We start from the raw sequence: 72,089 nt of genomic DNA on the forward strand, positions 1-72,089 counted from the left end.
GAAAAGGGGTGATGTATTGAGGTAAAGAGGATGGGTAGAATGAAAGGGTGTTGTATCTCGTATGGTAATTTAGAACATTTTTCATGCAGGTAAAAGTTCTATCTTTACAGAAGTAGCTAGGACTATCAAGTACCAGACGACAACCTCGACAATATTTATCGCTTTTCAACTCCTTGGTTACCTCATACATTTCATGTTTGTGGATGATTGGTTGAAACTGCATTTAAAAAGAAACAATAATGTCAAAAGGATGAACAAACTCATTTCCCGAGAATTCTATATATATTTCTTAATTTTGGATGGGCAGAATAATTTATACAAGTCGATATCAAAGTCATTACATATGGCTAAAGAAGGTTGAATTATATAGTTTGTGGAGTGAGGTTATTGTTAGGGGGTAGCATTGGGCTGCTATGTTTTCTGTTGTGGTTATGGAGCTCTTATTTATAATGGCATACCATAGCGTTGATGGCTTTACTCCCTTCATTCTGTTCCATTTCCTTCACAGATAAAGCTTCCAGACTTTTCATGGAGGATGCAGTTTGATCCTATTCATCAAACAAATATTAATCATGAGAGTTCAATCAAAGCCAAGAGCTTCACAAATTTAATTCATACTTTTATTTTTATAAAAGACATCATTTGAAAACTATGTTGCACTAATACGGGTATGGGAATAGATACGGGTAATAGAAAGACATAAAAAGGACATAACTATTAATTAAAGTTCATAGTGACTAGAATTATTTGATAAAAGACGGAGATTATAGTGAATGTAAACCAAAGTCTACACGACGACTTGGATTTAACTTATTACTCCTAAGTGAAAATTAAGTAGAATTGTGAAAATAATTATTACCTCATCGTCATGAGGGAGTAGACATTGAATATGAGCCACAAATGTGCAACTTTGACAGTAATACACAGGATGCTTGGGATCCCTTTCCTTCTCACAAACATCACAACGGAATTCATCAGAATCGTCTTCTTTGACCGATTTCGTTAGGATAAGTGGATGCCTGTGATACTTTGATTTAGCTTCGGATGGTACGACACATTTTAGATGGAAACTAATATCGCATTGCACACAGCGACAGACACTATCATCACCACCGCAATCCTCACCACAGGTACGGCAACACAAGATATAAGTAGCTCTGAAGTAAGCGAGACGGTGAGGGTGGCAGGCAAGTTTCAGGGTGGGCAAGAGTTTAGCACAGTTAATACCAATGCGGAAGCTGCACATCTCGCACGTATACCGATGCTCATCAGAATGAAAAGCAGCAACAGAGCTTTTACAAGCATAACAATACCCATCCGAAGAACTTAAGCGAAGAGTATGGCCAGGATGAAAAGGATGAGCAAGTCTCCTTGGTATCATATCACTGCACACCTGATGAAGATAGAACTTGCAATATGTACAGCCATAGCACACTCTGATAGATGTTTTTCACACAGAAACAATCCAAGTCTTCTTCATGGCCTATCTTCCTATATTTGAAGAAGCTCAGCTTACAAAGATGGCCGTAATGCTGGATTGTCTTTTTCTTCCCATCTTTAAACCTCAGCGGCTCTGATCTTTAGGAAGCTCACCACTGGCCGAGGAAGCACAGGCTAAATCAAGACTGAAATCGCAGGAAACACATACGTATTGTAGCCAGCAGATATATACAAACATTTATCACATATGAAATCCCAGTAACTCCATTGGAGTTGAAGTCTGTGCTGCAGGTGGAGGGGGTGCGTAGTCTCATGGACAGATTACGACGAGGCTTCTTAACCGCACACGACTTGTGCAGGCAAACGTCGCAGTCTTCACAAGCAAAGGCACCATTTGAGACCGAGATCTTCCCTCCACATTCATCACAACATTTCCCTTCAACCTTCTCGAGATATCTATAGGAAGAGTGACGGCATTTTATGGAAAGTTTGAAATCCATCTCAAGAAGATAGAAGATGAAGAAATTGGTGTAAAAACGAGGAGTTCGATAGAAAGATTGAACAATTAATTGGGGATGGCAACTCTGTTATGTGAGGAAAAAGGCATACATGCATGTCGCCGCCTAAGCTATACTTAATAAGAATGATTCATTTCTTCAGTGATGGGAACACACAAAGTATATATGCATAAGCTCTGTGCAAAGGCAACAACTTCCAATTCAGAACTTGAAGAACAATTCTTTTCTTCAGTGATAGGAACACGAAAAGTATATATACATAAGAAGCTGTATAAAGGCAACAATTTTATACTCATGTACCATATATAATTAACATATTTACTTCATGCATAAAATCTATTTATGGTTTAATTTTTTGGTTACAACATTAAAATATATAACATACTAAACTTTGAAGTTTTATCAAGATGCAAATCATGTTACAGATTTGTCAGTGCAAAACAAAGTAGTGTTTGTTTTTTAGATTTCAAAAGTTTTAGATGTAATTAACTTACTTCTCTTTTAAGAACGCATTCTATGTGAGCGATCGTCCGACCGTTACAGATAGAAGTTTATTTAGTTATTATTTATCTTTAAATTGCTCCTTAGTTGTTAGTTTTTGTGGCTGATTTATTCGTTTTGATTCATTTTTTGTATAGGACACTAGATCTGGAAACTGTACTTAAAGGACATAATTATGCATTATTTTTACTTTCGGAATCAATGCTAGATAGTGGGCATGACTCCTGGCATGACGCATCTGACGAGGCGATGAGTTAACACCTTCCAGAAGGTCCAGTCGGCGCTTCTAGAAGGAAGAATGAGTCTTTCGCGTTTCTTAAATTCGAATCCAAGTCAAACTCATGTTTTAGGATTTAGTTTAAATATTTTAAGAATTATTTTATCTATCCTTGGTTTTAGTATTTTGTTTAAATAGTTTAAGAACTATCATTAGAAATTATCTTTATTTTAGGAATTATCTTTTCCATATTTTTAGGGTTTCCTTATTTTTAAGATTTTTGAAGGGTATAAATACCTATTAGGTAAACCTAAAAAGACATTCAAAAATCTTTTTCTTCTTTCTCTAGTTTTTAATAAAGTTTTTGTTTTTGTTTTCAAAAATTTCTTTGTTTATTTTTATTTTCATTTTCAAAGATGCTAAGTATAATTGTCATATTTAGCTAATTTCTATATAGCCAAGGGCTGAAGCGATGACTCAATCCCTATTGTGAGGATTGAAAAGCACTAAAATAACTTCGAGTTATTTTCTCAATTTTCTGGAGGAATAAGATTGATAATCGACCTATCTTTTTGAAATCAAAATGTTTTTAATCAAAAGAGATCATTGATTCGAAAGTTGTTTGATTTATAATTGGGAGAAAGAGTAGGCGGTAGCAAATTCGACTTCATGTGAACACACTCGGCGACGGTTATAGTTGGGAGGAATAATTTGTTCACAATATTGATATATTTAAATTTAAAATATGATAGATATTGTATTAATTTGCCACTCTTTCTTCACTTAACAATTTGAGATGGCTTGTGCAGCTTCTCCCTTAATATAATTCTCATTCAAGGAAAATTTGAACACTCAAACTGAAGATACTGAAAATTTTAATCACTTGGATGTAGGCCACTTATGATTGAATAACATTACAAAATTAATAACAATATCTATCATATTTTATGCCTATAAAAGGCGCGCACTTTCGTTTTGCACACAACTCCAGAAACCCTTTGTGTCTCGGTCACGCTGGTAAGGTAGTGCTACCTCTTGGCACAGTGCAGCTACACAGAGAACAAAGCACATTAAGTGGTTGCTCCTAGCCATGGTAGCTGCAGTATGATGTAAAGCACCATACACAGAGATTGTCGTTTCATGAAGATTTTGTTGGGTCAATAAGCCAATAAATATAGGCTGGAGGAGAGTGGAGCAAATTTAATGTTCAAATAAATTCCTACGTTGAAAACCATGAAAGCATGTGCACCAATGGTGTCCCTTTCAGATGAGTCATTAACTAATGCTGAATGACAGGAATTGTACCTCTTCATACCCGAAAGCAAACAAAATCAAAAGCTTGTCTGGTCAGAAAGACATTGCAAGCCCTGAATGAGAAACAAAACTACAAAGGAAATGAAAGACTCGATGCCTATTACAACCTAATTCTCGCTTAAGAGCTAGGATATCTAAACCGGGATGTGAAATAAGACCTCATGCATTGAATCCGGTCTCTTTTCACTCTTATCTTTGCTCCGTCCAGCTATTGTCGTCACTGCTCATCTGTTACGCACCCCTTTGAAGCTGGTTGCACGTTCTTGATGTACTGAAATGGAAAATAGATGTTCATCAGGAATCTACTGCTATAATAGAGGCAATACATGGTTGGAATGCAAGATGATCAATTCCCACCTTGTACAGAACTCCCCTGTTAGCCTTGTACGGGGGTGGATTCCAGTTCTTTCTCTCTCGTTCAGTTCAGCATCTGTCAACTCAACGTTTATGGCCCTCTTCTGAACATCGATGCTGATGAGGTCCCCGTTTGAATAAGACCAATGGGGCCACCCTCCTGTAAAAGCAAATCCAATATCAAGCATCTAATACTGTTAGGGGAGGAGCAATTTTATATGATAAAACTTTTTTTCGATGTCAAAATTCACTACAAGTATAAATAACCTATGCTACTTGAACTCGGGGTTAAGGATCGACTAGAATCTTCCCACAATGATATACCCCATATTTTCTAAGCTTTTCCATATTTTTTAAAGTTATACCCCAATCTCATAACTAATTAATATATGTTGGATAGATGTATCAAAATAAAAGAAATAATAATTACAACAATATGAGCATCTAGTTCGTGTTCACAGACTCTCTTGCATGTCAATGGAGATTTGTTTTGGAACATAGAACTTGAGAACTTTAGCTATCCTACATTCGGTGAACAAGTTTGATATTCCTTACGAAATCATTATTTTAAGAATTTCCAGCAACAAAAGTTTATTATATTGTCCTACTGTAAGTGCAAATTAAATTTGTTCACCACTTGTTTATTCTAAAATTTTCGGAGCTTCTACTTTCTCCAAGATGCGGGATAAAGTATATCTTTATATCTAAGAAAGCAAAAACACAAAGGCCAAATGCAAATGTTAGCGTCTCATTGGAATGCAAAAATATGCAATTCGAGCGAGAAATTATGCACCTGTGCTTCAGGGCATATGTGGCCTACAACGAATCCGTGTGAACCTCCAGAAAACCTGCCATCAGTGAGCAACGCAACCTCCTGCAGTTCACATGCAGCATTCAATTCAAATACCATTTTGGAAGGCAAAAAATTTACATCGGCAGTTAGAAAGATCCAATTCAGTTGAAAATGAACTGTAGAGATGGTACAGAAGTACCATATGGGTATAAGAAAGTTTTAAATATTTTAAAGACTAATTCAACTTATTATTCTTCCAATAATCACAGAATTGACAACTTGCATTTTATGGAAAAATATAGAACAGCCTCTCAGCAGATTAATTAACAAAAACAAAAAGTAGGGCATGGTGGCAAGCCACTGGACTTGTTATCACAATACCTTCCCAAGACCTGCCCCCATTATTGCACTTGTTGGTGTCAACATTTCAGGCATGCCTGGTCCTCCCTTCGGTCCCTCACCTCTAATGATTACTACTTTTCCCTGGAAATTTACGAGCATAACCAAATACTAGTTTAGCCGATGCAAATAGATAAAAAAATCAACTCACATTCTTGACTGAAATGTAAAACAGAGCTCATGCTGAACAGCATATAAGATATGTGCAGTCGTCCTTGCCACTTTAAGAGTATCAAATTAAGCAGACATAAAACAACTTATCGTTTTCAACTGTTAAGCAAAACTCAGCATATGTTGCCTCCAGTCCTCTACTAATTATAGAGAAATACTATGCTGCTAGACTCTCATACCTTAAAACTCGAAGGGTTTTCAGAGATAGCAGTTATCATAGCTTCCTCCCCTTCAAGACAAGTGCAGGACCTAAAGAAACAAATTTTGCAATCATTATATATGGATGCAGACTACATTCTTAACCATAAAATTGAACAATCCAGTGACAAAGGAGCTCAAAGTTAAAAATAGAAAGAAAGGAGAAAAAAGAAAAGGTACCAGAAAAATAGAGTCCTTCTTTTCCAGTAATTTTTGCTACAGAACCGTCTGGAGCAAGATTTCCTCTTAATATTTGGATGTGCCCTGTTTCCTTGATAGGATTTGACACTGGTTTTATGATTTCCTGGAAATGATTTTGGGGGTATTGATCAGACTAATTGCATATCCATTCATGGCATCTCAAAGCTATATTTAAATGGAACCTAGCCTTTCTGTGGAAAATCATCAGTACAAACCTGTCCAACAGGTAAAGGGATAGCTTGAGCATTTTCTGCCATCGTCTTCCCAGTCACTATAGTGGAATTATCATTATCAAATACTGCGAATCTTGAAAATAAAGCTCCATATCGCAATAAACAAAGAAATGAGCTAGAATCCAAATGGCATACCAGTCATGCAATCCCCATCATATACCCAAGCTCCAAAAGATAACGAATCACAGCAGGTGTCCCTCCAATCTATCAAAACATTTTTGTCCCGTTTGTCAAAAAGATAGAATAACATTTATCGAGAAAATTATCAGTGTCAGGATTCATAAGCTCTGGAAGAAAAATGGAACTTGAAAGAAAGGATGCAGAAGATATGCAGATAATTTATACCTTGTGTACATCCTCCATGACAAATTTTCCACTGGGCTTCAGATCAGCCAGAAATGGAACCTCATCACTTACCTTCTGGAAATCATCAAGAGTCAACTCTAGACCAACAGACCTGCCATGAATAATTTCAAGATTCATTTCCACAAGTTTTGAATAGTTTTGATACCCAAGGAAAGTCTGGCATAAATTCTCACCTTGCTATGGCAATTAAATGTAACACGGCATTGGTTGATCCACTAGGGCCATGACAATACCATTGCATTATGCAAAGATTTGTGGGTGATAATATCGGGGTTTTAAATCCGTTTCAACAATTCTAGCAGGTACTTCCAGCCAGACGACATTCGTCCAATTTCAATGGGTCTTCAGCAGTATTGAAGAGCTTGTCAAGTAGAAACAAACAATAGTAAGACAAAAGGAGAATGTCAAATTCACAAAATTTCAAGATTCATTTCCACAAGTTTTGAATAGTTTGATACCCAAGGAAAGTCTGGCATAAATTCTCACCTTGCTATGGCAATTAATGTAACACGGCATTGGTTGATCCACCTAGGGCCATGACAAAAACCATTGCATTATGCAAAGATTTGTGGGTGATAATATCTCGGGGTTTTAAATCCATTTTCAACAATTCTAGCAGGTACTTTCCAGCCAGACGACATTCGTCCAATTTCAATGGGTCTTCAGCAGGTATTGAAGAGCTTGTCAAGTAGAAACAAACAATAGTAAGACAAAAAAAGGCAGAATGTCTTCACAATCAAAATGATCCCGAGAGCACAGTTCGACCTGTAAGGAAGAGACATTCCCATAGCTTCAATTGCAGATGCCATGGTATTTGCGGTGTACATTCCCCCACAGGCTCCTGCTCCAGGGCATGAGTTAAGGATAACATTCTTTCTCTCTCGTCACTTATTTTTCCACTTACATACTCCATAACACTGCACAGTCAATCAAATGGAAAAGAAAAAGATAAGCCCTTACATGGTTACTAAAATTGAGAAAATGTATTGGTAATTTCAGAAAAAAATCATGCTATAGAAGTTAATCTTCACATATTAGCATGGAAGACATCCTAATGAATTTGCTTGACAATTAACAAATTTAAATAGTTGGTCCTCATTTTAATCCTCAAACTCATAAAAAGGGGTACAAGAACACGAGTGAAAAGCAAAAGTGAGAAGTAAACTCCCCCTTCAAGGATCAGTACTACTTCGGTTCAAAGAGAGAGTAAAACCAAAATATATGCAACAAGAAAGAGCTACAAAGTATCAATGTGCCAGCACCAGGTCGAACTAACTGGACTCAATCTACTACAACTACAAGTTTCTGCCGATACTTCAATTCTCAAGCTGAATTTTAGAGTGATAGCAAAAAGAAAGATATGAAGTTACTCTTCATGCAAAACTTCCTTATTGGATTAATAATTATAACTTAAACACATCACCCGTTACAAACCAAAATATTATTAAAAAAAAGGTGTGCCCTTATCTGATATGCACCACCATGAGGTTCTGATTGTACGCAAACACAAAATGTCCAGCACAAGAACTAAAATTCTATAAATGGAGATTAAGCTTATATATTCGTTTTAATCTTAGTTGTAAGCTTTCTAACTTGCCAGAAAACCATTGCACTAATCTTCATTGCAATTCACTCTAAAATCAAAGAAATGGCAGCAAGGGTCTGGAAAATGGTAATTTGAGGAAGAAACAGAAACTCAAAACCATGAAAATACCCAGCTAATATGAAGATATAAAGAGAAATAAATATCAACCAGCAAAACACATTCCTATGGCATATCATTATGTTTACCTGGAAAGCATACTATATCATGTATTGCCTTGAAATGACCAGGCTGCAAAAGAAAATACAAAAATAAACAAGTATATCATTGAAATAGAACAACAATACCTAATTTAAATTAAGTACACTTGAATGTATTAAATGAATATATGATGTATAAAAAACGATGAAAGGAGAACCAAAGCAACACATTGTACAATTTCATTTAAGACTATTGTCCAATGACCTAGTATATTTCTGTTTAGAACATAGAATGTTTGAGATAGCATATTCTTTAAAGTTTGCTTAGATTTAATTTTTGTCATAACATATAATCAAATGGTCAACAGACCTATATTTAATACTAAGTCCAGAGTGGTACATTTTTTATGGTGGGTATTCATTGATAAGAAAATCCACGCAGATATAATAATACATTGAAACATAAAAATAATACAGCATTCATTCGAATGATGTGCTTTCCATTTTGACATCAATCCTCGCAGACTTTATATATTATTATGGGTGAAATGTGTATTTATTTAAGAATCTAAAAAGTAGCACTGGTTTAACAAAAGAAAATTTGCAACAGAATGTAATAAGAACAAAATTAATCAGGAGATAAGTCTAAATGAGACAATTGCAGCTAAAGAAAAAAGGATAGTCGATCTACAGAAGTTATACTGGACAAAACAAAGCAGCAAACCTTGATGGTTCCACCATAAACCATAATACTAGGCCGATTGAGCCTCCCCATTGCAATAATTGTACCTGGCATCTACAGAACTAGCCACAATTAGATTGAGATAGTTTCATAACTTTTTAAACAAAAAAACATATTTCACATAATAATTTCTGATTGTTGCGTTTTCTTGAAACAGAACAGAGTGAACAAAAATTCAGCTCAATTTAGAGGGGACTCTTAACACTATCTAAAATAGTTCAAACCAAACAAAAGATTGCAGTTAGATTATGTTTGCCATACAAGTTCAATACAATCCTAACCTCCATTTATAAAGTCTATAACTTTAATGAATTAATTGGTCACTTTGTTGATTATTTTGCCATTTATACTAAAAGTGTAAAGCTTGAATAAAATAAAGCTTACATTTTTATCACAACCAGGAATGGAGATATTCCCATCATACCACTGAGCACTCATCACAGTTTCAATGCTATCAGCAATCAAATCCCTCGATTGCAAGCTGTAACACATCCCCCGCGTCCCCATCGATATCCCATCGCTAACCCCGACCGTATTGAATCTAAACCCGACCATCCCAATCTCCTCAACGCCCCGTTTCACCGCCTCCGACAGCTTCAACAAGTGCATGTTGCATGTGTGAGCTTTACGGTTGGTGGAGACAAAGAGTCCGACGTCACGGTCGCTTGGGATTGAGCTGTTATGCGGAGACATCGGGGACGGTGGTTCGGAGGGGCGGAGAGTGGCGGCTTTGTGGTGGGGAGGACGGCGGTTCGTGAGGTTAGAAATGTGGCTTGCATGACGGCGGCGGCAGAGTGTGGGCTTAAGTTGAGGGATTAGTAAAGCCGGAACCCTTTTTTCTGTATTGGTTGTAAAAAAACGTGAATGCGTGCTCTTCAGATACCATGCACGTGCTTATGTAAGTGCAAGATTTAACACTCTGTTTCTATTAGATTAAGCTATGTTTGGAAGGAAACCAAAATATCGTGAACTCACCCTTGTTGGTGTTCACATGATTTATAAATCAAGTCGAGTTGAATAAAAAAAATTTAAGTTGTTTGTGTGTTCGATCAAGTCAAGTCATAATGTATTACCCATATGCGATTTAGAAGATAGATTTGAATACCTGAAAGTACATTAGATTCCAATCTTGTCGGACAAACCAAAATCTAAACATATACGCACTATATAGAAGCATACAAATTAACATTTAATCATCATGCAATACGTGACAGCGGTTAACAAACAATATATTTAAATCTCGCAACAATCGGAGCAATGCATGACATTCACAATAATCATGTAATGATATAAAGGTCATTTAACACATAGAAATTCTAAGTTAATTTATCGAATTAAACTTATCATCATATTTCGTCAATTTTGAATTATTGACATGCAAAATTTCAGAACAATCTGACATCAAACAGGGACCTAATTAGACATGCATCTTTAGGGACTAAAACGTAAACAATTCAAAAGTTGCACACGATCAGCAAACATGCAATTGAATAACCCATTATGTAATTAAGGGCGTTTAAGGGTGACAAAACAAGTCTCATGAAATTCCATGTTACAGTTTGTCCTCAAATAACATTTAATACTCTAGACCATTTTAAACTCATAGCAATTGATATAGGGTCATACTAAGGCTATAGGACACTACAGAACTTTAATGAATGTAATTTCACCTTTTTCCATTGGCTCAATAGTTAAGGATCGATTCTTTTTAAAAATGGATCGAAACCTTTTCACGGGAGATCACTATTTACAAAACAGTGTGAGTTTGAGATGGATCATTTAGACCTAAAGATCAATCCTTTTTATGGAAAGTGCAGAAATCTCAAGAACATGCAATTTTAACCAACCAAACTTCCACCCAATCAATCTTAAAGACTAAATGCATGCTTCTACATTATCAAACCACATCATACATGTCTAAATATACTTGTATGCTTTATAACTTGAGTCACAACATCATACAAGGTTTTGACATCAAAAGCAAAATATTGCATAAAAGTGCATCTTTAACACAAGTCACCTAGTTCAATTTTACATTTTGGGTCATTTCATACTTCCTAAAAGCCTAACATGTTTAATACACTGAGTTACACTTGTCTAAACATACCAAACACTTTCTTAAGGCATAATTCAACATTTGACCAATTTGCGCATTCAAGACAATAAGAACATGCACTCAACAACAAAAATTCCACCATCCAACTTATTTAGCAATCATCTTCACAAGTCAAGTTCCAAAAACACCAAAATCTCCTTATTACAATATATGCAAATCAAAAGTTTAAGTCCCAATATGGATCCTACATTGTCTTCTTAAGGAAAACACATGTACACTTTATTTCTTAAAAATGCTTTGGTTGATCACACCGTCCCGCTCTTTGCCACTGACTTAACAACTAATTCTCTGAAAAAGTGTTAAACAACGAGTGAGATCTAAAGTCCAGTGAATAACCAATAATCTAATAAATGCACAATACAAGATAATTGGAAGCCCTACATGCAATCACTCCTCACTTGTTTTTATCTCAACATTCATATCATCATGACATGCAAACATGCACTATAATTATACATGAAATCCAATATATAAACATGTCATTACTCCTCATAATTCAACAGCAAACACATACACTCATACACCATTACCTCTTTAGCAAGTCACACACAAAACACACTTTGTTTTAATTAAAGATCAATGGCCTTTGTTCAAAACACAACTCATTCTTTGGATAAACGGACTACATACGACTCTCATTTTATTTGTGGACTCACGTAGGTCCAAAACCCACGACTTTGAGAGCAAGCTCAATGAATCAACCTTACCCCGTAATCTTCTCGGAGCAAAGCTCAACGTACCAACCTTACCTCGTATAAACCCGATATCATTTACACTTGAACAGAACACTTAGATTACTCCTTCCTAGGTATGCCTTTCATATCCAAATGTCCCATTAAGAACATAAGCCAATTAATCCAAGTTCATCAAGAGTGGTTGCAAATGATGCATAGTTTTCACATATATACTTTCAAACACATTTTGATTGGAACTGCAACTAAAATGCTCATGGCTGCTGGTGCTGATTGGAGCTTGCAAAATGAACAAAGATGGAGAGCACTTCAAGAAGCAATTTGTAATAGGGAAGAGGCAATTGCGATGACCATTGTTCGACACTACCAGCCATTGGCATGGGCAAAATGGTGTAGAAGATTGCCTCGTTTGGTGGGAACTATGCGAAGGATGAGAGATTTTTACTTGGAAATCACATTCAATTTCGAGAGTTCAGTGATTCCTTTCATTTCACGAATTGCACCTTCCGATACATATAAAATTTGGAAGAGGGGTGCGAATTTGAGGGCTGATATGACTTTGGGCGGATTTGATGGATTTAGAATTCAGCATTCTGATCAGAGTATTCTTTTCCTTGGCGACGGTTCTGAGGATGGTAAGGTTCCTCCTGGATCGCTTTGTATGATCTCTCATAAGGATAAAGAGGTGATGGACGCTTTGGATGGTGCTGGTTCTCAAGCAACTGATGAAGAGGTTCGACAAGAAGTGGTTGCAATGTCTCAGACCAGTATTCAGGCCTGGGATAGATGTAACACAGGCAGTTCTTTTGCCACAGCTGACTTGAGGCGACAAGAGAAAACCGATATGGTGGGTGCCTGGAGCCATGACAGATGAAGAATTCCTTGCAACTACCAATGCAATTGAAGCAGAGAGTGAAGAGCTCGATGAGATATTAACAGAAGCTGAAAGGAAACAACTTGAAGTTGCTCTTAAATTGGATTCTTCAGAAATATCCAATGAGAATGATGATGCCGTTATTGGGCATCGCCATAGTTGTTATGCTTCCAGGGAAATTCCTATAAAGGAAACCAATGGTTTCAAAAATGGAGAGACTAAGCAGGAAAAGAAAGGATGGTTTGGTGGATGGAGGAAAAGGGAGCCAAAGCATGAAGTGCAGAAGAAGATTGCGCCACCTAGAAGTTCATTCTGTGTAGATGAAAAGGTGAGTGACTTACTAGGTGACACTCCTTCTGGGAGTCGGATAAAACCTGGTAGACATTCTGTGGAGATTTTGGCAACGGATGATCAGAAGAGGATAAGAGATTCGAGAATATCTTCTTCCACGAGTTCTGAGACTGGTAGTCGGCGCAAGGATAGTAGCCGAGAGAGCGAGTATAAGAAAGGATTGAGACCTATTCTTTGGCTTTCTCCGAGCTTCCCACTGCAAACCGAAGAACTCTTGCCATTGCTAGACATTCTTGCCAACAAGGTCAAGGCAATTCGTCGGTTGAGAGAACTGCTCACTACAAAGCTTCCTGCTAGAACCTTCCCAGTCAAGGTTTGTCGTTTTTTGACTGATTGGGTCCTGTTATATGAACACTTCAATAACAGTTTTCTTACTTGTGACTGATTGTTATGGGGCAAATGATACATAATATGGGTTTGTCAAATCTTAGAGTCACCAGCTGCACAAGTGTTGATGATTTGTGGTCCATTACATTAGAGCTTTTAGCATGTTATCAGGATAAGCGGATACTTTTTGAAATTAAGATTTTAGGACCGGAAGCTACATTGGACTTATTCTTGACTTATGTAGTCTTTTAAGACTAGGATTTTCGTATCTTTTTCCCTGGTATATGCTCCAGTCCTTTCCTTCCATTTATGGATGCATAGACTTGCTAGATGAATGGAGGTATACTTTCATTCTTACACATTAATGGTGCCGGCATGCACAACACATTACTTGGTTTCGGGACTTTCTTCAAAATTTAAAAAGAAAAAAAAAGGCGGTGGTTAAGTAAACTAGTTGCTGCTGCGGCCGTCGCCGCCGCTTTTCTATCCATATGCCTGAAAAGATTTTGACACGAATGAGTTCTCATGGTTGTACTTAGGTTGCTATCCCCGTCATTCCAACGATCAGAGTATTGGTCACTTTCACAAAGTTTGAAGAACTACAGCCCGTGGACAAGTTCTCGATGCCCCCTTCAAGCCCCTATGAAGAAAGCCCTGCAGTGACACAGTTCTCAGGTTCATCTTGGTTTCAGTGGATTAAGACACCATATCAACGCCATAGCTCGTCCATTAATAGCGGCAACAAGCCAGAAAATCTTAAAGAACCATTCGCAATACCCCCGGATTATACTTGGATTACAGCTGAAGCAAAGAAAAAGAGTATGCAAGATAAGAGCAAATCAAAGAAAGGTAAGAGTCAGACTCATTGAAGTCGGGCTATGATCCGGAACGAAAAACAATTTACGGCTTTCCAAAGGAACTCCGGCTGGCAGGTACCGAACGGGATATAGCGTTTCATTTCTCCTTAGAAATTCCCTTGGTGGAAAATAGGTGGGAAAAAAAGCCATTTGGTGGGATGTTACCATCTTTGGATTACTGATTTACGTCATTTACTTGTGAACCAACTTTTGGCTACATACAATTACTGACAGAGTTATTGAACGATGTAACACGGATTCGGTAGAGTTATTAGCCGTAATAGTTATGCACAATCGACGGCCGAGAGAGACCGTTGAAGTTCATATTGTGTAATGTGTCCATTCTTCTGTGTTTGCACCATTGCAAAGCAAATTTTGATGGAGCTATATAGTACACAAAAGAAACTATGAAAATCGTGGGAAATCTACAATGAAGCAGGAATCTAGCTGTCATATTATTTCACAATGATAAGAGCATATGCATGTTTTATATAGTGAACTTGTTACTTGAATCAATCTTAACCAAATCGGGAGGATTCTGAGAATCACGAACCGGATGACCAGCTGTACCGTGTTAATACAAAGAGTTCCATTTGTCCTAAGCTCGACCATGGTGGATTTTCAGAAATATTTCGAACCGAGGTTGGTATCATCACGGTAAACCCAAGTTGGAGCATGGACAGGTGATCAAGTTGAAACTTGCAGCTCCCTTCAGACGTAACATCGAAACGGCGGTTGCCGCTCTGTTCCACAAGATCATGGCGGAGATACAAGATCTCAGGAAGTGTTATAGCCCCCAGGACATAAAAAAATCTCTTCTTCCTCATCCAAAACGTGATAAGTATATTCTATACCTCATAAGACATAAGAGAACATTACACCTCTAATTAAATTTGTTAAAGGTTAATAGAATTTAATAATGAAAGAGGTATAGTTGTGATAATGTTAACTATGAGAAGAAATATCATCGGGGTTGGTTCAAGTGGTAAGCAATTTGATATCGTTTAAGTCTCGAGTTTGAGTCCTTATGTATACAGAAAATTCCGGCCGGGAGACTCACTCACCAAAACCAAGACGCGTCTTTAGAAGGATATCAATCCGAGAATTATTCTAAAATGAGTATTAATTCAAATATATAGACAGAATTGGAGACTATATTATCATACATAACGCCTGACTTGGCCATAAATACCTCAAATTATGATATGGTTTCCTTTGTCTAAGTGTGTATGGTGAAACCGCTTCTTACTCCCTTACTTTAAGCTTGACTTCTTATTAATTTTCTATATACGCCCAACCTTTGCCTATATATACACTTATTTCTTTTGGTCTATAAGCAGCAAAAGTAAATAAATAAAAAAGGAAATGAAAATTCCAGAAGATTGAACTGATTATTCACAATTTCTTGTTTGTCAGTATAGTTCAATTATTGTGGGTTAATTGTTAGGCGACATGGGTTTCTCTAATTATTTCGGTGTGATCGTTGTCTTGTATGTTCTTTTTATGAATGGTCTTGCCATTGTTGATGACATAATGTTAATGAAAACGAAAAAGATTTGCTTGACGGTTCGTTTCAGCCCCAACAAATGTTAGAGTATAAAGGAAATAGGAGGTCTTTAACACTTATTCTACCTGCAATGTTTGGTGCTGGTGCGGTTGGTGCTGGTGCTCTGGCTGCCGGTGCTGTTGGTGCCGCTGCTTTAAAAGGAGCTGCGGCACTGAAAGAAAAACATGATAAAGAAAGTCAAGGTGGCGACACTGCTAATACTGGTGGTGGAGGCGGTGTTTCGTTTGGAGGTAAAGTAGGAGGGACTGGTGGTGGAAGTGGTAATACTAATGTTGCTGGTGGCGGTGGTGGTGTAGGTGCTACTGTTGCTTGTGGAGGTGGCTCAAGTGGTTGCAGAAACACGGGTGCTAAGGGGCTTGGCGTTAAATTTGAAGCACATAGTGGTGGAAGTGGTGAAGGCGAGGGAAAAGGGAAAGGTGGTGGTGGAGACGCTAGTGGTTCTGCTAAAGGTGGTTTTGGAGGGAAAATTGAGGGAAAATGGATAGGTGGAGATGGTAAAGTTTTTACTTGGGGAGATGGGCTAAAAGCAAGACAAGGTGAGATTGATAAAAAAGGTGGTGAAAGTATTTCTGTTGAGGGAAAAGGGGATGGTGGTGTAAGTGGTGGTGGAGACACTGGTGGTTCTGCTAAGGCTAGTTCTGGAGGTAAAGTTGAAGGAGGTGGTGATGGCGAAGGAAAAGGGCAAGCTGGAAGTAGTGCAAGTGGTAGTGGAGAGGCTGGTGGCTCTGCTAAAGGTGGCGCTACTGTTTCTAGTGAGGGAAATTGATAGGTGGAGGTGGTGCAAGTGGTGGTGGAGACTCTGATGGTTCTATTACACGTAGCTTTGGAGTTAAATTTGGAGGACAAGGACCGATACATGGAAGTGCCGGTGGAAGTGTTTCTATTGGAAGTGGTGGAGATGGTGAAAGTGGTGACGTAGACACTGGTGGTTCTACTAAGGGTGGTATTGAAGGTATATTTGAAGGAGGTGAAGCAATTAAAGGAAGTGGTGATGGCAAGGGAAAAGGGAAAGGTGGGGGTCGTTTAAGTGGTGGTGGAGATGTTGGTGGCTCTATTAAGGCTAGTTATGGTGGTAAAGTTGAAGGAGGTGGTGATGGGGAGGGAAAAGGAAAAGGAAAAGGTGAGGGTAGTGCAAGTGGTGGTGGAGACTCTAGTGGCTCTATTAAGGCTAGTTTTGAAGGTGAAGTTGAAGGAGGTGGTGATGGGGAGGGAAAAGGAAGAGTTGATGGTAGTGCAAGTGGAGGTGAAGACACTAGTGGCTCTATTAAGGCTAGTTCTGGAGGTAAAGTTGAAGGAGGTGGTGATAGGGAGGGAAAAGGGAAAGTTGAGGGTAGCACAAATGGTGGTAAAGGCACTGGTGACTCTATTAAGGCTAGTTCTGGAGGTAAAATTGAAGGAGGTGGTGATGGCGAGGGAAAAGGGAAAGTTGGGGGTAGTGCAAGTGGTGGTGGAGATGTTGGTAGCTCTATTAAGGTTAGTTCTAAGGGTAAAGTTGAAGGAAGTGGTGATGGAGAGGGAAAAGGGCAAGGTGGAGAGGTCGGTGGCTCAGCTAAAGGTGGTTTTGGAGGTAAATTTGAAGGAAAGATAGGTGGAAGTGGTGGTGTTCATTTCTTTACTTGGGGAGATGGGTCAAAAGAAGGGCAAGGTGGAATTGGTGGTGGAAGTGTTTCTGTTGAGGGAAAAGGGGCTGGTGGAGCAAGTGGTGGTGGAGACACTGGTGGTTCTACTAAGGCTAGTTATGGAGGTAAAGTCGAAGGAGGTGGAGCAGTTAAAGGAAGTGGCGATGGTGAGGGAAAAGGGCAAGGTGAAGGTAGTGCAAGTGGTGGTGGAGAGAGTGGTGGCTCTTCTAAAGGTGGTTTTGGAGCTAAATTTGAAGGAAAGATTGGTGGAAGTGGTGGTGGAGGTGGTCAAGTTGTTACTTGGGGAGATGGATCAAAAGTAAGACAAGATGAGATTGGTGGAACTGGTAGTGGAAGTGTTTCTGTTGAGGGAAAAGGGCAGGGTGTAGGTGGTGCAAGTGGTGGTGGAAGTTTTTCTGTTGAGGGGAAAGGGCAGGGTGTAGGTGGTGCAAGTGGTGGTGGAGACTCTGGTGGTACTAATACACGTAGCTTTGGAGTTAAATTTGGAGGACAAGGACCGATACAAGGAAGTGCTGGTGGAAGTGTTTCTATTGGGCATGGTGGAGATGGTGTAAGTGATGCTACTAGTGAGACAAAAGTAGGCACGACGGGCCAAAGTGGAGGTGGTGCGAGTGGCGGCGGCAGCGGTAGTGGAGGCGGCAACGTTGGTGGACATATCCACTTTGGTTTAGGAGGAAAATTGACGGAAGAGGAGGAGGATTCGGGGGAGGCAACTGATGCACACATAAACATAACTCAAGTACTGCATTCTAGTTACATATCCGTAGGAATAACAAGTGTTGGCTTCCATCGCATAAGCCATGCGTGAGAATATTGGAAGTTGTTTTTTATGTATCTTCCCAATATCATCATCAATAATTTAACTTCTAATGTTCATTTGGTCCTAGCTTTAATTGTATTACTTGTTTATAAGAAAGGTTATGTCCAATTAACTTATTTTTTCCCAAGGCATATCAATATTAGTCATCAAATGAATTGGCAAAAAAAGAAGACACCTAAGGTTCACCACCATGCCAAAAACGTTGTCTTTAAATATCAGAGTTTGCAAAAATAATCAGCAAGCGAGTTAAAAGTTCTCTTAATATGTTCGAATCGAGTCATCTATCACTGTTCCACCAATTTATCAATGTCGATTTGAGATTCGACAGATTCCAAGATAGATTATTGAGGCATCAATATTTACGCTAAAACGATGACGTTTTGTGTCGGGCCCATGAGGATATAGAGATTTTGGGGTTAGTAGGACCTGCATCTACACTTTTGGAGACTAAATTGCAAACTTCAAAATCTTAAGGGAATAAGAGTTGAACCGTCCAAAGCTGGTAAAAGGGGAAAATCTCGGTGGCTCCTTGTGAATCTGCAGAGCAAGTTGAACTGTGGAATGTTGTGGCAAGTTTAAAATCTACAGGTCAGGCGAACTGGATAATTGGAGGCGATTTTAATGCCTAGCAACCTTGTTGATCTTCCAATGGTTGGTAAAAAATTCACTTGGTATAGTCCACAAGGGAGGAGAAGCAGACTGGACAGATTCTTATTAGATACTAAATGGGCACTGGAGCTCAGAGATATTGTATCAATCGGGCTACCTAGATCAGTCAAGGACCATATGTCGGTTCTATTGTTGTTTGAGAATTCGGACTACGGTCCTAGGCCGTTCGAGTTCTTCATTGCTTGGTTATTCAAGAAAGGGTGTAGGGACGGGGGTAAAAGTCTTAACAAGTCTGATTTTTCTTTGAAACCTAGAAGTTTGAAGAATGAGCTAAAGCGTTGGATTTTTAGTAGCTGCAAAGATATAGACAACAAGGTGAATCGGATTGTGCTTGAATTAAATAAGGTGGAATCGGATTGTCAATTTGATCAATCTTCCTTTAACGAGACCGTGGAACCGGTGGGGGTATTTCGATGAGGAGGTCATACTGGTAAGAACAATTGGTCAAGTGAAGTTTCTTTATGTTCAAAGAGCTGGTAATGGGATGGCAGCCTTTCTAGCAAATCAAGTTATGTCAAGGACTCAATTGTTTAAAGCATGGTGGTAATCTTTTTATGGTCGACGATGTCAGTATTAGTCATAGCTGAAGGGGTTGTTTCTTGCTGGGTGATTTTCTGACGTGAGAAGCAGAGTTATTTGTTTTCTGTTTAGATTGGTTGTGCTCTGCATTCTTTGGTTGTAAGCAGTGTAGTATAGTGGTTGTATTATGGTTTCGGAGATAGTGATCGTTTGTTTTTTTCCTCGGTTAACGGTACTCTTTTCCTCCATTTAGGCGTAACGAGACCATAACCGGGGCGTTAAAAACTACTAAGTTTTTAGCATATAATTTGCTGATATTAACAAGCATAAACCCCTATCTTAATTTAGGGTTGATGGAAAAACTTATTAGGGGTGTTCAAATCCGGGTACCCGGGTTTTTGGGTACCCGAAGTTTCTGGTATCTGGGTCTTCGGATAGTAGATTGGTCGGCCAGTGTCCTGATCCGGTTGTTGCTGGTACCCGGATTTTGTGGATACCCGTAATTGGGTACCCATTTTTTATCATTTGTCTTCCTCTGCAGCTTCTCCATCACTTGTTTTCCTCTGTGGTCGATAAGAAGATTGCACCTAACAACATAGTTTTCGCCATCGGCTGAAACGACGATACCGGTGAACCAAGACTCACACGGATCATCATCATCATCTTCTCTTCTTAAAACCTCCACCGAATTCCCTCTTCTGAAATTCATGATTTTTAAACTCTAAAAAAATGCATCAACCCTGGGTAACAAGAGTAAACAAAATCAATACTGCTTGATTCTCCCATAACATTTGAAGGTGGCAAACACAAGGATCAATGGATGCTAGCTAGCAGACCTATAAACTGGATAACAGATACATGAACTAACCATGAAAACCAGTGTTAAACACAAGGATCAATGGATGCTAGCTAGCAGATCTATAAACTGGATAACAGATACATGAACTAACCCATGAAAACCAGTGTTTGTTTACGTAGTTTGGTCAATCAGCAAATAAGGAAGAGAATAAACAAAAGGCTTCAAAACCAAATACCCCGGTAACCGAGTACCCGAAAAAAATTAAATTTTGTGACCCGGGCCCAACTCGAAAAATATCTGGTCGGTATCGGATATTTTTCTTTTAAAAAATTATCCGATTTTTTTAATTCGAGTCGACGGGTAAACGGGTTGGGTATTTTTTGAACACTCCTAAAACTTACAAAGCTTAGAAACTAAAATTAATGGTAAATGGTAGCTTAACTGTTTTTTATTAATTTAATTTTAATCTCTCAAGTGCTTAAGAAAAAGTTCAAGAATTTTAACTCTCACTCTATAACTCAATTAGGAACTTTAAGAAAGAGAAAAAAGATGATAAATTGGTACAAATGTGAAATGTCTGTTTAGATCAAGATAATTGTAGTTCAAAATTCCAACAAAAATTAAGATAAACTATGCATTTAATATTTAAATTATCAGTTTTGATTTATTTTAGTACCTAAACTTTCATTTTTTTTAAATTACACATAACGTTTAGTTTTCATTTCATTTTAGTACCCCGCCATTAAAAATTTAATGCGTTCAATATCTAAACTATCGGTTTTGGTCCGTTTTAATACCTAAACTTTTAAATTTTTTCAAAACTTAACGCTAAATTTTGAACATGATACTGAAATAAAATAAAAACTAAAGTTTTTAACGGTGAGTATTAAAATAAAACAAAAACTAAAGTTTTTAATGCAGACACTAAAATAAAACAAAGGCTATTTAGGTATCATTTTAAAAAATTGAAAATTTAGGTATTAAAAAAGATCAAATCTGATAGTTTATGTATTAAACACATAGTTTACCCAAAAAAATAAAATATTTGAAGTAAATTAATTAAAAAAAGGAAAATCAGGAGGAGAAATTTGAAGAATGATAAATCGATGGGCCTAATAGTGTATTTAAACAATGTCAATCTAATTAAAACTTCGAAAAAAAGATCGAATTGTTTTCTTTCAAGGTAATTTCAATCTTGTTTACCTCTTCTACTAGATTCAAAGCTCCCTATAAAAGAACATCAATTTTCCTTTTTAATTTTTGCAGAAGCAAACATCGTTACTTTCTTCCTCAGTCGCCGCTCCCTCGTTGGGGTTAGTATCAATATCGCCGACGATTCACTTTCACCGACAAAAATACCCAGAGTAAAATATCCAATTTAGCCCCCTTTTGCCTTTCTTCTATTATTGAAGAATCCCAACAAAAGTTTGGGTTTTATATTTTGGGGGCAAGAATAGTAATGGCGGCGGTAGCGGCAACGATGGTCAGCTCGGCTGGAGGCTTACTGGCGATGCTTAACGAGAGCAATCCTCAGTTGAAGTTGCATGCTCTCTCTAATCTAATTGGGTTCGTTGATCAGTTTTGGCCAGAGATCTCCACCAGCGTCCCTATAATGTAAGCTTGAATTTTGTTTTCTTTGTTGTTTTTTTAATAGTTAGTCTGGGTTTGGGTTTTATTGTTTGTTTGATTTGGTGGGTGGGAACGCTGAATGGAACAAAGTGATGCAAAATAATTTCGATGTTTTGTTTTAGCTATTGTAGAGAAAACTAGGAGTTTAGTTTCTCAGTTAGTTTAGTGCGTGAATTTGGAATTTGGGTATGTTTGAGTCCTTTCATTTGTTTGAGGAGATTTGGTAATGTTTCAATTTTTTTGGTTTTTCAAATTAGGGTTTAGCTGCTAAAGGGTGAAATTTAAGATTCAACTAAATTAGAGCAATTTTCTTGGTATATGTTGTTGTTGCATTGGTCAAGCTATGTGTATTTCAAAAGATTTATAATTTTCAGATTAGGAAGAATTAAAAGAAATTATCTTGTTAGAAAAGATGTGTATTATTCTGCAATGTGTGTGATGGGTTTTTTTTTCTCACTTAGGAAGTCTTAACTTTTGGTTGAATAAAAACAATAGCTATGGTGACATGAAATTTTCCTGTAAACTAAGTGTTGTTTTAATGTGTGTGTTTTGAGCTGTGGAGGAACTAGGAAGGGGAAGAAAGGTTGGTTCTGCCTTCATTCATCTGCTTTGCACAAATTTAAGTTTATATTAGAACGGTTTACTTTATGCTTAGATAGTACCTAATCATGTGGCGTGTAACGGCCAATGGGAGTGGTTCTAATGAGTTTCAGATGTGGGTACTGATATTATGCTTGTGTTTTTCAGAGAAAGCCTTTATGAAGATGAAGAATTTGGCCAGAATCAGAGACAACTTGCTGCGCTCCTTGTATCAAAGGTTCTCTGTTTTCCCTCTTAGTTTGAATTTATATGTTTTTCCATGTTAGTATAGCGCTGTTAAGGCGTGCACTGTGTTGCGCCTCTGTGACTGTGCTTTTTGTTTTGTTGAAGCCAATACATGCAAAAAAGAAAAGTTAGCCTGATTGAAGCTTCCTTTGATTTATCTAATTTTCAATGTTTTCATTTACTGTCTTCACTTCTAATGATGAGAATAATATCAAATTATCAACTTTGGTTCTGATATTCAACAATAGACATGGGATCAATGTTGTTGGTATTTTACCAGTATCTGTTTTAAAGTTTAAAACGAAATGGTACCAGTATCATACCATTATGGCTTTTGTACTGGTCCTGTGGTCCATACTGGTTGTATTGGCCTGTACTGGATTTACCAGTTTATATTAGTCAATTCTTGTCAGTATTGATACTTACGTATTAAAGATTTTGGTTTTGTATTGAAAAAAATACTCATTTCATACATTTACTGACTACATCTATCTATACAATCTTATGTAAAATTGTAAATTTCACACTATCATGTCAAAGCAATGCTGTCGTTTGATTTGGGGAATGTTGTTTGTATTGCCTTTACAGTTTACGCATGATAAAAGTAGAGGCCTTCACTCTAATTGAATTTTATTTTAATTTGTTGTCTTTTAGTTATTTGGGTTAAATTGTTCTTTTCACCAGGTCTTTTTTTACTTGGGTGAACTCAATGATTCGTTGTCTTATGCTCTTGGTGCTGGCCCGCTTTTTGATGTTTCAGAGGATTCTGATTATGTTCATACTCTCCTAGGTAAGAACTTCGTTTAATTTGATACACCTTGTGGTCTTAATAACTGTTTACTTAATTGAAATCCATTAGTATGTTGGTTATGATTTTATTTTGCTGCACCTGAGGGTTAAGGAAAGCCTAAATGTTTGCTTGTTGATTGTACTATATTTCTTTTGTTTTGAATTTTTATTCCAAGCATTTGACTAGTTATGCTTTTGATTTTAGCCAAGGCAATCGATGAGTATGCCAGCTTTCGGTCGAAGGCAGCTGAATCAAATGATGAAGCAGTAAAGGTTGATACTAGGTTGGAGGAGATTGTGGAGAGAATGCTGGAAAAGTATGTAGAGCTTGCTTTCTTGATCGAGTATTTTGGAGTTAGTCTAGCTAACGTTTTGATGTTGTTTTGTTTAGGTGCATTGTGGATAGAAAATACCAACAAGCGATGGGAATTGCAATCGAGTGCCGGAGACTGGATAAACTTGAGGAAGCAATAACAAGAAGTGAAATTTTCATACTACCCTAGCATATTGCACTAATGTTTCTCATTCTTTTATATATCGCCGAGAATTTCGTCATGAGGTAAGGGGCTACTTTAGTAGTCCATAAAGTTATGAAATGCCATTGCTACTATTTTTTAAAGAATATTTGTATTCCTTTATTAGCTGCTCTCTTTTTTGGGGAATTTTGATGCTACCTAGCAAAATCCCACAAGATCTGTAATGCCAGTAAATCTATGGTTCTTTTAGGTGCTTCGGATTCTCGTTAAAGTGTACCAACAACTGCCTTCTCCTGACTATTTGAGCACTTCTCAGTGCCTAATGTTCTTGGATGAACCTGAAGGTGTCGCGAAAATATTGGAGAAACTTCTCCGTTCTGAAAATAAGGAGGATGCTCTTTTGGCTTTCCAGGTTGCATTTGATCTTGTGGAGAATGAGCAACAGGCTTTTCTCTTAAATGTAAGAGATCACCTTTCTGCTCCCAAATCTCTACAATCAGAACCAGCACAGACGGGATCCACTGATCCTGCTCCTGCTGAAAATGAAAATTCTATTGCTCCGGAGGATGTTCAAATGACAGATGAACTTTCTGCTATTGCTACAAATGTACATGAAGCAGATCCTAAAGAAGCTTTGTATGCAGAGAGGCTGACAAAAATCAAAGGAATTTTGTCCGGGGAGACCTCAATACAGTTGACTCTACAATTTTTATACAGTCAAAACAAGTGAGGCATCAATTTCTTTTGTATTGTACTTTGGTGGAACTAAATTCTTATTGTATTATTTTGTTCCTGAAAATCGTTAACTGATTGTGCTTTGTCTTAGATCGGATCTATTAATTTTGAAGACGATAAGCAGTCTGTTGAAATAAGGAATAGTGTTTGTCACAGCGCTACAATCTATGCTAATGCTATAATGCATGCTGGGACAACTGTTGATACTTTCTTGAGGGACAATCTGGTAAAAAATTGTCTTGCTGTATATTTATTCGCTGTTAGGCTAATTGTCATCTTGTGTCTGCTGATTGTTTTGGTTATCATCAGGACTGGCTGAGTAGAGCTACGAATTGGGCTAAATTCAGCGCAACAGCTGGGCTTGGTGTTATTCACAGAGGACATCTGCAGCAAGGGAGGTCTCTAATGGCTCCATATCTGCCCCAGGGTGGGGCTGGAGGGGGTGGGAGTCCATATTCCGAAGGTGGAGCATTATATGCTTTGGGTCTTATTCATGCCAACCATGGCGAGGGCATTAAGCAATTCCTTCGTGATAGCCTACGCAGCACTAATACTGAGGTATATGATTTCCTTGGTCTATGATACGTGATCATTAATTTGTTTTTTCCTTACCTCTATGTCATTTGGGAGAGCTGAATTAATTCAATTGCTGGAGAAAATAGAGTTACCCTGGAGTAAAGGTGAAATAAACATTGGGTAAAAATTTATGTAGGTTATCCAACATGGTGCATGCTTAGGACTTGGTTTGGCAGCTCTAGGAACTGCTGATGAAGAAATCTATGAAGACGTCAAAAGTGTTCTTTATACTGACAGTGCTGTTGCCAGTGAAGCTGCTGGCATCGGTATCGGTTTGCTTATGGTTGGAACTGCTAGCGAGAAGGCAAGTGAGATGCTTGCTTATGCACACGAGACACAACATGAAAAAATTATCAGGTAAAGTTTGGTTTTCGTAATCTTTTTTTTTTTGATAAGATTTGAAGGCCTCATTAAAAACCTCCTTCTTGATTAATGGAGCTTGTATAGAAGCTTCTTAATCATCGGAAGGAGGAAAAGAGTGCCTTATAATTTCATTATAGAAAATAGAATTACAACCTTGGAACAACTATTCCAAAAAACCCTTACAAACAATACAAGAGCCAGAAAACCAAACTAAAGAAGCCAACAACATAAAAATCAACCTATACCAGCCTTTGCTAAACCATCAGCATCCATATTCGCTGTCCTTGCAACCCATCTAACAACCCCCCCGAAAGTTCTAAGACTATCAGCAATATCTCTAACAATAAAACCATATACAATTGGACATGAGTCAACATTATTTAGCCAGTCTACTGCAACCCTGCAATCACTCTCAACGATCAGCCTATCTTTAACCCTCCCTTGAAAAGAGGCAAAGAAAGAAATACCCCTTTGAATAGCTTTAAGTTCCTTCAATGTTGGAGGTCCTGAACCAGCAGGCTCCTGAAAAGAACCTAGGATTGCACCAGATTGATCCCTCATAAGACCTCCAAGACCTGATTCCTTCCAATCACTGCTAGTGGCTGCATCACATTTACCTTGACGAAACCCATAGGGGGAGGTAACCAAGGGATTATAGAAGACTTCAAGAAATTGTAGGATGAATAGGAATCTCCTATAGAAGGATCAGAAATTAAAGAGTCCTTAGTAATAGAAACATCCTTATTCTTTGCTAGAAACCAAGAGGCCAGCCTAACTCTTGTTAAGAAAAATAATTCAGACTGATCAAGCTTTCCCCCTTCAAAAACAATAAAATTTCTGATTTTCCAGATTGACCAAATAACAGCCCCAGGAATGAAAGTCCATATTGCAGAATTGGATTTCAACTCTTGATGTGGGACTGGGTCTATCCCATTAGTGGTCTTACTCTTTGTTGTTTATATATGTTTTGTTGTTTATATATGTTTTCAGGGGTTTAGCATTAGGGATAGCTCTTACAGTTTATGGAAGGGAAGAAGAAGCAGATACATTAATTGAGCAGATGACTCGGGATCAGGATCCTATAATACGATATGGTGGTATGTATGCCATAGCTTTGGCCTATAGGGGAACTGCAAACAACAAGGCTATTCGTCAGTTGCTGCATTTTGCCGTATCAGATGTGAGTGATGATGTTAGGAGAACTGCTGTCTTAGCACTGGGGTTCGTCCTTTACTCGGAGCCAGAGCAGGTTGGTTCTGTCTTTACTCAGCTGTGTGTGATCGATATTTGTTGCACCTTTTTCTGTGTTGTTTGAATTGTGTAGTACCTTTTGGTCAGTCATTGGTCTATGAATTTCTTGAAATCTCAATGGTTTCTCTGATCAAAACTGCAGACTCCTCGAATTGTTTCCTTATTGGCCAAGTCTTACAACCCCCATGTTCGATATGGTGCGGCACTTGCAGTGGGTATTTCATGTGCCGGAAGTGGATTGAATGAAGCCATTTCATTACTAGAACCCTTGACATCAGATGTTGTGGATTTTGTTCGTCAAGGTGCCCTCATTGCAATGGCTATGGTCATGATCCAAATCAATGAAGCCAGTGATTCCCGTGTCGGGACATTCAGGTATGCTATTATCCTATGTTCTTATCATTCCTTTCCTCCGATGTGCATCAATTCCAAATCTGTGTTTGCTTTATATCCCCTTTACTAGGCGTCAACTAGAAAAAATTATACTTGATAAGCATGAAGATACAATGAGCAAGATGGGAGCAATCTTGGCCTCTGGGATCCTTGATGCTGGTGGAAGAAATAACCATAAGATTGCTTTCGAAGACGAAGCATGACAAAGTCACTGCGGTTGTTGGTCTTGCTGTTTTTAGCCAATTTTGGTATTGGTATCCCCTCATTTATTTTGTTAGCTTGTCGTTCTCACCGACAGCTTTTATTGGACTGAACTATGACCTGAAAGTTCCAAAGTTCGAGTTCTTATCACATGCAAAACCTTCGCTTTTTGAGTATCCAAAACCAACTACTGTGGCCACTACTACATCAGCCGTCAAACTTCCAACTGCTGTCCTGTCAACATCGGCCAAAGCAAAAGCTAGGGCTAAGAAAGAGGCCGAACAAAAGGCAAATGTCGAGAAATCATCCAGGGCAGAGGCACTATCTGCTCCAAATACTGGGAAAGAGAAATCAATGGACGAGAAGGATGGGGAAGCCATGCAGGTAAGATTCATCAAGTTATCCTTATTTTGTGGCTATATCTAATACTAAATCTGTCTTTAATTAATTAGATTATAGAATTTAAAACTTGTCTAATGGGGGCTTTGATAACTGGTCATATTTTCGGAATAGTAGAATTTATCACAACTCGTAATCGGGTTATGTCAGGCTTGGGGCTAACTTTTATTTACCAATAGAAAGTAAAAGCTCCTAAGTTCACTTCAAATGCATTGTTTAATGTTTCTAATTCATGTTTTGGTCCATTTTTTTTCTATCGGATAGGTTGATAATCCTCCAGAGAAGAAAGCCGAGGCAGGGCCAGAGCATCGTTGAGATTTTGACCAATCCAGCTAGAGTGGTTCCTGCCCAGGAGAAGGTCATCAAGTTTCTAGAAGACAGCCGATATTCACCTGTGAAGCAGGCACCATCCGGGTTTGTCCTTCTTAGAGACCTACTCCCTAACGAGCCGGAAGCACTCTCCCTAACAGACACACCTGCATCAGCGACATCTCCAGCAGGTGGATCAGCAGCAGCAGCTCAACAAAGTTCCCCATCAGCAATGGCCGTCGACGATGAACCTCAGCCCCCGCAGCCTTTTGAGTTCACATCTTGATTTTGCTTGGATTCACCCTCTTGTTTATGACTACACATTTTAATAGATGCGGTTCCCATTGTTTACTCTTACTCTTTATTTAATGTGTTAGGACTCGAAACACTAGCCAATTCAGTGTGTCAACAAACAGTTTCAATTACTTGATCTATTGATTTTTTTTTAAAAAAAAGTTTTAATTACTTTGCTTTCTTTCTCAATGGGTTAAGCACCAAAAAAGCAAACAGTTGCTTTTGGTTAGACGACTCAACTTTTTGATAAGATAAATCTTATAGACACAATTGTTCGAATTCGGGATAATATAGATGTAGTTGTTCTGACGGGGGACAACTTAAGGTTCCTTCATTCCGAACGGGAATAGGGTCGTTTTGGATTTTTCATCCGATTGCATTAACAATTATTATAACAGGTCAACAACGAGAAGGATTCAGATCAGATCGCTTCTCTTCGACAAGACAGAATGCAACATCTAGCAAAGTATCTGCTAATTAACTACCAAACAAAGCCTGAGTTTCAATTGTTTCCTTGTAATGGATTACTTCGAGTCCGAGAGCAGGAAAGAGGGAGAGGTGGAACTTCATCCAACACCACATTGTTGCAAGTGATGAAGAAAAAGAAGACGATTCCTTCGGGTGTGGGGAACCTGTAGAGGGTTGGAGCTACGGCTGCAATGAATGTAAGTTTTATCTTCATAAGGTATGCGCTGAGTTAGACTTAAAACCCCAGCTTAACCATCCTTCCCCCCCCACCCCCAACAACATCCGCATTTTATTCTCCAAAATCACCTTATACGGATGGTGCATGCATATCTAATTTGTGTGGTGGGAAATCTATGGGGTTTGTTTATCATTGTACTAGTCAATTTGACTGCACATCAACTGTGTTTTGCTTCAATCATCCATGTCTGCAGATTTTCCTAATTCTTTGCACCCTCACCCATGTTCTTCATTCCAAACCATAATTGCCAAGTCAAATATGATTGTTCCGGATGTGAGAAATCATTATCTGGTCCTATTTACCATTGTTTTGATTGTTCCTATCCATCAAACTTTAATATTCATAAAGAATGTGCTGAACTATCCCTTGAGATTATTCACCCCTATGACCGTTTGCATACTCTTGCTCTCTTGCCAGAACGACCTACTCATCCTGAGAACTGTAGTTGCAATTTGTGCAAAATCCTATGAGGCGGGTTTGTTTATTCTTGCTCTCTTTGCAACTTGGAGCTTACTCTTGACGAATTTTTTTCACCACCAACGATCACCGATGCAAGTCATGAACACCCATGGACACGTGTGTGAAGAAAATGGCATTTGTTTGCGACTTTTGTGGCACTGCCGGAGGTCACTCCCCCTATATCTGTACCATATGTAATCTTCTTGTCCACAAGAAGTGCATTTCATTGCCACGCAAGATCGTGCTAACTCGACATCATGTGATTTATCTTTCATTTTCTCATCGAAAAAATAAGTCGAAGATTGGACGTGCAGAATTTGTTACGATGAAGTTGATTTGAGTTATTGGAGTTACTGCTGCTCTGCTTCTAACTGCAATTATGCTGCTCATGTGAATTGTGCACCGATGATGCAATTTGGGATGGAACAATTGCCTTGGAAGACGATGATGAGAGGTCCAGTGAAGCGCTGAGTGAATCCTTGAATTTGATTACTGATGTTGGTGAACAAAGGAGTATCGGAGAGGCTATCGTTGATATCGAGATCAACATGCCTACCATGATCACAATTAACACTCACTTTAGCATCGAGATCGAAGATGATATCCAGTGCGATGCGTGCACAAGGCCTATCTCAGCTCCTTTTACAGTAGCGACCAATGCAAGTTTTTTCTCCATAAGATTGCGCGGAATTACCTAGAGAAAAGTGACACCCGTTTCACTAGCACTTGCTTACGCTCACGGACTCACATGATGGTTATTTGGAATGCACCGGGTGCAGATGTTGATACCATGGATTTAGCTACCGGTGCTACAAAAATGATTGCGAAAGCTATGGATTAAACTTCGACATTCAGTGTATGCTATTAGCGGAGGGCGTTGCATATAGATGCACGAAGCGTTGCGATTTCACTTTAGATTTACATTGTGCGACACTACCGCTTTCCTCTCGGTACAAGTACGACAAACATCCTCTTACTCTGACTTATTCCGATAATCCTAATCCTTCTTCGACTTTACTGTGATCTCTGTGAGAATGAAAGACGACCATACGACTGGTTGTACAATTGTGCTGATTGCGATAGTTCTCTTCATTCAAAATGTGCTCTAGGGATCTCCCGTATATGAAGCTTGGATTTTATCGCCATCGACATCGACTCGTTGTTGTGAGAAACATCTGGAATTGCCCTCCGTGTAAGGTTTGTCGCGAGCTTTGCAACGGGCAGGCCCTCGAATGTAAAGAATCCGAATGCAACTTTACCGTCCACTAGGGATGCCGTTTTTCCACCCTACTAAAATGATATTCTGCTCAAGTTTATCAAATGGCGGTCACAACTTCACAAGTCTGTATCCGCATGATGTATCAGATTTGCCAATAAGGGCTCATGCCCTTTGTCTTTCATATCTACTTTTTCATTCTCTTAATGAGTTGATGATATTATTGGAGAGTTGATAGATATAGGAGGACCAATGGACAATTAGGGTGGGTACGGATCGAGTCTAGTTGAGTTTTGGTCGACTCGAATTCAATTCGAATATTCTATTCCTCTATCCGTCATCTGATTCGATTCAAATTTAGAGAAATTTCGTCCAATTCAATTTTCAAGGTAAAAATTCACTTCTTATTTCAACCGGTACAAATATATATATCTTCATTTTTATTAGATAAAATAGATGTAATTAAATATATAGAGAGAGAGTGGAAGAATGATATTATTATAATTATTTCTAAATATATAAGAGATATTATTATTTTCATTAGAAGATTTTCATCTTAAACTTGAACATGAATCGACCTGATTTTTTAATTTTAAAAAGGTAAAAAGGCTCTTGAGGTCCTTGAACTTTAAAAAAAACCAATCTAGCCCTCATCGTTTTTTGAGATCAATGTAACCTTCCAACTAGAAAAAAGAACCCAATATAACCATTTGATCAACGTTTTCCGTCCTCGACCAACTTTAAGTAAATTATACCATTCATCACTCAATTATTTTCTTCTCTTCTATTTTAGTTACATAGTTCTAAAAGTTTTCAATTTTAGAAATCCTAGAAATTTAAGGGACTAAGTATGTAATTAACCATTTTATTTTAAACACAAAACTCCTTCCATTCCGTCATCGGTTTCTCCTTCCCCGTTCTCTGCTTGCTGTCGACGTCTTTCCTCCTGCTTCGCCCAGCCGAGTCGACCGATTGTTCATTCCGCTGGGCAGCTGGCTTGGTTTTCCCTCCAGGGGCGCCTCTTGAATGGCGAGGAAGTCAGCTCGGCTCGAGATATAGGAGGCGATTTGAGCCGCTAGGAGGCTTTGGCCTGGGAGCTCTTTAGTCCCATTGAAAGGTTCTTGATCGTGGCGGGCGGTCATCGGCGTGGCGACTGTTGAGTCTAAGAAGAATCGGTTGATTTGGTCGAGCTAAGGGTTTGTTTTCTGGTGTTCTGTTTAGGTTCATTAGGAATTCCACTTCAAAAATAATAGCGCTACACTGTTACTCTATTGAGTTTTCTTATTTATTAATCTATGGAGTTTTCGTGTTCAATCAATTCACAATGATTTGTTGTTAATCTAGAGAACTATCGGCCCAGCGGAATGAACAATCGGCCAAGCAGAATGAACAATCGGCCGACTCGGCTGGGCGAAGCTGGAGGAAATACGTCGACAGCAAGCAGAGAACGGGAAAGAGAAACCGATGACGGAATAAAATGAGTTTTTTGTTTAAAATGAAAATGGGTTAACTACATCACTAGTCCCTGAAGTCTCTAGGATTTCTGAAATTGAAATATTTTAGAGTTTACTGACCAAAATAAAAGATAAGAAATAGTTGAGTGATAAATGATATAATTTATCAATTTATAACTGCAGGAATTGACTGAAAAGTTGGTCAATGACGAAATATGTTAGTCATAAGATTGCACTTGATTTTTTCTTTTTAAATTCGAGGGCTACATTGATTTAAAGAAAACGATGAGGGCCACATTAAATTTCTTTTTAAATTATGATCTGAGTCCATAAACTTCCAAGAACTCACAAACTACCATTGACTTTTCAATACTTCCAATTTAGTCATAATTCAGGATGTGACATAATAGGTTTTCAATTTTATTTACAGAGACTTTGTTTTAAGGGTAAAGTATACAAATAGTCTCTCTATTATAGAGCGCTAATTTATTGAGTCTCAAACTATTGAAAGTTACAAAATAGGTCCCTGATTATAAGGTGTTGCTTTATTTAGTCATTCGACTATCAAAAGTTACAAAATAGTTACCCGACTATTCATATGATCTAAGCTCATCATTTTTTGTTGAAAATTGACAATCGTATGAGTTAAACGTTAACATGTTCATTGGAGATAATAAAATTCGATATCAGAATTGTTTGAGTTGTATTTTGTGGATCAAGTCTATGTTTACATTATGTCATCTAGCTAGTATTTTAAACATTAAGTTTTCGAACAAGTGTTTGAAAGCAACAATGGTGCAAGTAAACATCAATGAAATATGATTTTATCATATTATAATCAATAGGTTAATGTCCAACTCATAAGGTCATTATTATTTTTAACGAAAAAAGACGAGTTTAGAACATATGAATAGTCAACTGATCATTTTGTAACTTTTAATAGTCGGGAGACTTAACAGAGCAACAATCTATAGTCGAGAGACCATTTATAACTTTTAATAATCAGGGAACTCAACAAAAAAATGTCTTATAGTCAAAGGACCATTTGTATACTTAAGAACGAGTTTAGAACATATGAATAGTCGATTTTATCTTCTTAAAAAAAATTCATTGCTAAAAAAGTCAGCTATTCAAGAAAATGAATTCAAGTGTTTAACTTAAGGGGGTTTTCTTATCATAAATAATTATTATGATTAACTCGAATACTATAAATTATATTCACAATCATAATAAATATCACATATATAATAAAACATCTATTATAACACATTTTATTAAAAGATAAAATTATACATCAACGTAAAAATATTATGTAAAACCCTAGCTGCTTTTTTCCTCTTCCTCCTTTGTTCTCTTTTTTTCTTATTTGTCAATTTTATTGATCAATCCAACTTTTTCTTCTTTAATTTTGGTTAACCGACGATGACATCGATTTTGATGCTAGTTGCCTCCCACCGATTATCTTTCTTCTTTGTTATTTTTAGTTTTTTAAAAAGAATAATTATGACTTTATATCATGTTCTTTGCTTTTATGACACATTTATCTATGCCTTTGTAACACTTTTTTCTCTGGCTTTTGGTAGCTTTCGATTTTTGCCCTTTTTCGTTTATATTTTTTTCTCAGGGTTGAATTTGGCATCACCACAACTGATCAAGATGACACTTATTTGTTATCATGATGATCTTTCCTACTTTGGACCCTCAGATTGATTTGGATACACATTTTGCGTTCATGGATAGTTTTATCACGTCGCTCGACTTTGGTTTGCAATTTGTCGGTGGTCTTTCAGTAGTTCCATCCCTTTTTGTGATTCATTTGCCGATGCAGTCAGATTTTTTGTATATTTATTTTGTTTGAGGTTTTTGGTTAGGTTTTTTAACCATATGTGATCTAGGTTGCTAGTTTTTGTCTCAATATTAGAAACATAAATACTTGTTTTATTGATTGCATGTGAAATGTTATCTCGCAAAGGTGAATACATGGACCAACTGAGTTGAACACCAAGTCCTTAGTTGCTCTGCACTTTAAGCATCGTTGTGCAGTGACTCGAGTATTATTTGAATTCCATGTTGCGGTCGAAGGGTGATAATAGTCATTGGTGAGTGGACATAGGCAGGGGAAAGGGCAATGGTGTAGCATTGCAGAATCATGGAGAGAGCAATCTTGGTTTCCGTGATTGCAAAGGTCATACCGACACAAGATCGAGGTCCCAGCCCAAACGGAATAAATGCAGCCGCGTTGTATTTGGTCGCTCTGGCAATCCCTTTTGCGAATCTCTCCGGTTTAAACAGATGAACATCATCTCCCCACAAATGAGGGTCATGGTGAAGTGCCATATTTGGGACAAGAAGATCTATATTTGCAGGCAAGACTAGCTTTCCTAACTGAGCTTCTCTTGCAACTTCTCTTACGATAAAAGTCCCTGAACCGTACAGCCGTAGGGTTTCATTAATGATCATTGTCATCTGTTTGCATAATAGAATTATGTGAGATTCTAGCAAAAAGATTAGTGTACTAAACACATGGTACATACACCAGGGTTTTATATTATGACCATGGTAAGATAGTTGCTTACTGTTTTCAGTTTTGTGATGCCTTCAAGATGTGGGTTTTGGTTACCAAATATTTCAATCACCTCTCTTCCTGCTTTTTCTTGCCAATCTCCATGGATTGCTAAAAGGAAGACTGTCCATGCAAGCAGGGAATTAACAGTTTCTTGTCCAGCCAAGTAGAATGTTTTGCACTCATCTACCAAGTCTTCCAATGAAAGCCTGTTCTTCTCGTCCACATCATGGAAGGCATGTACAAGTAATCCCAGAAAATCATTGCCGAAGCTATCGGATTCTCTGTTCACGACTCTGTTTTCTCTTTTCTTAACAATCTCCATCACACAACCTTGTATTTCTTTTGCAAGTTTTCAGACTCCAAGAGATCAGCAGATTTCCATAACTTGCTATACAAGTAAACCAAGGTCAGCTATGTATACCCAAAAAAATCCCATGGAGATTAACAACCTAAAATTTTGCATTAAAAAACTTGTTAATCAAAGCAAAACTCAAGGATTAATTAAGCTTGGAGGAAAGTACATACTTGATGAAAGGAATTGTGGTATTGAAAGCATTTCGAATCATAATTATTGACAACTTGTTCAAGATGGAAAAAATCTTCTCCCCTTCCAAGTAACTGCTACCGAAAGCTGTTCTCGATATCACTTCTGATGTCAATAATCTGAATTCTCCGAACACTTCGATCTCTTTTCCTTCTTGACCTTTCCATTTTTCTAACATTGTTTCAACGCTAGCAATTACTGCCGGGGTCATGTTCTGACAAATTATCCTCCAGTAAGTAAGCAACAAAACACATAAGGCTTTACCTTATGTATAATTCTTCTACATTCTTATATTCCAGGCTTTACCTTCAAGCTTTCTCCATGAAAAACGTTATTGGCCAGCTTCCTCTGCCTCACCCATTTTTCACCTTCAATTGAAACAAGTCCGTTCCCCACTAGCTTGCTAACATAAATTGAAGGCTTCTTCGTTGGATAAGCTTTTTCATTATTTTTCAAAACTTCTTTTACTAGTTCAGGATCCGAAATCACAAGTTGAGCTCGAACGCCATTCCAATAAACATAATTCCTCCCTAATCACATTAAAAAAAGGTCAGTCTTTTCATAGAGCTAGAAGTTAGAAAACACCATGCATCGATCTTACCGTATCGGTTGATCCAGGAGTAAAGATGTGGCTGCACTCTGGGAAATAACTCATGCATCAAGCCCATAGGTTTGCTTAATTCTTCCATTTTCATTTGAGCAACTGCCGTGTTGTTTCCATGGATGAATTTGTAAGGAGGTCCTTTGACTCCCTGTGAATTCAGTATGCGCTGAATACGGAGAGGTGTCCACAAGTAATCATAAAGGAACTTCATCAAAGCTATGAAGAAGAAAGAACATGGGACAAGAACTACAAGCATCATCAAGGCACTCAGTTTTCTCCTCTTAACAATGAATTCAGATGTTGCTTTAGCATTTGTATTGTGATTTCCTCATCAACTAGGGGTCTCAATAACAGTTGACTTCTGATTTATGATTTCCCTTTTTTTTCCATTTGTACCACTTCTTATTTTAATAATGAACTCAGATCCTTTTGGGTGGTTTGAAGAGCATCAAAATTAGGTAACAAGTATCTGTTGATGTCCATTTGGCGTGCAACTGGTAAGGAGGATTAAATTAATCATATAGTGATTACCATATTTGACTCTGATCTTGTCCTTTTAATTTAAATTTAATATAATAATAAACTATGCATCTGCTTCGATAAGCATTGAAATTAGCCAGGAGGCATGTGTCAGGCATATTATTATAAGCCAAAAATACATATAGTCTATTACACCTTATGTAACATCTTGAAATTCGGTATAAAAGTTTGTGTAAATAAATTGGATCTTAAAATTAATAAATGTTGAAATTTGGGTATTAATTGTATGGAAAGTAAGTTGAAAGGATTTGATTGAATTTAAATCTGATTTTCAGAGGACTAATTGAATGAAATCAAAATATAATGACCCTAAATCAGATAGCCCAAATGCTGATCAGCCTTAGCTCACTCGGTTAACCGAAACTGGCCCATATATATATTGAGCCCAATCCATTTATCGGGTCAATCGACTAACGTGACCTACACCGAAGCCAACGTGACCCAATGACCTGCATTTGAGCTTATATCCGTCAAGTCTTGCTCCAGTTAAGCCCAATGAACTAGCAGCAAATTGTCAACTACAGCTTGATCCAAGACCCAATCGCCATAGATCTTGACCAGATCGTCTGAACGCAACCTGCCTTGAGTCCCTGACCCATATTGATCTACATGACTGGTGACCTAGCTCAGACCTAGGCCTAGCCTGACTGGAGAGAGATTGACTCATTAAGTTTGACTCGTTCTGGACCTTCTGGTTGACCTAGGTATATGTCCTAATGACTTGAGATTTATACATATACCTGGAGTTATCCTGATCCGACTAAATTGAATTGACATGTATTTGAAATACGATCCAATTGACTCAAACTCAATCCATTTACTAAATTTGACCTAGACCATATCACGATCGTTTGAACCGATTATTTGACTTTTTTGATCGGTACCAAGTTGCCTAAGTAACTAAAAGAATGATTATTATCTCTAAAGGTTTTAGATTCGAATATCAGAGATTACAAGAATGTTTGAACTATCATTGTCAAATGATGAAGAATCTCTAAAACAAATGCTTCTCGGTAGGCACTCTAGATTAATAAAAAATAACTTGAACAAAAGGTTTGGCCTAAAAGTTGATATCGTCTCCATTCGAATGAGTCTCATGCATGATAATAATTTATGTGTACGAGATGAAAGCTCCTATGTTCCTATTCAAATAAATACTATATCGACGTATAATGAACATACTGGTTTCGTGTTATGCGTCTTCTTTTGCAAGTGTATCAATAATTTATTAAAGTTCAATAAACTTATTCAAAATACATTCTTATTCGTTGATCCTAACCGAAGTTTTGTATGTGTTGTAGTCGGTGCTAGTTATGTATGGAACATTGTGGACTGAGTCTCTAACCCTCATACTGATACGGGTGACCCGATCCGATCTGGGGTATCACATTAAGGTAACCGGTGCGATTCGCAATAAAAATCCATGAAAAATAATTTTTTTATTAAACCATTTCAATTGTAAAACAATTTATAAATATAAACACATATTCATAAATCGTTAATAGATTAAAACAGAATTCGATGAAGTCAAACGTCAAAATAAGATAGAGATTTAATATAAAAACAAATGTGACCTACATGCCCCCTAATTATACAAGTACCGTACTTTGCAAGCAATGCCGAAGGAACTCCCATACTGATATTAATATTGCAAAGGATAAATTACTTTAACCTAAAATGATGAATAATAGAGTGAGCTTAGGGAAAGCTTAGTAATAAAAAACTACCATATGAAGGCTAAAGGACGAGTAGATATGGAAAAGCAAAAAATTTCCTTAATAATTCAGACATCTATAGGTTTTCGTGATGAGCCAAGGTTCCATTGATATTTCTTCAGGTAATAGACATGAAGCTTACAGTTTGAGGAAACATTCAAAGGAAAAGATTCAGGAGATCGAAATAGGATGTCTAGTGTATTCTCACAAAACCAGAATAAACGTAATCATAGTTTAAAAAAAGTAGTAGTTTATTTTCGTAAAACAAGTTTTTAAAATCACTATAGGACCCTTCAACCAAACACCGACATTCAGTTCCTCAGAACTGCATCCATAAGGACTTACCCTAGGCTCATAGGGCGTAGGAGCCAACCTAAGGGAACACATTGGATCCATAAGAATTTCCCTATTTGAAGCATAGGAGCCACATAAGGGGAGTGCCCCCAGGTCCATAAGGACTTAACCTAAGCACAAAGCAAAAGAGTCACCCTAAGGAAGTGCCTTAGGATCCGTAAGGTCTTACCACTAGGCCCACCCAAGGGTCGCCTTAGGTCCATAAGAAATTACCAGCTTGATCAGAGTTGAACATGTAGAACTTTATAACACATCCAACAATATTCCCCATATAAATCGGATCATACAGATAGTAAACAATAACTAAAGGTCAGAATGATCAGAAATCAGGAGTCATATATAATATACATCAGAAAATAGAGATCAGAGATCAAGTTTTTATTTCAGATATCAGATTCATACTTTTTATAAATAGAGAAAAACATATTTGTGCATAGGGAACATACTAGAGGATCTAGATATTTTTCGGAGGTACTAGGTAATTATCAGGAAGGGAAAAATGAATTTCTGCAAGTTGATCAAACTTCAAAAATAAGATCCCTATTAAGAGGGGTCCAACTAACAGATCAAATTAGACAATTAGAAATTGATACTTCATGATCTTTTATGTTTCATGTGCATTAGGAATCTATTCAGGAACATTACATCAGAATTATTTAAGATTCAAACATAACGGGAGCGATTCCATTACTTAGGCCATCAAGGGCATTTTAGTCATTACAATTACTGACGAATTCTTAAATCCAATAATGGTAAAACAATTATTTACGATATTCAAGATTTATATTGAATTATCAGAATTTCAAGTCGGATCAGACTAATCAGATCCCAACAGTGTGATACTTGCTAATAATTTAGAGAGAGTTCCTTAACGAATATTCTCTTCTTAATATTGAATGCACTATTTGAGATGGTCTTCTTCATAATCATTATTGATCGGTTCTCGATAAGATGAATATGTATTCCATTGGTATTTATTTTATTTGTATTGCAAATATATCAAGAATCACTAACGTGCTTGGGTCATGCTTCGTAACCTTTTGGGACAATACCATATTTAGGTTTATCGGTGTTTCCAAAAACTATCCAAAGACATTCACTTATTCCAAGTCATTAGGGTATTTAGTTCACTTCAATATTTGAGGTTACTTTGGTCATTTTAGAGTTCAAGGTATTCCAATCCTTTTAAGGTTCATGGGTATTTTGGTTATTTCAATACTTGAGGTTATTTTAGTTATTTCAAAGCTCAAGGGTATTTAGATTATTTTCTTTGATTCAGTTGCATGCTTCATTTCCAATAATTTAGTCATCAGGAGATTGTTCCAGAATAAAAAATTCTAAGTCTTTCACCATCACATAGGTTAAAAATTGATTATTAGGATTTTTCTAAATAGATAGAGTATTCAACAAGTGAATCAGAAGTTTATCGGATCAAGAATGGCTTTTTATGATTATTTCTACTTTTAGGGTTAATCCAGGTCAGTTTTATCTCACAAGGGTAATTTTGTAATTTCTTATCCTTGAATTTCCAGCATTAAAAATTAGTTAATGAGAAATATCAAAATCTAAGAATTCTGGGATTAATTGCTTTATCGAATAACCATTGAGCTTGAATTATTTCTTATCAATCCTCAGTCCCTTGTGTGAGTTATCCGAGTCTTTTTTTTCAAATAGACCAGGAACTTAAATAAAGGATTCAAGGCTTATATTAGGTCAAATATAAATTTCCATATCATTTCCACTTTCAGAGGTAACTCATATCCTATTTGTATCTTAAGGTTATTTTTGTAATTTTCTTATCTAAGCATTTTCGACATTAAAATTTTTAACGGTAATATTCAGAATTTAAGGATCTTGAGGTCAATTCCCTTACCAATTAATCAATAACCTTGAATTTATTATTTATTTTTTTATCGGTCTTCTGGTTTTCTTGTGCGATTCAATCTAGTCTTAACCTATTTACTACTTTTAAACCATATTCTATTTGAGTCCATCCATAATCAAATATCTAAAATTGACCAATAATATTCATTCATGCAATAACCAATATCAATGTGTTCCGTAAAGCATGCAAAAGTAGTAATATATTACTTTAGTTTTCGAACCACATCAATCGGTCATTTCAATTTCATTCGATCACCTTTGAACTTGAATTATGCACCCAAAATATATTGGATATATGGCAAAACAAATTGCATCACTCAAATAGAACTTAAATGTGAAAATTCGTATCGAATTAGGAGATAAAATGCTGAAAAATAGATTACATGGTTTTAATTTGGCGAAACATACTTCAGATTCAGACTCAGGACATCGAAAAATATAAAACAAGACTTTTTTGAATTTTTTTGACTTTTAGGTCAAAGTCAACGGTCAACGCGGTCAAAACTTAAAGTTAACTCCGGACAGGAACGGTCCATGATCAGGTCAACGGTCAACAGTAGAGACTGATTCTGGTTGACTCAAGTTAGTTCGAGTTGACCCAGTTCGATATGAATTGACTCAATCGATCCGAGTTAACTCGAACTGATTCTTGAATTTTCTAGCTGGAAGAGCTCCCCACGTGCGGTGGTGACGTGTGGTGGCGCGTGTGGCTACTACAAGGGCCGATTTGAGCGACCGAGTACTCTCGAAGCTACTACTCACCAATAACAACTCAAACCATCTCAAAGTCAAGCCATCAATCGAAGAAAACCAAACGAAAATAATATCCGTACTTACCCAACAGTGAAAACGACAAAACTGACGACAGTGGACAACCCAACCACTTGAGTTTTGGCCGAAAGGATGCGAGGATGCGGTGAGGCAAATGACCATCATAATATCTCTTAATCGTCGAAGAATGGCACCGTGACTTGGGTTTTCTCCAATGAGTTTTCAACACTATTTTTGCATCTAATGACGATTGCAACCCCTTAGACCCAACCTAGGAGTTACAACTGAATCAAGTTGACCATGTTGATCGCATAAACAATCCACAAATAATTTTTTTTAATAAATCATTTAGAAAACATTTGCTGAATACAAAATCAGAAATAAACTCATGCCATATCTTAGAAGGTTGAGAAATAAATATTAAACCCCATACAATATATAATCAGGACCACACATCCGATAGCCAAACTGGTCTTATATCTGGATAATATGAAAAAGAAAGACATAAACAGAGTGAGCTACAAGCTCAGTGTGTCCTCTATATATAATCAGGTAATACCAAAAAGCGTAGAAACTTCAAACATAAAATAATAACAAAATAATAATCAAACAATATTATAATTTGAATATTCTACTAGCAGAATGTCCCAACAGAAATTCACAATCTTACCTTTAGTTCCAAATCAACAAAATATGAACATTACCTTACAAGGAGAAACCCAAAACTGAATACTAAAATTAGAATGGGGATTTAGCCCTTCGTAGAGGATCACAACAAAAACAGAACGGGGATATATTCGCATGCATATGTCAGAACGGGGAGTTTATCCTATATAAATGTCAGAACATGGAGTTTATCCTATATAAATGTTAGAACGGGGAGTTTATCACATGCATATGTTAGAACGAGGAGTTTATCCCATGCAGATGTCAGAACGAGGAATTTACACTATGAAGATATCATAATGCGAAATCAGGATGGGGACTAAGCCCATGTAGAATCAGGGATGCACCAATATGCAGATCATGAGTGATGCAACATTATTCAGAAATCATGAATGCCACTAATAATTGTAATTGGATTATTTCGAACATGCTTCCGAACGGTAATACATAACACAATATCATAATATATATCGAGAATATCAAGTAGGTCTAGAGAACTCACCTATAAGCAATAATCCATATCAGCTAGGCCTTACGTTTCCCACGGTTAGTAGTACTAGGTCCTGCAGATCGGGAACCTAAAACAATACTTTTTTTCATAAATACTGATGTCAATCAACTAAACAGAAATATTCTATAAAATCATTAATTTAATACTTACGCGAAACTTGGGATAAGCGATCAGAATCGAACTGAGTGGGATGGGACTAATCAGGGTCTATTGAAGAGCGATCCGGAGATGCGATGGTATCTTCAGAAAATTAGACCTAAAAGTGAGTTCAAAATCTTACAACTTAACATAATTAATACTTAAAATCAAAGATAATGCAAAACATGATTTTCGGGTCAGAATTTGACAAAACGAACATCAAAATCGGAGTTAGGATGTCCAAAAATATAAAGATAGTGGTTTTTGGAAAAAGTCAACGGTCAACAGGTCGGTTAGAGTCAACCGATCTAGCCTGTTCGATCCAGAAGTAAACCGATTCAACCGGTTTTGAGCTATCAGAACAGCCCCACACGCACACAGCGGCGCGTGGAGTGATTCGGGCGATTGAAAAATTACTAAAATTTGCAGAAAAATATTTTAAATAATGGGGTGCCACTTACAAGGGTCGGTTCCTCGAAAAGATTGACAGAGATCGTTTTTTTTAATGAAACCCGAAACTTCCTCCCCTCTGATAAAGCTAACGCCGATGACGATGGATACACCGAGACCACTGGATGAACGACGACGATGAGACGAACAACATGGTATTGGAGGTGTAAGCCACAACCAATCGGACAATAACAGAAAATGAAAGAAAGCCAAAAACGAAACTTAAAATTCTGAAACAGAGATAGAGAGAGAAAAATAAAACACGATCTGGGGGTTGTTCACAGGGAAAATAAGGTAAAAGGAAAATATTTGAGTTTTGAAATAACTTATGGACAAATTACACCCTAATTCCCTGAACTTTTAAAAATTAGCACGTAAGCACTACTATTTATGAACCTTTCAATTTAGCCCCTAATTCGGGGTGTTACAACTCTCCCCTTGAAAATTTCGGCCTCGAAATTTTATCTAACAGAAAAAGATGAGGGGAAAACATCCTCACGGACATTAGAGTTGCTGAAATGGCCTTCAAAAACTACAGTTATTCCACAAATAATCAGTAACAAGCAATTTTTCTCGTTCGAATCACGATAGTCATTTACAAGCAATCCCAGAAAATCACTGCCGAAGCTATCAGCCTCTCCATTCAAAACTTTGTCTTCTCTTTTCTTGACAATCTTCATCACACAATCTTGTATTTCTTTTGCAAGTTTTTCTGACTCCAACAAATCAGCAGATTTCCATACCTTGCTATACAAGTAAACCATGGTCAGATATTCAGAAACTAGTTAATCAAGGCAAAATTTCGGCCCACAATTATCGACAACTTGTTCAAAATGGCAAAAAGCTTCTCCCCTTCCAAGTAGCTGCTACCGAAAGCTGTTCTCGATATCACTTTTGAAGTCAATAATCTGAATTCTCCGAACGCTTCGATCTCTTTACTTTCTTGACCTTTCCATTTTTAAAGCATTGTTTCAACGCTAGCAATTACTGCCGGTGTCATGCACTACCCAAATAATCCTCCAATAAGTAAGCAACAAAAAACATAAGGTTCAGTCAAAAATATATTTGCAGGCTTACCTTTAAGCTTTCCCCATGAAAAACGTAATTGGCCAGCTTCCTCTGCCTCACCCATTTTTCACCCTCAATTGATGGAAGCCCGTTCCTCACTAGCTTTCTACCATAAATTGAAAGCTTCATCTTTGGATAAGCATTTTCATTATTTTTCAGAACTCGTTTTACTAGTTTGAGGTTCTGTAATCACGAGTTGAGGTCGAACACCATTCCAAAAAATAAAGATAATTCTTCCCTAATAACATAAAAAACGAAATTGTCAAATCTTTTTCATAGAGCTAGAAGTCAGAAAACACCATGCATCGATCTGACCGTATTTTTTGATCCAGGAGTAAAGATGTGGCTGCACTTTGGGAAATATATCATACGTCAAGCCCATAGGGTTGCTTAATGCTTCCTTTTTCATTTTAATAGCGTCTTTGCCGCTTCCATGGATGAATCTGTAAGGAGGTCCTTCGATTCCCTGTGAATTCAGCATATGCTGTATACGGAGAGGTGTCCACAAGTAAAGGAACTTTATCAAAGCTACGAGGAAGAAAGAACATGGGACAAGAATTACAAGATCCATCAAGACACTTGATTTTCTTCTGTTAACAATGAATTCAGACGTTACATGGAAACTTTATTATTGCTATGAGGAAAAAAGGACAGTTGACTTACGAATTATGATTTGCTGTTTTCTTCCATTTGTAGTATTTGAAGCTGATTTTGTATTTTAAACTGGATCACAATCTCAGTATAAATGAACAAGGATTAAAATAATTAACTCAGATCCTTTTGGGTGGTTTGAAGAGCATCAAGATTAGGTAGGAAGTATCTGTTTGACAATATTATAAACCAAAACATCAATGTCCTGGCGTTCAAATAATACGGAGGATTATTGATGTGTTTGGTCGTTGTAAAATGTAATTTCATGCATGCCTTAATCGTTTAGAAGTATGAATGCAAAATAGCCTCAAAATACTATGTATGTATGTATGTATGTATGTATGTATGTATGCATTTACGAATAGGATTTTATTGTAAAATACGTTGTCGAGCATCGAAAACCATTCTTTGGTCTGGGCACCTGGCAATAGTTGCCTGTGTTATCTGCCAACTTCACCCAACTAATCCGTCATCCAATATCACCATGTCTCTATCCGAAATGTATTCTGAAGATGATCAAACACTTTAATGATCACTATATGATTATTTTAATACTCCTTATTAGTTGTTAACAGAAGGTGATATTTCTGTTTATAATTGCTTGTCTGAAACTCTGACATATTCTTCCTATCTAATTTTGATGCTCTTCGAACTACCTAAATAAAACAAGAGACCTACACAATTTAATATCGATTAGAACGAAAATAATATATCCTTTATCAATACGTCAACCGTGTACATTTATTTCTTCATAGAGGAGGACAAAGCTTCAGAATAAGAGAAGGACATGAATGCTGAAAACCCCACATACGCTTAATGTTACAGAGTAAAGGTGAATATATGGACCGACTGAGTTGAACCCCGAGTCCTTAGCTGCTCTGTACTTTAAGCATCCTTACGCAGTGACTCAAGTATTATTTGAATTCCATGTTGTGGTCGAAGGGTGAAAATACTCATCGGTGAGTGGACATAGGCAGGGGAAAGGGTAAATGTGTAGCATTGCAGAATCATGGAGAGAGCAATCTTGGTTTCCGTGATTGCAAAGGTCATACCAGCACAAGATCGAGGTCCCAATCCAAACGGAAAAAATGCAGCTGCATTGTGTTTGGTAGCTCTGGCAATCCCTTCTGCAAATCTTTCCGGTTTAAAAAGATGCACGTCGTCTCCCCACAAATGAGGGTCACGGTGAAGTGCCATGACTGGAACAAGAAGATCTATATTTGCAGGCAAGACTAGCTTTCCTAACTGAACTTCTCTTGCAACTTCTCTGGCTAACAAAGACGATGGACTATACAGTCTTGCAGTTTCATTAATGATCATGGTGATCTGTTTACAGAACAGAAATATGTGAGAATGTATAAAAAAATCAATGTACTAAACACTTGGTAGCATACGCGAGGGATTTATATTATGATCATGTTTTAGTTTTTAGGTCGGCAGACGTAGTGTATGCTATGGCAATCAGTTCTAGTAAACATTAGTGATGAATATCAACATCAAAATAGCTGAATCTGCAAAATAGTGACTGTAACATCGGTTACAGTCTCTAGCTAAATCCGTATTATACCCTGATTTTATATGATTTAATAGTTTGCTTACGGTTCTGAGATTTGTGATGCCTTCAGGATGTGGCTTTTGGTTGCCAAATATCTGAATCACCTCTCTTCTTGCTTTTTCCTGCCAATCTCCATGGATTGCTAATAGGAAGAATGTCCATGCTAGCAAGGAATTAACAGTTTCTTGTCCAGCCAAGTAGAATGTTTTGCATTCACCTACCAAGTCTTCCTGCGAAAGTCGATTTTTCTCGTCCGGATCATGAAAGGCATTTACAAGTAATCCCAGAAAATCATTGCCAAAGCTGTCAGCTTCTCCGTTTACAACTTTGTCTTCTCTTTTCCTAACAATCTTCATCACACAATCTTGTATTTCTTTTGCAAGTTTTTCTGACTCTAACAAATCAGCAGATTTCCATAACTTGCTATACAAGTAAACCATGGTTAGCTATTCAGAAACTAGTTACTCAAGGAAAAACTCAAGGATTAATTAATTTTGGAGGGAACATACTCGATGAAAGGAATTGTGGTATTGAAAAAATTTCGGCCCACAATTACAGTCAACTTGTTCAGCAAGGCAAAAATCTTCTCCCCTTCCAAGTAACTGCTACCGAAAGCTGTTCTCGATATCACTTCCGAAGTCAACAATTTGAACTCTCGGAACACTTCGATCTCTTTGCCTTCTTGACCTTTCCATTTTTCAAGCATTGTTTCAACGCTAGCAATTACTGCCGGTGTCATGTTCTGCACAAACAATCCTCCAATAAGCAAGCAACAAACAACATAAGGATCAGTCAAAAATATATTTGCAGGCTTTACATTCAAGCTTTCCCCATGAAAAACGTAATTTGCCAGCTTCCTCTGCCTCACCCATTTTTCACCCTCCTTTGAAGAAATCCCGTTCCCGAGTAGCTTGCTAGCATAAATCGAAAGCTTCATGTTTCGATAAGCTTTTTCATTATTTCTCAGAACTTGTTTTACTAGTTCAGGTTCTGTAATCACAAGTTGAGCTCGAACACCATTCCAACAAAGATAATTCTTCCCTAACCAAATAAAAAGCAAAATAGTCAATCTTTTCATAGAGCTACAAGTTAGACAGCAATATCAATCAATCTTACCATATCTGTTGATCCAGGAGTAATGATGTGGCTGCACTCTGGGAAATATATTATCCGTCAAGTCCATAGATTTGCTTAATGCTTCCTTTTTCATTTTAGCAACTTCTTTGTTGTTTCCATGGATGAATCTGTAAGGAGGTCCTTTGATTCCCTGTGAATTCAGTATCCGCTGTATACGGTGAGGTATCCACAAGTAATCATAAAGGAACTTCATTAAAGCCATGAGGAAGAAAGAAGATGGGACAAGAATCACAAGCTCCATCAAGCCACTCATTTTTCTTCTGTTAACAATGAATTCAGATCCTTTGGGTGATTTTAAGAGCATCAAAATTAGGTAGGAAGTAATTGATAGACATTATTATAAGACCAAAATATCAACAATATTAATAATTCAAATAAAATTTGGAGTACGCATCGACGCCAATGTTTCATTTCAAGGTTGCTTCACATGATTTTTCTATTCCATGGACTGAAAATTTCACTTTGATCAATCAAAAATACCATAATCAACTCTATTTAAGTTCGATAAAAAATATAGGGTACCTGAAAATTCAAGAAAATTTTAAAAAATACTCAATAAAAAGAAATAAATTAAAATCCAAATAAATAAAAATAAATGAAAAAAATGGGTTGCTTCCCATTAAAGTGCATTTGTTTAACGTTGTTAGCTCAACGACCTGATTTAGTCTATAGGATTTGTTCGAGATGTTTCATCCATTTCATGCATTTTCACCAACTAAGAAACTTTCTCCTAGAACTTCTACGATTGATAAGCTCCTTTAATTTGTCCTTGTAGTTTCGAACAATCTCACAAGTATTTCTTCGGTTCTTTTTCAGATTTGGAGGCTTGTCCGAAATAGTTGCTGATAATACATCATTTTTGCCAAAAGATGAATGCTTCAAATGTTTCGGCAATTGTTTCGACTCCTTTTTTCTGTACCTACAAAATGTAAGGAATAATTTTAGATTCATAAGGTATTAAACAAAATCAGAATTGATAGAAAAAATTTCTTCGAACTCCTTGATTTAGTTGGCTCAGTCCTCATTTTTCGATTTCTTGCAAGGATTATAAAACAAATTATTTTCCAAGAATTCATCAGCTAATGGATCGACAATATCAATAAAATTCATCCTTGCCACACTATCCAGGTATTTCATGGCTTTATATACGTCGAATTTGACGACTTCACTATCAAATTCCATTATTAAAATACCATTTCAGATGTCAATTTTCGTGTTTGTCGTCCTCAGAAAGGGTCGCCCGAGAAGAATTTCAAATCCAGTTCTGCTGCAATCATTTTCCATGTCAATTATATAAAAATCAGCATGGAATATCAAATCATTTACCTTAACCAAAACATTTTTTAATGCTCCCTCTGGGTATATAATTGATTGATCAACGAGTTGAACCGTTACCCTTATTTCTTTCAATGGTTCGTTTGAAATTTTGTTGTAGATGGGAAGCGACATTATGTTGATGGATGCGCCTAAGTCGCACATGGCACACTTAATTAGAACATTGCCAATCTTACAAGGTATGGCAAACATATCTTGGTCCTTATATTTTGATGGAAGTTATCGTTGAAAGACTGCTTAAACATTCTTTCTCAAGTTCACCTTCTCATTTTCGGTCAATCATCTTCTATTGGTGCATAGATCTTTAAGGTACTTGGTGTATTTGGGCACATTCCGAATTATTTCAAGAAGGGGATGTTAATCTCTACCTTTCTAAAAATGTTGAGAATTTCTTTCTCTTCTACTTTCTTGTCACTTTTCATAAGTCTAGCAAGAAAGGGAGGCAGACCATCATAAAGGAAAGAAAAAAGAAGAAGAAGAGGAGGCGTGATTACCTGAGATGGGTGGAGGTGGCGTCTCGACTTCTTGTTTCTTTGGTGGAGCATCTTTTTCTTTTGAAGTTCAAAGTGAGATGATGGTACCACTTCAGAGAGTAATCACACTGACATTTTCCCTTGGATTCTCTACGGTTTGTGATGCTAATTGGCCTTGAGATTCTAGGCACCCAACTGCTTGAGTCATTTGGCTTATTTGCTTGTCGATTTCTTGGAAATGAGCTTGGGGTTGATTTTGGAATTTCTCTGTGAACAAGGCTAATTTTTTAAAATTGTTTAATGGAAGATTTTTGTGGTGGGTGATTAGGAAACAAAAGAGGTCTCGATTGATACATCGAGTTGATTAATTGGTTACTTTCGCAACTCAAGTTTGGATGGTCCCTCTATCCCAGGTTGAAGTTGTTGTCGTAAGGGTCATAAGATTTTTGGGAGGTCTCAGAAAGTTGCCTACGGTATTCACTTGTGCACCATTAGGTAGTAATATGTCAGTTGATCTGGCATCATACAAACTCCACAAATTTTTGCGGCTCCAATCTTTCTTGAAACAAGCGAATTAAATATGTTAGTTAATTTATCTAATTTACTCTCAATTGAAACAACAATTACTTTGTGAACCCGTCGAATGGGTTCACTCGAGGAGTCGAATTGTTGTGAATTCACAGCCATGGTAGAGATTAACGTTCTTGCTGCTTCTAGGGTCATATTGACGAGAGCGCTGCCACTAGCGACGTCTACCATTTTTTTTATCCATTTGAAGCATTCCTTCATAAAGATATTAAATAAGAGTTTTCTTGGATAAACTATGTTGCGGACAACTGGAACATAAATTTTTAAATCTCTTCCAATAATCGTAGAGGGTCTCTTCTTCATTTTGTTGAATTCTTAAAATGCTTCTCCTTAGTTCGCTCACTTTCGTAGCTGGGAAAAATATGTCAAGGAAAACACGAGATAAATCAGCCCAAGTAGTAATAGAGTTTGGCGGTAAATAAAATAACCATTCCTTAGTTGATCCAACTAAGGAAAAAGGAAATGCTCTAAGTTTAATTTGATCCTCTGAAACTCCCTGGGGCTTTATGCTATTGCAAATCATGTGAAATTTAGTGAGGTGTTTATGTGAACTCTCACTGGGGAAATCTTGATAGGTAGGAAGGAGATGGATTAATCTAGTCTTAAGTTGAAAAAGGGTCTCGCGGCAAGAAAAAGCGATGTAAAGTGATTGTTACATGAAATGAACAATTGCTAGTTCTCTAATCGTTTGATTTGCCATCAGTTTCGATTCAGGCATGGGATCTGCGACTGGTGTAGTTTGAATGGTGTCAGGCGTGGGTTCTTTGTGGGAATGAATATGAGATGGCGTTACGAAAGTTTATTCCAGATCGGATTGTCTCTATCTTTGTTCTCGTTGTTTCTTTCGTTGAAGCGTTTAACCATGATTTTTACTAGCACTCGCTTCGATCTCCAAGTTGAATTCTACTAAATTTCCCAAATTTCTCCTGGTCATAAAATCAAAACAAAAATAGATTAGTAATTTGTTGTAGTCCCCGGCAATTGTGCCAATTTTGACAAGCGTCGTTTTACTTTTCAAAATAAATTAAATTCTATTCTTAAATAAAATAAATAGAAATGAGTAGTAGAGTGGACAAAAGGGTCAATCCACGAGGACTTAAGAATTTCTGATGAAGATTTGTATCAATGTCAAATCAAGTAGCTGTAAGAAAAATAAATAGAAAAGGGGTGTGGCTTGAATAAGATGAATAATAAAAGAAAATTAAAAACCAAAGAATTAAGATAAAAACAAAAGGAATCAGAATTAAGATTGAAAGTAATAATAATAAAATTGTCTCAATCTAGCTTTGTTTCAATCCCGTCGATCACCGAAATAGATTTTTCTGACAGGATTCATGTTAGTTAAAGTCTACATGGCCCAACCCATTGTAATTTTCCTTTCTCTCTAGTAATCGATCTTCCCAAGTAACTATTCGAAAGTCGATTCTTGAATGGGCTAACCACAGTTATTGCATTAGAACAAACATGATTAAGAATTGGAAAGGCCTGACTCGAATTATGTCATCTCGTCAAGAATTGAATCCGATCTCGATTTCCTTAGTGGACCACCGCTAAGTGTGTTCAAAAGATGTCGAATATGTCACAGGGCGATCCCTCCTCCCAACTATTAATTAAAAAGACATCTAGACCAACGAGCTCTTTTTTATTTGAAAAACATTTTAATTTTAAAAGTAAGGTCGATTGCCAATCTAATAAATCAGAAAATCAAGAATATAACCTGAAGGGTATTAAGTGCTATATCAATTCTCACATATGTAATTGAATTGCCGCTAGCTCTCGGCTAATAAGAAAATTAGCTAACCATGATAGAGATCATACTTAGCATATTTTGATGAAAAACAATTAAACTTGAAAAGTAAAAGGAAGATAAATTAAACAAAAGAAAACAACTTTTATAAAAACTAGAGAAAAAGAAAGAATAATATAATCTTGGATGATGTTCAAGCAAACCCCAAAAGGGGTATTTATAGTTCTCTAAGGATGAATTCTCAACAAAGTAATAAAAGAAAATTCCCAAAATTATTCAAATTAAATCCCCAAAATAAAGGAAATCCCAAAATTCAAGTCTGATTCGTGCTGAGTGTTCTGTCCACACAGATTTTCCAGCTGGCCCTTTTAGAATATGTTGACTCATCGCCACGTTAGTAGTCATGTCCCAAATCATGCCCACTAGTGTAGCCATGACTCCAGAAAAACTACAGAATTTTGCCTAGTTTCCGGAATCCAATGTCCTGGATGAAAAAATAAAAGAAAACACCCAACTTAGCAATATAAATCGACAAATCAAGGAGTAATTAATGATAAAATAATAACGAAATTAAGCACTCATCAATCATCAAACACACAAGTAAGCATCATGGTGTAGTTCGATGTCACTTAGTATCACATAACTCACACCCTTCTAGCTTACAACATACATACACACATAGATAGGCTTGATGATGTAGTACATGGTTACTCAACATCATGGGACTCACACCCCTTTAACCTATCACATAGGTACTTTGGATAAGATCTAGATAACGAAATATCAACATATTATTTCCAAATGGCCATTATTGCCAAATACCTAAGGTGAGATTTGGGTAACAAAGTATTAACATCTAGAATCTGGTTAGTCTACTCCTCTTGAGTACATGGGATGTGTCTAGGTCACAAAGCATCATAGCAACATCCAACTAGCATTTAAAGTGATCTCTCACTGACTTGGATAAATCAGAATATTTCTAGCAACAAGACAATCGTTGCATACACACAAACATACAAGAGTATCCATAGGACAACATATCAATCAATACCACACGAGGGCAGTTAAGAAAGCTCGACTTCTCATTAAACTAGTTCATCATAATAGAGTGAGGTCATCCCCTTACCCAATATTATCTCATTCGTTCTCTCATCTAGAACGTTATGCAAGGGTTTATTAGTCTTTTAGTGTTTTATGCCCTTAAGATAGTTAACACTCATATCTATGTACTTGGTATATTATTACTAGCGTGATAACTCCTTGAAAATGTCATATTTTGGGACCTTTTCACTTAAGTTATTGAATGTCTAAGAGCCCATTTAGGACCATTTAGATGCATTTAGGAGCATATAGTTGCATGTGGTGGATTTCAGTTTGCCGTGGCATTTTATTTTTACAACGGTACTGCTTTATGGGAAATGTACTTGTCTGATGGTGTGCAGGTATTGAAAGCAATGAAAAGAGGAAAGAAAATGCCGTGGCATAAGGAGACTGCTGAGCAGAATGAAAATGCCGTGGCATAAGGAGACTGCTGAGCAGAATGAAAATGTCGAGTCTGATTGGCATTTCGAAAGCGAACAAAGTGAAAGAAGATATTTTTGCAGCCAGCGGTCTCTGACTCCTCGAGAGCTCTGCCCAAGAAATCTGCCTCGAAGATCCTGCCTGGAGGAACCGGCACTGCAACCGCCGACTTTGATAATAACGCCGCCTGACCTTGCAGGTTCTGTCTATCCTTGGGCGTCTGCAGTGGGATTGTGCCGGGTCTAAGCCAGCAACCCAGGCTGGATCACAACCAGCTCTGCCCGACTCCCAAGCAAATCAACCATGGTTTTGGGGTTTCCTAGGATGGTTAACACCAAAGCTTAGGATTTCTTTTCCCCTATAAATAGAGGAGGAAGCCATATTGAAGAAGACTTTAGTTCCAGCCACATTTGATCTTAAAAAGTTAGAGAGAGAAAGTCTCATCTTTCTCCGTCAATCCCACTTGCCGTGGCATTTCTCCTTGACTAGTAGAAGGGAGTGGCGTTCTAAGCATCCGAGAGGAGCTAGTTTGCTGGGAGCAGTCCTTGGTGGCCGAGGAAGGCATTTGGCAGTGCACGTTGAAGGCTTTTTCTCCTCCCCTTAGTACTTGCTTTTATATTTTGTTGTTGGGTTGTAAGGAATGAATGAATCTTACTTTGTGCTTGTTGATTTCGAACCCCACCATGAACTAATCCTATTTGGCGGGAGTTCGCATGGTTATTTAAGTTGTTATTTTAATGAATAGTTGTTGTTTCATGCTCTATTCTGTTTTGTTTATGGTGCTTAAAGCCTTGAGGTTGTAGGAGCTACGAGAGTAGCCTTTCCTTAGGAGGGTTCATGAGGTTCGAGAGAATGCCTTGGCAATTTATCTTTAGTCTTCGAGAGAAGCTAGGGAGGAACTACATAAACAACGGGTTCTAGATAGTAACTAGGCCTATCCACCTTAGAGATAAGGATAGGATTTCATTCGACTAAAAGAAGTTGTGTATAAACGATAGGTTAGATGTTAATGCTGCCGCAAAAAGGTATTACCGAGACATATTCTATTAGCTAAGTCAATAGGATCACTGCTTGGGCTTACACCAATCGGTTTTGCCAGGGCATCTTTAGTCTGTCGAGTCCCTTACTAGAGATAGCATAGGGCACATCAGTAGACTCTGTCGGGCAAGGTAAGCAGAGAGGAAGTACCATTCAGAGAAATAGACTTAAGTTTTCCTTGTGTCTCCCATCACTCATTTCCATTGCTGCTTGTCCTGTGAGAAAGCTAAAGTCATACATATATTAAATCTAGTATTTTCATTTTTATTTTGCCTTGACATTTCCATTTGTTTTCACGTATCACAATTTAATTTGCCACGACATATCCATCTACTACCACACTATCACCATTCCATTTCCACTATGTCCATTCCATTTTGCCATTGCATTCTCATTTGTATATACCATAACTAACTTTACTTAGGTGACAAAGTAAAGTGCCTTGACAAACCTATTTGATTTCCCCAATTCCCTGTGGAGACGATACTCTACTTATCACTTTATTACTTGTTCGATTGTGTATACTTGCACACATATCCGCATCATATTTTAGTACTCACAAATAGCAGACAAGTTTTTGGCGCCGTTGCCGGGGAATTGGCAACTGGAAGTTAATTAGTTTTGTCATAGCATTTTTATTTTACTTGTGTAATTTTTTTTGTATAGTTTTACTTGTTATTTTCCTTATCTTTTTCAGGTTTTTATTTTACGTACTCAAAGTGCTCCAGCAAAGATGTATCAAATTGGAAATCAAGGAATAGGTCAAGAGGAATATCAACATGCCGAGGCAATTCCGAATGCTGGGAATACAGCTAGGCCTCGTAGTATTCGAGATCATTTAAATATTATCATGGACGAACTAAATCCTGGAATTTTGGCACCCATGATTCAGACAGCCCACTTTGAGCTCAAACCGGTTATGTTCGACATGTTGGACTTTATTGGACAATTTGGTGGTGCTCCTCATGAGGATACAAGGCAACATGTTCGGGCATCCAACTCAGCATGTCTATTATGTCACGTCAATCACAATGAGAGTGACTGCCCGACCAATCTAGAGTCCATCAACTTTGTAGAGAACTACAATCGAGGTAACAACAACCTCTATTCTAACGATCTTGGCTGGTGTCAACATCCAAACATTTTGTGGGGAAATCAAGGAACCAGCAACTCTAGTCAGCCCGCTAGGCAGCAGAACTTCAGTGACTCCCAGGGTTTTCAAACGAATAAGCCATGGCATAATTCTAACGAGGGAGTACCATATTCATCTAACACAAGCTCTTTGGAGGCCACGAAGCAAGATTTTATCGCAACAATGAAGACCATGCTGCAAGACCATGCGACCTCTATAAAAAGTCAAGAAGCTCTGCTTCAGAGCCACAGTTCGTCGTTGAGGGCTTTGGACGGTCAGGTTGGCCAAATTGCCACGGCATTACATGTTTGCCCACATGGCAGTCTACCTAGTGATACTGAAGTCACTAAGGATCAAGACATGGAGCATTGTGGTACATTCAGCTCAAGGAGTGGCATCAAAATCTATAAAGATTCTAAGTTTGGGGGGAAGACACTCGGAGAGCCCGATCATGAGATTATGTACGAAGATCCGAAGGTGCAAGAAGATTCACATTCGCTGGAAAATAAGGATGAGGGTTCGAAGAATACAACCAATGAAAAGAAGAAAAATTTTGCCACGGCAAAAAAAAAACCCCCATCAGTAGGAGTTGATGACCAAAAGAAAGCTGCAGAATTTTGCCGCAACAATTTTTTATGCAGTGATAATCACTTCAATCTTGATGAAGAAGACGAAGAGGAGCTCGAGGATATTCCAAAGGAGATGAGTACGTCTAGCTCACCCATAGCTAGACCGGGTATGAAATTTGAACCTTTGAATCCTATTGAATTTACTCATCCTAAACCTCAACTAGCTGCTCATTTTTCTAGGCTAGAAATTGTGAAAGAACTAAGGAATGAAATGGAGATTAAAAAAAATTTCACTAATGAGAAATTATTATTTGCCGCGGTAATTTCATGGTATGCTGACATTGTCAAATTTCTCGTTAGTGTTGTTTTGCTTCCTTACTTGACTGGCCTAGGAAAGAACAAGGTCATACACGATGGTGGCTACTGGCATAGGGATGACCTCGACCTCTCCAACGAATTTGCTGCCCAAGTGATTTCAAGTTGCCACAGCAAAAAGGAGCGAAAAGAGGTCTCATTCCACTACCATTCAACTTCATGCATAGAGCACTTTGAAGGAGAGAGGACTACTGCAAAGGTCCTAAAATTTAGATGTAAAAGACCCGAAATGCCAAGGAAATTTATTTTTAAGGCAGAACTGTTATATGTGTGGGGCATTTTGGTCTACACTGGTGCTCCGATCGAGCGTGACAAATCTGCACTTTTATTGGACGATGTTGATACCGGCCAAGCATCTTGAAGATGCCGTGACATTTCAGATTTACTCTTGTGCATAAATAATATTTTATTATGCTATCGTTTTAGTTTATTTTCTTTTAAGTGCTTATTTTTCTTTGCAAGGTCCATCCCATGCAACCCACCGAGTCAATGGAGGAGAAACAATATGAGATGCCACGACAAGTTCCTTTGCGAAGGAGCCGACGTCGCCTTAGGAAGGCATCTCAGCGTACGGAGACCCCGCTCCTAGCCGCCCCAGAAGGTCCTAGCACTCCTCCAGTCGCACCCGCGTCTGACTCCGAACATTCCAGCCCCGCTAAGCTCCGCAAGCGCACTCGCCGTACGAATGCTGCACCACCACCATGAAGCCAAGGTACCTTGTATTGCATTACATTCAGAGCATGTAGTTTTCATTTTTCTTAGATTTAGTAAGCATTGGGGACAATGCTTCTCTCAAGTTTGGGGGAAGTAGGGTTCTCGCATCATTGTATGATAGTATTAGTAAAATGAATATGCCATGACATTAGTAAATATAGAATTAGTTTTCTGGAATTAATTGAGGATGCCCGATGATGAAGAATTCTTGATGGCTAGGATAGAATGTATATGACTGGTTGAGGATGATAGAACCAACTCTATGACTTGCTTCTTTGAAACCCTTGAACACGAGTGTATGTTTTCCATGCTTGAGAAACTTAGAAATTTTTTATAAGAGAATTCTTAAATGCCGTGGCATAAAACTGTGAATGATGAAAACCCCGCATAAAAAAAGAAATATAAATTATAAATAAATACCTTGGCATATCTGTAGAGGAACACTCCGCTATGTCTTGGCATATGAGTGAATGAAAGTAGTCACAGGATGACTCTACCTGACTAGCTCGGGGGTGAAAGGTATGCTCCCTTTCATCTAGAGTGTGGGATGGTAGAGTGATGGGATGACTCTCCTCGTAGCAGAAGTAATCAAAGAAAACAAAGGGAAGTAGTAATTTGAAAATTTCATGGTAAATTGAGAAAGCTTGAGTAGAAAATTTTTAGGTTTATTAAGCATGGACTGGATACAAACACGCACACACCCACATAAAGAATCTTACCCTAGGGGACGATACTTGATTTCTCAAACTAGTCTAGCATGTTGAAGCCATATGAGCTGAGGGTTGAAATTTTATCCCATATAACTATTCTGCTTCTGAACTTGTCATGGTATTTTTGTTTTGCTTATCACTATCCATTGCTTGAGGACAATCAATAGCTTAAGTTTGGGGGTGTGATAACTCCTTGAAAAGGTCATATTTTGGGACCTTTTCACTTAAGTTATTGAATGTTTAAGAGCCCATTTAGGACCATTTAGATGTATTTAGGAGCATATAGTTGCATGTGGTGGATTTCAGTTTGCCGTGGCATTTTATTTTTACAGCGGTACTGCTTTATGGGAAATGTACTTGTCTGATGGTGTGCAGGTATTGAAAGAAAGGAAAAGAGGAAAGAAAATGCCGTGGCATAAGGAGACTGCTGAGCAGAATGAAAATGTCGAGTCTGATTGGCATTTCGAAAGCGAACAAAGTGAAAGAAGATATTTTTGCAGCCAGTGGTCTCTGACTCCTCGAGAGCTCTGCCCAATAAATCTGCCTCGAAGATCCTTCCTGGAGGAACCGGCACTGCAACCGCCGACTTTGATAATAACGCCGCCTGACCTTGCAGGTTCTATCTTTCCTTGGGCGTCTGCAGTGGGATTGTGCCAGGTTTAAGCCAGCAACCCAGGCTGGATCACAACCAGCTCTGCCCGACTCCCAAGCAAATCAACTATGGTTTTGGGGTTTTTTAGGATAGTTAACACCAAAGCTTAGGATTTCTTTCCCCCTATAAATAGAGGAGGAAGCCATATTGAAGAAGACTTTAGTTCCAGCCACATTTGATCTTAAAAAGTTAGAGAGAGAAAGTCTCATCTTTCTCCGTCAATCCCACTTGCCGTGGCATTTCTCCTTGACTAGTAGAAGGGAGTGGCGTTCTAAGCATCCGAGAGGAGATAGTTCGCTGGGAGCAGTCCTTGGTGGCCGAGGAAGGCATTTGGCAGTGCACGTTGAAGGCTTTTTCTCCTCCCCTTAGTACTTGCTTTTATATTTTGTTGTTGGGTTGTAAGGAACGAATGAATCTTGCTTTGTGCTTGTTGATTTCGAACCCCACCATGAACTAATCCTATTTGGTGGGAGTTCGCATGGTTATTTAAGTTGTTATTTTAATGAATGGTTGTTGTTTCATGCTCTATTTTGTTTTGTTTATGATGCTTAAAGCCTTGAGGTTGTAGGAGCTACGAGAGTAGCCTTTCCTTAGGAGGGTTCATAAGGTTCGAGAGAATGCCTTGGCAATTTATCTTTAGTCTTCGAGAGAAGCTAGGGAGGAACTACATAAAAAAGGGTTCTAGATAGTAACTAGGCCTAATCCACCTTAGAGATAAGGATAGGATTTCATTTGACTAAAATGAGTTGTGTATAAACGATAGGTTAGATGTTAATGCTGCCGCAAAAAGGTATTGCCAAGATATATTCTATTAGCTGAGTCAATAGGATCACTGCTTGGGCTTACGCCAATCGGTTTTGCCAGGGCATCTTTAGTCTGTCGAGTCCCTTACTAGAGATAGCATAGGGCACATCAGTAGACTCTGTCGGGAAGGGTAAGCAGAGAGGAAGCACCATTCAGAGAAATAGACTTAAGTTTTCCTTGTGTCTCCCATCACTCATTTCCATTGCTGCTTGTCTTGTGAGAAAGCTAAAGTCCTACATATATTAAATCTAGTATTTGCATTTTTATTTTGCCTTGACATTTCCATTTGTTTTCACGTATCACAATTTAATTTGCCACGACATATCCATCTGCTACCACACTATCACCATTTCATTTCCACTACGACCATTCCATTTTGCCACTGCATTCTCATCTGTATATACCATAACTAACTTTACTTAGGTGACAAAGTAAAGTGCCTTGACAAACCTATTTGATTTCCCCAATTCCCTGTGGAGACGATACTCTACTTATCACTTTATTACTTGTTCGATTGTGTATACTTGCACACATATCCGCATCATATTTTAGTACTCACAAATAGCGGACATAGCGCGACACCCGAATTAGGTTGGTTAATCAATATCGACTTTCTAGTTTCTCTGATCATATCTTCCCTCAATTCACCGTTGAATTAGAGGGACGACTTGTACGTTATTGTAATATACAAGTAACTTGGGTGCCCTCGCTGTTTCCCGAGTATCAATCAAAGGTATAAGTCTTATAGAAGCTTACCTCATAAGGTTCTTATGATAATCACACATTTATGCAATGTTCTCACTTGTAAGCTTTATTGAGAGGTTTTGGGGGTCCTAGACCCCTTCCAGGGTCCTTAACTAGGTTTTTTGCCCAATCAGTACGATGGTACCAATTCTGAACCCCTTCAGTATCTATATCGACCTCCCAATATCGGTACTCACGCTTGGTACTGGTGCCAAATTTGGCTACTAGAATTTAAGAAAGCCTTGCAGTATAGATACCTCTATGTGGAATACCAATACTTTTTCTTTAATCGGTATCGATACTCCTTGAGTACCATTTCCAATTTTGACTACTGGAATTTGTAACTCAACAATTGTATCGATATCTCATCCTTCGATATCGATACTCTATAGAGTATCGATACTACCCAGCCAAAACCCTGATATAAATCATTTATATTATTCTTAATGAGTCTTCATGAACAAACTCTCATTATAGAGCTAAGCATCTCATATTATTATTTATCAATGTGTAACTCAACCTCTTACTCGTATGTAGAAGTTACTCAATCACTTTGGGTATTAATACCAACCTTTCGATATGGATACCCAATATTCAATATGGATACCAGTTCATCCGGTATGGATACCAGCCATCCGATATGTATACCAATTTATCGGTATGGATACAAGCCCACCGGTATCGATACCAAATATCATATATCGATACCAAGCTTCAAGTATCAATACTACAACCCTCAGTATCGATACTAAGGGATCAATATTGTTCATCAAGTATCCATACCGGCGTCCAGAAAACCCAATTTTTATCCAATATGAACAATATTGATACCAATTCATCCAGTATCGATACCGTTGCCTAGAAACACACTGTTTTGCTCAGGAATCACCTCCAAACTCATCCCAAACACTTGTTTTAAGGTCTAAGATGATTAGTAAAGCTTATGAAAGTAATTAAGAGTTATCATACATTATTTTTACAATAATCTAACACCAAAAATGTCCATAACAACAAATCAAGAACACAAACCCCCACATGCTCTTCCACCCATACAAGCAAACAAACTCATGTAGATGACATACAAGTTGTAAGGAAGAGTTGTGTGTTACCTCAGCTCCTCGAAACCCAAAAACGTCTGTAGCTTACTCAAGGATCAACCTTTTCTTGACTTAGGTGTGAAAAGAATGATTACAAGTTGTTAAACAATAACAAATCTTAGGGAAAATGGAATATATATCAGGAGGAGAGCCTTTAGAGCTCAAACCCTCTCAAAAACCCAGGAGAGCTCAAGAACAACATTGAAGAAGATGGTGAGCTCTCCATGAAGCTCATGAACTTTCGATAGAAAATCTTACCTTTTAATTTTCGGATGGAGGAAGATGTGAAGAAAGATGGAGCATTGGAGAGAAAAAATGACGTGATAAGAAAATAGAAGTCGGGATGAGCCTATTTTTAACAACCATTCCATTATCCAAACCAGGGTTTTAAAAAACGGTCCGCGACCGCGATTTCGGCCGTGATATAGCGGTTTCGCCGCCATCCGAGTTGCCCGCGACGGCCGCAATCAAGGTAAATCCGAAATAATCGAAAACACGACCGCGACCGCGATTTGAAACCCTGATCCAAACCACAATTCATCCATATCAGTCAAATGGAGGTCTTGAATATATTCCCACTAAACTTTTCTTTGCCTCTAACCCTAGATGACTCTTCTTTTTCTCTTAATAATCAAACACAACCAAAAGATTCTGCTTCCAAACCTAAACCCTTTTCTAAACTCTCCTAAGGCTTATGTCTTCAAAAATAGCAATATTGATCTCATTTTGTAGCCCATGAATTTCTTAGAATAAATCTTACCTTGATGGAATCTTCCTCTAAGATGCAAATATGGAGGATTCCAGCTGGCACGTGTGTTTCTGTTTTTTTATTAGTGTGTATATATATATATATATATATATATATATATATATATATATATATATATATATATATAATTTTGAAGTTATTTTATTTTTGTAGTACGTTACGAGTAACACATGAAATTGTATTCTGACATTGATCAAACACTTGAGTGATTATTTTAAGAGAAAATCGCCTCAGTGACCAAAAATGCCTTATAATATACGATTTTAACCAACTTTTTTTGGATTTGCCAAAATGACCAACAAAATCGCAACGCGAAATAAAAATCGCAACGCGATCCCCAGAATCGCAAATCAGTTTCCAAAATCGCAACGCGATTCTTGAAAATCGCAATGCGATAGTACAAATTCGCATTGCGATTTTCCAAAATCGCAACGCGAATATGAAAATCGCAACGCGAACACATAAATCGCAACGCGTATCCGTAAATCGCAACGTGTATCCGTAAATCGCAACGCGTATGGGTAAATCGCAATGCGTATCCGTATATCGCAACGCGTATCGTAAATCGCAACGATAATACATAAAATCGCAACGCGTATCCGTAAATCGCAACGCGATATTTAAAGCGCCATTATAATCGCTACGCGTATTTTATTTTCAAATTACAAAAACGAATATTAAGACAAAATCCCGTAATCGCAACTCATAACCTAAAACCTAAAATCACAACTCAGTCCCATCTCCATCTCTCACTCTCTACGGCGAAGAAATCCGTCCCCATCTCCGAAGATTTCCGTCCCCATCTCCGGCGAAATCCCTCACAACCATTCACGGTCAGAAATCCCTCACAATATTCAGAAATGGAAAATCAACCTCCGAGGGTTAGTTTTTTTAATTATTTTTATTTTGAAATGTTTGCATTATTGTAGGTTTTTCATATTGAAACTGATGATAAGTTTACTGGTCATTTCAATAATAGATTAACCATTTCACTTAGATTTCATTCGCGTTACGATTCTGTCGTTGCGATTTTCATTTCGCGTTGCTATTCTCTCGTTGCGATTTTCAAGTTAGTATTTGTCTTTGTCTTTGTTCTGTCTTTTGGTTGAAGTAATGCAATCCATTCAAGTTTCAATTTGCAGAAGAGTCGCAACGAGATAAATGAAAATCGCAACGAGAGAATGACTGTCGCAACGAGAGAAATGAAAATCGCAACGAGAGAATCGCAACGCGAAATGAAAATCGCAACGAGAGAATCGCAACGCGAAACCAAAATCGCATTGCGATTTTCATTTCGCGTTGCGATTCTCTCGTTGCGATTTTCATTTCGCGTTGCGATTTTCTCGTTGCGATTGTCATTTCGCGTTGCGATTCTCTCGTTGCGATTTTCATTTCAACCAAAAGACAAAACAGTGTTGCAAATTTTAGTTTCAAGAATAAACTACTACTTTTTATGTTTATTGTTTTTGGTATATCTTCACAGTGTAGTTTTTGGTATATCTAACTTGGTATGTTTATTGTTTTTGTAGAAATTTTTTTCGGCTCAATTGACCTTGAGAAATAAAGTCAGCCTGGCCACTACAATTGCTTCGAAGCTTTCACCTGCTCAAAGACAATTGTTTGAGGAAACCTGCTTCGGGCCATGGCTGAGAGTACAGCATCCGGGTGGAGATGCTAATTTGACCCATTTATGGCTTCAGACCATGACATCAAATCTACCGACAGTATACAACGTGGTGAGGAAGAGATATGGTTTCATTTTCCACCAGCGTATACTTGTTTTGGGCGGAAGGAGTTCTGCTTAATCACTGGTCTACGATTCGGACACGATGATGTAGGCCGGTACACTCGTCATATCGCCCGCCCATCATGGTTATCCCGGGTTTTTCCGGATGAGTCAATGGAGAAGCCGAACCTACATGTCGACGACCTGAAGAAATTGTTTAATAAGAAAACTGGTTTCACTCGGATGGATGACGTCGATGTTGTCCGAGTATGCCTTCTACTACTTGTGTATGCTGGCTTTTTAGGCAGAGAGGCCAGACAACCTATTCATCGGGAGCTAATAATATTGGTAGAGGACCTGAATGCATGGAATCTGTTTCCGTGGGGTTCGTATATATGGAAAGCTACCTGGACTAAGTTGTCGTCTGCCTTTGATGACCGCAAAAGTTTGCGGGGCGATGGGTCCAAATACACTTTGTCAGGCTTTGTTTGGGCCTTTAAGGTAAGAATTTCTATATAATGTTTCTAAAATTATAATTAATTATTTAACAATTACTAATTTTGTTATTATATTGTTTGTAGATTTGGATATTCGAGGCTTTCCCCAGCATGCGTACATATGCAATAAAACGTCAAATGATATTCCCAGGGCTATTTCCTGGAAGAGGAAAACTCTGTTGGATTGGGAAGACTTAATACCATATGCGACAATAAATAATGTAAGTTAACACAAATACTTTCATATAATATATAACAAGTTATTAATAGTAGACGTTTAACTTTGTTTGAGTTTTTATATTTTAGGAGGCCAACATTCCATTACAAAGACTGACACCCACGGAGGAAGAGCTTGCCACTGATTGGTGGCAAGCTAGTCAGAGTTTTTTTTATGGCACGGATGATGAGCAGCATCCACTTCCTCCAATTCGAGAGCCATCACCTCACCTAGAGCCATCACCCGATCGACCCGACTATACACCTCTAGAACGAGAGCCATCACCTATCCCGTCACATCATCGAGCCTCTTCTCCACCATCACCTCATGATAGGCGACCGGCAAAGATGCCACGACTCCTATCTCCCTGTTCTCCACCTCCACCTCCACGGGATGAGTCAAGGGAGTTACGTGATGAGGTCAATGCCTTGCGTGAGGAGATCGGTACTCTACGCGATAACGATGGTGCATGGCGTGTGGAGGTGTCAACTTTACGTGGTGAGGTTGCCGCTCTACGTGAGATGATAGTATCGTTGCAGAATGAGGTTCATACTCTACGCAACGAGGTAAGTTTAAGATTTTCCATATTTAACTTAATGATAAATTTACTCGTAATTTCACTTAGATTAGCCATTTCACTTAGATTGCTTAGTAAATTTATTCGGTTGCTGCCAATTCTGCTAAACTGTGTATTCTTTAACACTGTGAAATAGTATTTGTCTTTGTTTTGTCTTTTGGTTGAAAGTAATTTGTTCGGTTGCTGCCAATTCTGCTAAACTGTGTATTCTTTAACACTGTGAAATAGTATTTGTCTTTGTTTTGTCTTTTGGTTAAAAGTAAATTTGTTCGGTTGCTGCCAATTCTGCTAAACTGTGTATTCTTTAACACTGTGAAATAGTATTTGTCTTTGTTTTGTCTTTTGGTTGAAAGTAAATTTGTTCGGTTGCTGCCAATTCTGCTAAACTGTGTATTCTTTAACACTGTGAAATAGTATTTGTCTTTGTTTTGTCTTTTGGTTGAAGTAATGCAATCCATTCAAGTTTCAATTTGCAGAAGAAGAAATAGTTTACTTTCGCAACACGAAACTTAAAATCGCAACGCGAAACCAAAATCGCAACGCGAAATGAAAATCGCAACGACAGAATCGCAACGCGAAACCAAAATCGCAACGACAAGATCGCAACGCGAAACCAAAATCGCATTGCGATTTTCATTTCGCGTTGCGATTCTTTCGTTGCGATTTTCATTTCGCATTGCGATTCTGTCGTTGCGATTTTGGTTTCGCGTTGCGATTTTAAGTTTCGTGTTGCGAAAGTAAACTATTTCTTCTTCTGCAAATTGAAACTTGAATGGATTGCATTACTTCAACCAATAGACAAAACAAAGACAAATACTAACTTCAGGGTATTAGTTTGAAACATATTTTCTTTGTTATCTGATGCATTTTGTGAACTATGATAGAATAATGACTTGGGTGAATACAATGCAAGTTTGAAACATATTTGTCTTTGTTTTCACTGTTTAAATATCATGTCTGTTTATTTACTGATTTTTGTATTTAATTATTTAGCGGCCCGATAGAGTGGATGCTTTACGTCGGGTTATGCTTGCACGACGGAGTTCACGCATCAGACAGCGTGCACGTGCTATTAAGTCTCCGTACACCCCAATAGTGCGAAGAGACCGCAAGAAGAAGCCCGACTCGCCTGTCATCCCTCAAGAGTCCACTCCTATCGTTGAAGAGGCCCCCCCTATCATTCCTCGAGAGTCCCCTCCCACCGATCAAGAGGCCACTGTCATCATTGAAGAGGTCCCTCCCACCATTCAAGAGCCCGATTCACATGGCGTCATATGTAGGCTTCTTGAGAAACCCTCTGACGTGCCGGACATGATGGATTCAAGTTGGCTCTCGTATGAGTTACCGGCCAGTACCATACCGGTATCTGAAGAGGAGAGGGAACAACTACCGGACACAATTCTGGATAACACCTTTTGGGCTAAGACCGCTGTTGATTTTTATCTACATGAGCGGAGCCAGGGGTGTTTCACTGACATATGCAAGCTCACCGATGATATCTATTTGTTGCTTGATCGGTCTTGGTGGGGCGTATTATTAGGGGTCGAAGACAATGGCTATTTCGATGGGGGGGTAAGTCTTATATTTTTCTTATATTTCAATTTGATTAATTTTTTTTTTAAATTTATGCAAGTCACTAATATATGTCTTTTTTTGTAAAACAGCATATCGATGCGTGGGTGACACGTCTTCTAATAATAAGAAAACTTAAGAAAAATAAAAATATACGATATACAATTATGCCGACGTCTTTTCACGCCGTTCACTTGAAGAATGCACGAGATGAATCATTTGATTTGGGCAATGGACAAGCTAAACTTTATCCTGCATGGTGGGAGGTCGATAAGGTTAGTATTTATTTTAGATTGAGTTTAAAGGTTTTATGAAATAAGTGCGCAAATGAATGAATTATTACTTATGATTGCAGGTGTTTATCCCTGTTTTGGAACGTAAACATTGGATTCTCATCGAGCTTCAGCTCCCATCCCTTAAGACAATAGTGTATGACAGCATGATAAATTACATATCATTGGCTGATTTAAGAGATGTTATTAAGGGATGGAGCTCTCATTTGGCTAAATTCTGGATGCGATCAATTATTGGACTCGTTCTGGAAACAAGAAGCCAAAGAAGCTCAATATTACAGTTATTAGAGACGAGACCGCGCCACAACAAACGAGCGGAGCCAGAGGAGATTGTGGTCCTCTCGTATGCTTGGCGTTGGAGCGTTTGACGACGGGAAGCATCAAGTATCTACCTCCCACCGATAGAGATAGAGCTGCAGTAGGCTTGTGGTTTCGGCATTATATGGCTAAATCGATATATACGAGACACTGCCTACCTGCATCCGCGTTATAAAAATGTCCATAAACAATTGGTAAGTTTATATACTTTTGGTTTGAAAATGTTTGGTTAAGTACCTAGAATTCAATAATTTGCTGTTTGTAGGTTTTAGATGTGTAGAAAGTGTTGTTTGAGCAAATGTTTGGTTTCTGCAGGTTAATCTCAGAAGTGAACTGCGTGAAAATGATGTATGGCTGCAAAAGTTGATTCAATAGTTTAATTGATTGTTTTTTGATTGTTTAATTGATTTGTAAAAGTTGATTCAATAGTAGATGATCGGAAATAAGAATTATTGCTTATTTTTTGATTGTTTAATTGATTTGTAAAAGATGATTTGTAAAAGTTGATTTGTGTAATTGATGCGAACATAATTCTTATTTGTGCTTGTTTAATTGATTGAAATGTAATGGTTGATTTTGTTGATTTCAATCTGCATTATGTTGAAGGCAAAAATGACTATCGCAATGCGAAATGACTATCGCAATGCGAAATGAAAATCGCAATGCGAAATGAAAATCGCAACGAGAGAATCGCAATGCGAAATGAAAATCGCAATGCGGAAATGAAAATCGCAACGAGAGAATCGCAATGCGATTTCATTTCGCATTGCGATTTTCATTTCGCATTGCGATTCTCTCGTTGCGATTTTCATTTCGCATTGCGATTTTCATTTCGCATTGCGATTCTCTCGTTGCGATTTTCATTTCGCATTGCGATTTTCATTTCGCATTGCGATTCTCTCGTTGCGATTTTCATTTCCGCATTGCGATTTTCATTTCGCATTGCGATTCTCTCGTTGCGATTGTAATTTCCGTGTTGCGATAGTCAAATGCATGCCTAATAGTGATAACAACTGAATAACAAGAGTTGGTTAAGTCAAAATGGTTGGCCTGAGTCATTAATTCAACTGAAAATGTTAAAAGTTCACACATAAAATCCACATAATACAACGTTTGCATTTAAAAATCACCTAAGTTAACAGTCCCAAAAGGTGAAGCCAATTGTGATTGGGATTTTAAAGATGATTGCCTTTTGCTTGACACCATATGAGCTTTGGATTTTGATGAGGATCCATATTTTGGTAGAGGAAAAGATGATTTTGATGGCACTGGTGATCCACATGTCAACCTTGTATGACCACTTTCCTTGCACCGACTACATGTCGATCTCTTCTTCTCTTCACCCTTAGACGGTATACGATCGTGACTTTTTGGTCGGCCAGGTAGCCTTCTGTCCATGGCTGGTGGCAAAACTGTTTGTAAGTCATCTGGTATGTACCACTCAGAAGGATGTGGAATAGGGTAGACAATCTCGGCATAAGTCTGTCGATAAACTTCTGTAGTGAGCAATCCATAGCGTATGCGCTTGAATCATCTTGGTTTAAATGAAGAGCAACTTTTATAACATGGCCACACGGATAACCAGATGTTTGCCATTTCATACAACTACACGTCTTTGCATTTAGATCGACTAGCCCATTTAAGTTATATCCAGTACTTGAAACAAAGTGTTTGAACATGGTTCAACTCTCCATGACGTTGACTTCACAACACGTTTCGTTATCTTTTTTTCAGTCCATGGTGTAACACGATGTTCCAATGTTCCTGTAAATTTAAATAACAATACTTAGTAAAATATATAAATATGATAAGTTACGAATTCAAAGAAATAATACCTGCATGGTTTCTTTTCTTGTAGTACCACTGTTGAATAGAGGCTCGAAAAAACTCCATTAACATAGTAATGGGTAATTTCCGGGAATGACGACTTAGAGCGTTGATTGATTCTGCACTATTAGACGTCATGAAACCATATCTTACTCCAAGTTGATGTACTCTTGACCATCTTTCAAACCCGACATTTTCTAGTGTTTGAGCACACTGAGGCAAAACACGTCTTAAACAATTTATATGCTTATTGAAATCCACTTCCCGATAAGCTTTTACAGCCTTCCAGTATGTCCATTTGTGCTTTTTTATACCAGCAGACCTTGATTTTAGATTTCTATACAAATGAACACCACAAAGTCCATGAAAAGCATCTGGAAACACCTTCTAACAGCGTTGTCAATTGAGTTTGCCCTATCGGATATGATTGTCAGATTGCTAATAGGACCTATGCAATCCCTAAGATGCCCCATAAACCATGTCCATGAATCAGAGGTTTCAGATTTGCCAACCCCGTAAGCTATTGGCAATATCCCATTGTTAGCATCCATGGCTACTGCTAATAAGTTTACTCCAAGGTATCGACCTTTCAAATGTGCTCCGTCAACTATAATAACTGGGCGCATGCAAGTAATAAACGAACGAATCTACAAAATAATATACACAAGAAATATAATCATTTAAATGTGAAATGCATGTAACTAACAAAAATGAGTCAACAAAATTATATTGATTTACTAACCGTAGCACCAATGGCGATAAACAGCAACTCAAAGCGTCCATCTCTATCTGTTTTGATATGAGTTACCGACCCAGGATTTTTCAGCTTTAAATTGTGACAATAAGCCGGCAGTTGGGCAAACGATGCTTCTGGCGACCCCCTCAACAATTCCAAGGCATAACATTTGGCTCTCCAAGCTTGAGAATATGATATACTAATCTTGAACCGAGCATTCATGTCAGTCATAATTTCATGTCCCCGATATACCCTGCCATTCAAAAACATTAACTCAGCCAGAAAACCACCCAACACCTTTTTGTTTGCCTGTCTATGGTGAGGAAAACTTGGGTTCTTGAACATGTATGTTTATCAATAAAAGTCCTAACTTGAAACATTTCGCAATCTTTTATTCTCTTTGCAATCATACGCCACGTACAGTTTTTGTCAATCATACACCTTGTTTCGAAACGATCTTTGCTTGATTTGTTAACTTTTAGTTGATAGCCATCTTCCACACATTTCGTATACAAGCTATCTTCAAGTCTTCCTTTGTATCAAAACAATCATCTTTCTTGATACGAATAACTTTTGTGTAACAATCAACTGCTTTCTTTACCAACTCTTCTTCCGGTATCTGAAGTAATTCTGGCATATTCCAGTTATACGCCCGTGGCATTTTCTTTTCTTCGGGGACTTTTTCTTCTTCTTTTTCTTCTTCAGGATTATATGAATTACAGAATGGATGTTCAACATGTTCATTCACAGTCGTAACTTCCTCCTCATTATCATCATCAATACATTCTTCGGCAACGGCTGTTTCATCATCAAAATTTGGGTATTGACCAATATCAAAATCATTACACGCAGGGTCTGTTTCTTCTTCTGAAACATCATCAAAATCCGTGTATTGACCAATATCAAAGTCCGATATTGACCAAGACCAAATTCGAATACTGACTAGTACTCACAATTTTTTCTGTTGGCTCATCATCGTCTAACTGGTCAATACGAAAACCGGAATTTGGTGCTGAAAGTTGATTGGGATTTGGATTAGAGAAAGGTTGTGGGTTTTGAGAAAAACTTAGTTGATTACTACCCGCTACTGACCCAACAATACTACTTCTAGGTTCAACAACATACAATGTAACATCATCTTGTGAAACACTAATGTAAGCAATGAATCGTTCAACATCTTCATTGTCGGTTAACAAATAAACTTTACCATTTCTCTGATAAGATAGCCTAAATCCACTTAGGGGCTCTAAATTCAATTTATTTGAAACACGTAGCATTAGAGTTTCATAAGTTAACTTTTGTAAAGACAATTTTAGTTGAAGATTCATGGGTAAAGGCATATATTGTAAAACACCATGAACATTATCCCATGACCCTCCAAAACACAAATCTATCCAAACATGATTACCATTAGATGATTTCATGGTTGTAAATTAATTTACTAAACAGACGAGCTGCGAAACTAAAACCTGTTGCCGGATTGGGAAGGATGTCGTTGGATATAGGAACGGATGTCGCCGGAGAGAGTGATAGATGGAGATGGAATGAGTTGCGATTTAGGGATTTAGTTTATGATTTCAGTGTTATATACCCAAAATTTCAGTGTTGTGATTTACAGATTCTCGTTGCGATTTACGGATTATCGTTGCGATTTACGGATTATCGTTGCGATTTACAGATTCTCGTTGCGATTTACGGATTATCGTTGCGATTTACGGATACGCGTTGCGATATACGGATACGCATTGCGATTTACCCATACGCGTTGCGATTTACGGATACACGTTGCGGTTTACGGATACGCGTTGCGATTTATGTGTTCGCGTTGCGATTTTCATATTCGCGTTGCGATTTTGGAAAATCGCAATGCGAATTTGTACTATCGCATTGCGATTTTCAAGAATCGCGTTGCGATTTTGGAAACTGATTTGCGATTCTGGGGATCGCGTTGCGATTTTTATTTCGCGTTGCGATTTTGTTGGTCATTTTGGCAAATCCAAAAAAAGTTGGTTAAAATCGTATATTATAACTTTTTTTTGGTCACTGAGGCGATTTTCTCTTATTTTAATCCTCGTTTCCAGTTGTATGGCCTAATAGACAGTGATGTTTCTGTTTATAATTGCATGTATGACATATGCTTCCTAGCTAATTTTGATGCTCTTCGAACTACCAAAATAAAACAAGAGACCTACACATTTTTAAAATTTGAGATTAAATATTAATGAAAATTTAAATAATATATCCCATATCAATACATCAACAGTGTACATTTCTTTCTTTATAGAGGACAAAGCTTCAGAATAAGAGAAGGACGTGAATGCTGAAAACCCCACATACGCTTAATATTACCGAGTAAGGGTGAATATATGGCCCCAACTGAGTCGAACCCTGAGTCCTTAGCTGCTCTG

The 72,089-nt window shown here is 37.7% G+C and overlaps 3 protein-coding genes, 1 long non-coding RNA gene, 1 other non-coding gene and 4 pseudogenes across 5 annotated transcripts in view; 5 read left to right on the top strand and 4 right to left on the bottom strand.

Moving 5' to 3' along the window:
• Nucleotides 1-3,905: 3,905 nt before the first annotated feature.
• Nucleotides 3,906-10,055, bottom strand: LOC120115085 (annotated as a pseudogene).
• A 2,136-nt stretch (nucleotides 10,056-12,191) lies between these two features.
• Nucleotides 12,192-14,526, top strand: LOC120115162 (annotated as a pseudogene).
• Nucleotides 14,527-15,993: 1,467 nt separating this feature from the next.
• On the top strand, nucleotides 15,994-16,573 carry LOC120115163 (loricrin-like). Its single transcript, XM_039135935.1, has 2 exons — nucleotides 15,994-16,473; nucleotides 16,559-16,573. Exons 1-2 carry the CDS (start codon nucleotides 15,994-15,996, stop codon nucleotides 16,571-16,573), a joined length of 495 nt encoding a protein of 164 aa, XP_038991866.1.
• Nucleotide 16,574: 1 nt separating this feature from the next.
• On the top strand, nucleotides 16,575-16,940 carry LOC120115094. The gene is made up of 3 exons (XR_005515450.1): nucleotides 16,575-16,636; nucleotides 16,744-16,749; nucleotides 16,894-16,940. It is a non-coding gene; the product is annotated as an uncharacterized LOC120115094 (long non-coding RNA).
• A 4,687-nt stretch (nucleotides 16,941-21,627) lies between these two features.
• Nucleotides 21,628-28,814, top strand: LOC120115086 (annotated as a pseudogene).
• A 5,645-nt stretch (nucleotides 28,815-34,459) lies between these two features.
• On the bottom strand, nucleotides 34,460-36,580 carry LOC120115090 (annotated as a pseudogene).
• A 9,198-nt stretch (nucleotides 36,581-45,778) lies between these two features.
• Nucleotides 45,779-47,943, bottom strand: LOC120115093 (cytochrome P450 CYP749A22-like). Its single transcript, XM_039135842.1, has 5 exons — nucleotides 47,630-47,943; nucleotides 47,331-47,554; nucleotides 47,023-47,255; nucleotides 46,558-46,936; nucleotides 45,779-46,284 (listed from the first exon to the last, which is right to left on the bottom strand). The coding sequence occupies exons 1-5, from the start codon at nucleotides 47,901-47,903 to the stop codon at nucleotides 45,844-45,846; spliced, it is 1,551 nt and encodes a 516-aa protein (XP_038991773.1). The 5' UTR covers nucleotides 47,904-47,943; the 3' UTR covers nucleotides 45,779-45,843.
• Nucleotides 47,944-50,276: 2,333 nt separating this feature from the next.
• On the top strand, nucleotides 50,277-50,383 carry LOC120115212. Its single transcript, XR_005515453.1, has one exon. It is a non-coding gene; the product is annotated as a small nucleolar RNA R71 (small nucleolar RNA).
• Nucleotides 50,384-71,933: 21,550 nt separating this feature from the next.
• LOC120115088 (cytochrome P450 CYP749A22-like) overlaps nucleotides 71,934-72,089 on the bottom strand; it is a 2,146-nt gene continuing 1,990 nt past the window's right edge. Inside the window, exon 5 of the mRNA XM_039135838.1 lies at nucleotides 71,934-72,089. This exon is cut by the window's right edge and continues 445 nt beyond it. The gene's annotated coding sequence lies outside the window, so the exon portion shown is untranslated.

Source organism: Hibiscus syriacus, unplaced genomic scaffold (genome assembly GCF_006381635.1).
Source record: "Hibiscus syriacus cultivar Baekdansim isolate YM2019G1 unplaced genomic scaffold, ASM638163v2 tig00110258_pilon, whole genome shotgun sequence".
In the NCBI taxonomy this organism is placed as follows: domain Eukaryota; kingdom Viridiplantae; phylum Streptophyta; class Magnoliopsida; order Malvales; family Malvaceae; genus Hibiscus; species Hibiscus syriacus.

Bases quoted from the DNA above. Each gene is read 5' to 3' on its own strand.
- LOC120115163 (XM_039135935.1), top strand. From the start codon at position 15,994: ATGTTAGAGTATAAAGGAAATAGGAGGTCTTTAACACTTATTCTACCT.
- LOC120115093 (XM_039135842.1), bottom strand. From the start codon at position 47,903: ATGAGTGGCTTGATGGAGCTTGTGATTCTTGTCCCATCTTCTTTCTTC. The intron at 46,937-47,022 runs GTATGTTCCCTC...TTACTTGTATAG, and splicing joins ACCACAATTCCTTTCATCGA to CAAGTTATGGAAATCTGCTG. The intron at 46,285-46,557 runs GTAAGCAAACTA...TTCTGTAAACAG, and splicing joins GCATCACAAATCTCAGAACC to ATCACCATGATCATTAATGA.